The sequence below is a fragment of the Panthera tigris genome, chromosome X, assembly GCF_018350195.1.
Source record: "Panthera tigris isolate Pti1 chromosome X, P.tigris_Pti1_mat1.1, whole genome shotgun sequence".
In the NCBI taxonomy this organism is placed as follows: domain Eukaryota; kingdom Metazoa; phylum Chordata; class Mammalia; order Carnivora; family Felidae; genus Panthera; species Panthera tigris.
In genome coordinates, this window is record NC_056677.1 from 119,433,366 (window position 1) to 119,505,454 (window position 72,089).

The following is a 72,089-nucleotide window of genomic DNA, read 5'->3' on the forward strand; positions in this document are numbered from 1 at the left end:
GCTCAGGTCACGATCTTGCAGTTCGTGAGTTAGAGCCCCATGTGGCGCCTCTGCGCTCTCAGTGCGGAGCGTGCTTCATATCCTGTCTCCCTCCCTCCCGGCCCCTCCCTCACTCACATGCTCCCTTGCCCTCAAATAAAATAAAATAACAAAAATTTAAATCTAAGAAATGTAACTGGGACGCCTGGGTGGCTCAGTCGACTCTTGATTTTGGCCCACGTCGTGATCTCAGGGTCACAGGATCGAGCCCTGTGTCGGGCTCCGCACTGAGCATGGAGCCTGCCTGACTCTCTTCCTGTGCCCCTCTCCTCCTCTCACATGCGCTCGGTCTTTCTCTGAACTTAAAAACAAGCCAACAAAAAAAAAGGTAATTGAAGAACATACTAACCAATCTCCCCGGTGTGGCTCATACATTTTATTTCAGGAGTAAAACTAAAACTAAGTTGTGGGAGACAAGATAATAATGTAAAATACTAACAGTGGCAACAGTGATTGAGTACTTATTCCGTAGCAGATACCGTATCATCACTTCAATTAATCACGGTAACTCTTAAAAGCGAGCACAACGAGTATCCCCATTTTACAGATGAAGAAATGGAGGCTCAGAGGTAACACACTCCATATTTAAACCTACATGACCTTGTTTGATTCCAGGGCCTTAAGGCTTACCTACATGTTACACGGATTTCCCACTGAAGAGCTGCGCTCAAGAAGTATAGGGGGTCACACAGCTTGAGGACTATACCTTCAACTGGGAGGTCAATAAGAGGTCAAAATGCTGTGAGGGTGATGGGTAATTGCCCAGGCTTGGAGCAGCCACTAGCAGCTGAAAGCAGGTAAACGCACAAGTGAGTCACAAGGGATAAAAACAAAACGTTCTCCAAACGACATTGACCTGAGCAAACCCCCTCTGCTCACTTTCTGTCCAAAGGCACCTTTCCGAAGTATACTGGGGAGACAAGAAATGGGTTAGGAGATTCTCAAGCCAAAGCCCACCAGGATTCCCTCTAGCAAACAGCCTTCCTTTCAGATCAGGTCAGCCTTCATTTTCACATTGGCTCTCCATATGCCAGAACTCTGTAGCTTGGAAATGTACTCCACACCAGCATCTGCTCTTGTCGGGTATTGTTCTATTTGATTCAAATGGAACTGTGTGTGCAGTCCAGGACATAGGGGGTAAATGAGAGAGGCTTTCAGGGAGTATGCTCATCACCGTACACAAAAATTGCAGTGTGCTAATGGAATTTAAATATCAAGAACAGAGAGGAATCTCAAGGCTTCGTGCAGGTGATGAAGAATCACGAATTTGAAAAGACAGAGTCTGGTTAGTTCACTACAACACACAGTGAGTACCAACTATATGCTAGGTTATTTGGGGGCCAGGCTCTTCTACGGCTATTATCTCACGTAATCCCCTCCACAGCACTGGGGGGCTACCGTTTTTAGATGAAGTGACACAGAGGATAATCAAATGGCCCAATGTGACCCGCCAAGGGAATGAAACAGCTGGGATTCAAACTAATTGGGTCTGGAGCCAGACTCTGACATCCTTCCTTGGCACTTTAGTTATTTGGGTGACATGTTTATCTGTTTTGTGAAAAGAAATCAATTCTGATTTTATGAATGCTACCTCCTCTCTTTTCTTTCATAGGTTTTGGCTATAGTGGCAGGTTGTTGATAAGTGGTGGGTTGACTTTACTTTCAGACATAAATGTTGAGCTTTCAAAAGAGAGTCTGATCCCTATAGGTCTATAAAAGCAGTCTTTAAACAGGCTTTCCCAAGTTAAATAAGGTATGACGGATGGCAACATACTGTGACAATATAATAATGACGTGAAAAAAAAGACCCCCCCCAAAAATGGTATCTGTTTCGCAAAATAAAAACAAGTTCTGGAGATTACTCTTTTTAAATTTACAAGAAAGCAAACAGGATCCAAAATTACCTCAATGGGCTGAAATGATAGAACAGTAAATTTAGCGATGCAAAAGTTAACATAACTAAATGTGAACCCAGTAACCGGACCAAAATGAAATAAAACAAGCCGTAGTGGGGCGCCTGGGTGGCTCAGTCGGTTGAGCGTCCGACTTCGGCTCAGGTCACGATCTCGCGGTTCGTGAGTTCGAGCCCCGCGTCGGGCTCTGGGCCGATGGCTCAGAGCCTGGAGCCTGCTTCTGATTCTGTGTCTCCCTCTCTCTCTCTGCCCCTCCCCCATTCATGCTCGGTCTCTCTCTGTCCCAAAAATAAATAAACGTTAAAAAAAAAAATTTTTAAACAAAAAAAAAAAAAAAAAAACAAGCCGTAGTATTGCCTAAGTCTGGGAATAAGGATACTTGACCAACCAAGAACTGTTTTTTTTAAGGGTTTATCATTTTCTGCAAGCCCAGAATAGTCAACAGTGTGACAAAATTGCTGAGTAGTGATTATGATTTCACGTTATATCAGAACAGGCACCGTATGCGTAACAAGAGAAAGGACAGTCTGTTGTGTGAGGACCAGGCCTTACCTAATGCTTTGACTTAGTGCTGAATTCCACATTCTGAAATGCTGACATGCTAGATTACATCTGGAGGTAAATGTGGTAAATGGTCAGGATGATAGAGAGTCTGGAATCTTTGGCGATGGAAACACTGAAGCTGTCCAGAAGAGCAAGAAATTAGCAGGGGCGATATTAACGTCTTCAACTGTTTAAGGGAGTATTATGCAAAAAGAACGGAGTGGCCGTGATTCAAGAGGGACAAACTGGATCCTAGCTCACTGGGTGAAAATTGTAATATGGTAGGTTTTTGCCTGACATTCAAATAAACTCTGCACCAGTTAGAAGAGGCCCAAAGGACCTAAGTGAGAAAAAGGACTTGGAAATCTCTAGAGGTCAGATAACCATTTACCAAAAATCAGAGTGTTACTCTAGAGCAAAGATCAGGCTTGGAAAATTTCAAAGGAAATTTCTGGTTCTGAGTCTCAGTATTCCTATCAGGTCTGCCCAGCAGGTATCTGAGCACAGCCTCCAAGATGTATGGGGACTCTGTCTCGTAATGTAAACTTTATAGAACTGCATGGAAAAAATGATACACCAAAAAAAAAAAAAAAAAAGAAGAAGAAGAAGAGGAGTAGGTGACATACAGATAGGGCTGGAATCATTTCAGCAACTGTCTTTAGAAGCACCGAGTCTCCTCAACTGGGGATAAGGGGAGGATAAGGAGAGAAATGTAAAAAGTTACACTCCCTCTATTAAGAGCACAGTCCAGTGCACGACGTTTAGCTCTCACTGGGTGGAAAAGAGGCAGCGTGAATGCGCAAAGATCATGAGAATCGTGGACAATTCTACATGGTTGGCAACAGTGGTTACGGCTGAGAAGCTGAGCCACTGAGGGAGAACCGGAGCTAGGAATTTGGAAGGCTAGCACGTGACAGCAAGAAGGATGCCTCAGAGGCCGAAGCTGCCTTTGGAAGAAAAGAGAACGGAGAAATGAATAGACGAGACCTTGCAACAGCCCTGAAACACCGTGAACTAGAGTTGATGAGCGGCCCAGGTGCTGAGGCCCGAACGTGGACTGGCTTGTTGGCAGGGGAAGCAAGATGACAGACGGCGTCTGCTTGAGAAAACGTGAGAGGAAAGGAGGAACGATGACTGCTTCCTTCCGAATACAAGGAGTAGAGGAAAGGAATTAAGACGAAAGGAAGAAGAACTGGAAGGGAGTAATTAGTCCATGGAAGTCTATGATGTTTAGGGAAGCCACTGAGAACCAGGTAATACGGTCTGAGCCATCGGTATCCATAGCAACCGGTGACACAAACTGACTTCTGGGAATGGACTCTAGTTTTACTTGGGTGGCTACAGAAGCCTTTCCGAATATGCTAGAAAAACCTATTGAAGCAAAGCTTCCGGGCCCGACGGAGAGACACGGTCTGCAGAGCCATGAAAACAACCCGTTGCGCTTATGTATACGTCGCAAAATAAAGAGGGGGAGGCAGTGGACAGGGGAGGGGGGGTAGGTACACATACTGAACCCCACGAAGTGTCGGGAACGTGCTAGGCATTTTCACAGACGTCATCTCATTTAATCCTCCCGTGGACAACATGACAAAAGTATCATCAACCACATTTTATGTAGAAGGAAACAGGCTCACATAGGCAGAGACCTGCCTAATGGTAAGAGAAAAAAAGCCACGTTTCCAATCTCGTCTCTGTGAGGTCACAGAGCAGTTGAAAATGGAAACAAAGTATGAATGGAAAAAAAATCTCTTGGTAGGAAATGCAGTACAGGAGGGAATATTAGACTCCAGATCCATGGTCACATAAAGAGAGAGCAAGAAAGTGATTTAAAAACTACACAGCCAAGGTACGATGAAGAGCAATTGGCAGTGCATCCCAGGCTTACTTCCCCGGACCTGAGCCATCATCGTGGACCGGGCATAAATGAAGAATATTAAAGACAAAGGGTTCTGGTACTAACGGCAGTCGGCAGCTGCATCACTCAGCAACTCGCCTCCTTTTCCGTCCCAGCTCCTAATAGCAACAACAGACCCGGCGCGAGGCACTGGCAATCAAAAGGGGGAACGACCCAAAGTGGAGGCTGGGCAAATCCCCAAGGAAGAAAACAAAGACACAGCGATGGCTTCAAAGAGGTCAGAAAAAGCCCAAGTAAGAAGTAAAACGCAGCTTGTAAAGACACAAAAGAGACAGAGAACAAATAAGCATTGAAAAGAAAACGTGCTTCCCTGGAGTGGCTGCAGAGGCAAGCTATGCGAGTCAGTACACACAGATCCGAGTATAGATGCCAACGCTTGGAAAAGGGGTCTGGACGCTTTAGGAAGTACGGTGCCCCACTGCTCTAACAATTACAGTGATTAAGTAATACAGAGCCCCAATTACTTTTGCGAGGAAATAGCAGCGCCGCATAAAGGCAGAACGAGCTGCTGTCTCGCCAGGAGAGACCAGAGCTGGTGTCGCGGCCCCAGGAACTTAGGAGATATTCCATCTAACCCTCTTATTCTCAGATACGGAAACGAGGATGCCGAGAGGTTGAATTATACCGTGCCCCCTTTAAAGGATTATTCAGGATGGTACGAACCTGTAAATAACAGGAAGACAGAGAACTGCTCCTGTCAAGACCATGGCTGAACATTGGAATTGGGAAGTCCCAGGGCACCTGGGTGGCTCAGTCAACTGAGCGTCCCTATCTTGATTTCGGCGCAGGTCATGATCTCACAGTTCATGGGATTGAGCCCCACATCTTGCCACTGTCAGCACGGAGCCTGCTTGAGATTCTCTCTCCCCCTCTCTCTCTCTGCCCCTCCCCTGCTCGCACTCTGTCTCTCTGCAAATTAACATGAAGAAAGCGTTATTAAAAAATAAAAAATAAAAAATAAACAAACAAGGGCGCCTGGGTGGCTCAGGCAGTTTGGCGTCCAACTTCGCCATAGTTCGTGATCTCAAAGCCCACACTGGGCTCTTTGCTGTCAGTGCAGAGCCACTTTAGATTCTCTGTCCCCTCTCTCTCTGCACCTCCCCCACTTGTGCTCTCTTTCACTCTCTGTCAAAAACAAAAACATTTAAATAAAATAAATAAATAAATAAATAAAAATCCCAACCCAAAGACTCCCAGTGCAAGCCCCTCACACCTTCAGCCTGCAAAGAGGAACATTCTTTCTAAAGGCAACAAGAAAATGACAAAGAAAAATGAGGTTGATGCTAAAACTCTTTGAATTTAAGTGAAAAAAGAATAAGAAAGTTCAAAAACGGCATAGAAAGGAAAAATTGTTAAACGCAGCTGGTCTGGTCGTCAGTGTAAAAAGCAGAGATAAACAAGTCATTGTGAGTGTGTTAATATCATCTTGACTGTACTGCAGATCAGTATATTTTATGATTTATTCAAAGCTTTCTCTTTTTTCTTTACTTGCTACACTGTGATTTTCTAAGACTCACACATGGAGCGGGAACACCGATCAACAAGGGCAAAGTAAGATAACCTAGGACTGCAAAATAAAATGCATCTACCTCTAATTTCCTACGCGCTGGGGGCAAAAACAAAAAAACAGAAACAAGTAAGAAAACCAAAATCCATGTTCTGATCAAAACCATCATGCCAGCTTGGGTCAGGTGTGGTCAGGCTAAATTGAACTCAGAATTACTCCCAGCAGAGGGGAAAGTGTTTGCTAAGAAGAAATGTGCTTGTATTAAACTGCATGCCACCTGCTTCTTCTGACAAAGACTGCACATTATGAAACAAGCGTGAAAGCTCCTGTGGATTGTCAGTTACCCTGGAAAACATTATAATGAAACTCTAATTTGTTGTTATCAATTCTGTCGATTACATTAAAGAGAACATTACTGTGTGGCCTGGCTTTCTGGATGTTTCTGCCTTCTGACCGACTGGCCACAGAACTAGTGCGGCCCAGCGGGCAGGATCTTCTGAGTTCAAAGTAACCATCAGTGATTTCTGAATTCAACTACAAATCGGTCCAAATCATGCTGAGCCTGACCCAACAATAATCCCAGGGCAGACAGTTTTCAAACGGAAGAACTGGCCGAAGCAATGAAACCCTAGCCCCTCTGTCTGGGGGCCAGTGGCCATTTCATGACGAAAAGGCTACAGCAGGACAACTGGCAAAGGATGCCTAGGGATGTTTAGCCTCTGGTCTTCATGACTGCTCTAGGCTTCACAGAAGGGACTCCGGTATTCCCTTGCCGTTCACAGCCTGGGCTCTGAACTATTCCATTATTTTTAATCCACGTGATTTCTAAACGCCTTCTGCAGTCACTGCCTCTTTTGACTATACTTCAGACTAGGTGTGTCTGGGCATGGTCTTCTTGGTGCCTCTTCATCCGGGATTCAGGTTCTGCTTCTGGCTACACTGGTTTGGGTAGAAATCCCCTCCCAGTTGGACCAGGTCCCGTGAGGGCCAATCTTGGTCATATGGCCTCACTGCCTTCCCCCTTCTGCCACCTCAGGCAGCAGCCCGTCCAAGTTGCCAACCAACATGGAAGGGGAAATAAGGCAGGAAAGAGCTGGCTTTCTGCCAGTCTTCACATTAAAGCTCCTACCGGGTTGGATTTACTGCTGGTAAAGTTACCCAGTAACATCGTTATCCCTGGCTACCAGATCACCCTATCGTTGTTATCACTCGGTTTTCTAGACCTACGTTTTGGTCTCGGAGACCATATCCCCTGCCTTTTCACATTCTTGAGGGAAGCACCAAACTTCTGTTCTTCTGAGCTCTTCTGGTGATCCTTAAACAAAAGATCCCCAGTTAATGTCACCTATATACACACACCATTTTCTCAGATTTTTCTTTGGATAATTACGCTGGTGGTGTGTGTAGGGGGTGGTACTTCCTCTCCCTTTCAATGGGGAAACTGCCTGGTTTTATCAACCTTAGGTACCAGAGTATCCTAGACCGTGTCCTTAGAAGGGCAGAGGCAAGTTGATCTTCGTGATGACCCCGTGTGACCGGCCTGTGACATCTGGCGAGTTTCCAGCTGAGGCCAACTCTTCAGATGTTCCCAGGTGAATGGGATTTTTGGCAGAAAAGAAGAGGGTGAGTGATGCTTCTGGCAATGAAAGAAGCATATCCCAGGTACAGAGGTTCCAAAGGACAAGGTGTGTTCAAAAACTAATACTCCTTCGTGGCTGGAGCAGGGGGTGGTGAGTGGGGACAACACAGCATTCGAAGTCCGAGAATGAACTTGGAAAGGTCAATGGACTGCAAATGACGAACACACTGAGTGCAGTGTTGGACTTTAGCCCTTACTCTGCGGGCAACAGGAAGCCACTCATATGTCTGAGCCGAGAAACGGCACGATTAGAAAGACCACTGGGGGAGGGGGCGCCTAGGTGGCTCAGTCGGTTAAGCATCTGACTTCAGCTCAGGCCACGATCTGACAGTTTGGGAGTTCAAGCCCCATATGGGACACTGCCATCACTGCAGAGTCTGCTTCAGATCCTGCCTCCCTCTCTCTCTTCCCCTCCCCTGCTCTCTCTCTCTCTCAAAAATAAAGAAACATTTAAAAAAATTTGTTTAATTAAAAAAAAAAAACAGACCACTTGGGTCACAGGGAAGAGGACACCCTGGAGGGAGGATGAGACTGAGGTCAGGTACACCACATAGGGAACAATGGAGACTAAGGCGATGTTTAACGAAGGGCAGTTCCACAAACCCGAAGGAAGGACGAACCAAGATTCAAAACTACCACACACAAGCTAGGCAACCTTGTAAAACATTAACCTTTGGCCCCTTCCTTGCAAGATGGAGATCGTAATCCCAGTCCTGCTTCCTTAACGGAGACGCAGTGGGGACTGAACGACACCATCTTTGTGCAAATGCGGAACTGACAGGAAAGCGTTCCAGAAACAAAAAGAACGATTACTGATAATGATATTAAAAGAGTTTACATTTATATATTAATCGCCAGTCAGGTCCAGCTCCGTACCCCCTGGGAGTTCTTCCCGCCTTCCGCCGAGCCTCAAGTCCACGATGATCGCACGGAGTGACTACACTGCCGAAACAACCTGAGGGAGCGGGTCCCCTCCGCTCTGTGTGCTCTGCCTTCTTCATTTACTTCTCTATACTCTTCCTTCCTCTCATTCCCGTCCTCCTGACCTTCTTCCCCTCGGGTGGACTCCCTGCTTCCTTCCCTCTGCCATTCCGCATGCTCTCAGTTTCCCCGGGCAGCCCACCGCCTCCCCTCCCCCACATCCCCGCCAGACCACCGTCCCCTCTGCCAGCCTTAGATCGGGCTGCCGTTTACTCATCCCCGCCTGCGCCCCCGCTCTGTGGCTCTATGTGCTCCGGAAGAGCCGCCTGGCAGAGACCACGTTCTCCCTCCTCCTACCAGATGCACTCAACGGCAAGAGCCTCAGGTAAATGAGGACCTGGTCCCTCGCAACCGGGCTGCTCTGAGGGGTAAAATCTGTGCTGCCTGGCCTAGACTCCCTGAGCATCCTGAAACACAGGAGTAAGAGGACAAGAGCACGAGTAGCACTTACATACACGATCTCATCTCATCCTGAAGGCATCGCCACGAAGTGGGTTATATACATGCTACAAATGAATGAAGCCAAGGGAATCACAGGGAAGAAACTTGATGAAGTTCTTCAAGGAAGATACAGTAGTCCCTGCAGTTTCTATAGCCCTTCATAGTACAAGTGGATGCTGGCCACCTCAGGGAGTGGAAATCAGAGAGCAGACCTTATTACACACATGCAAACGGTCTTTCAATCACAATCCACTCAAAAGTGCCAGTTAGGATGTTTCACCTTTAAAATAACATGAGTTTGTAATACGAGTTTCTTATAGGAGTTTGGATTCCCTTTGCCGTGAACGAAAGCAAACCAACCCAAACGGGTGTTCAGCAAAAGCAGAACTCGTCAGCTCACATACCTGCCAAGTCCAGGAGTAAGGGGGTCTTACAGCATGGCTGGATTCACGGTAAAATAATGGACGTCACGGGGCGTCTGGGTGGCTCAGTTGGTTTAACGTCTGACTTCCGCTCAGGCCACGATCTTGCAGTTCATGGGCCACAGCCCCGTGTCAGGCTGTACGCTGGCAGCACGGGGCCTGCTTGGGATTCTCTCTCTCCCTCTCTCTCTGTCCCTCTCCCACTTGTGCTTTCTCTCTCTCTCAAAAATAAATAAGCCTAAGAAAAATAATGGATGTCATCAGGATCCAATTTCTTGGTTCCTTTTTTTTTTTTAAGTTTATTTATTTATTTTGAGAGAGACAGAGACAGCACAAGTAGGGGAGGGGCAGAGAGAGAGAGAGAGAGAGAGAGAGAGAGAGAGAGAGAGAGAGAGATTGAATCCGAAACCGTCTCCGCACTCCCAGTACAGAGCCTGATGCAGGGCTCAAACCCACGAGATCAGGACCTGAACTGAAACCAAGAGTTGGATGCTCAACAGACTGAGCCACCTAGGTGCAAACCCCCTCCCCAGTTTCCTGGTTCTGCCCTCTGTTGTCCTCGCTGCGGGCTCTGGAGCAACATGTTAACAAGACGGTGGCAACAGCTCTAAAACGTTCATCTGTTAGGTTCAGGACCAGTGGGAAAGACAGTATCTTCCCAAGATCTCCCAGGCATCGTATCTCGTTGCCTTTTATTTCACTGCACGCCCAAATCTGAATAATTACTATTGGCATATGGGTCGAATGGGATGTGGCTGACGGTTCAGTCCAGTGTCGCAGGCTTTGCCAACCGAGTTACGGGATGGGAGGTCACCTGAGCCAAATGAACAAATAGGGGAAGGGTAGAGCCTCAAATGGCTATTTCCTGTTAGTGTAAGTGGATGCCTGCGGCCAAAAGATAACAAAATCCTCTACGTGTCTCTACTAAGTAAACGTTCCAGAGAGGGGATTAATAGCTATTAAAGACTAATGATTCATAGCATGTACTGATTCCTTACTATTTACGAGGCACCAAGTTAAGCTCTCACATGTATTATCTCAATATACCTCACGACCACCCTCTGAGGTTAAGTACTAGTAGGATCTAAATCGCACAAATGAGAAAAAGAAGGCCGAGAGCAGTGAAGTCACCATCCCGAGGTCTCATAGCTAGTAAATGGAGGAACAGGGATATCAACTCAGGACACTGACAAATTCTAACACTTTCCAGGTTAATGCATCTGTTAACAGAAGAGAGTTCCGGGGGTGCCTGGCTGGTTTGGTACAACGTACGACTCTTGACCTCGGGTTGTTGGAATTACAGCCCCACGTTGGGTAGAGAGATTACTTAAAAAAATAAAATCTTAGGGGCGTCTGGGTGGCTCCGTCAGCTAAGCATCCGACTTCGGCACAGGTCACGATCTCACTGCTCAAGGGTTCAAGCCCTGCGTCCTTAGGTTTTGTGTCCCAGGTGATTCAGTCACTTTACCTAGTGCCAGCCCCGCTCAGCATACCGCCTCCTCCCCATACCCCAGACAGTCAGCTCAGAGCCCACTTCAGATCCTCTGTCGTCCTCCCCGGCTTGCACTCTCCCAAAAGTAAAGACGTATTAAAAAAAAAAGAATAAATAAAATAAAGTGAGATAGCGGCTAATTTGAAAACTATCTTAAAAAGACAGTTTTGATGGCGAAAGAGGATCACGCTCATGAGGATCAGTCTTCATAAGGAGAAGGAAGAAAGCTCACCTTCAAGGGCTAGAAAAAGATCCCTCTCCATACTTCAGATAATTCGGGCGGTAAGTAACAAAACATTTGCTTACAAAGGACTTAAACCGTCGCCATTTATCTTACCTCCCGGAAGTCTCGAGGAAGGCAGTTCCAGAGCCGGTTCATGCAGCCGCACCGCATCAAGAACCAGGGCTTCCTCGATACCACCTGGCATTCAAGAGCCGGTTCGTCCCCTCGTAGTCGCGAGACGGCTAGGACAGCTTCAAGCATCACGTCTTCCTCGGACTCTGTCCGAAGATCAAAACGGGAAATTGCCCCTTCAGCGTCTCCTTCTTATGAAGAAGAAAACCGTTTCCGGGGAGACCCCCGGCTGACACCCTCTCCCGTCTCCCCGACCTGCGCTGGGCGGCATGCTCTGCGCCGAACCGACCTCTACGGAAGGGGAATGGGTTTCCTCCCTTCAGAGGGAGAAAGGCCCATCCTCCCAGCACCAGGGCCAGGAAGAGGAAGAGGGGAAGGGAAGCGAAGACTCGAGGGTAAGAACAAAAAAAGGAAGAGAGGCGGCACCGGCACCGACTCTCCCTCCAGGCCCTGCACTTACGACAGGCTTTGAGCCTGGAGTGCCTCTGAGCGTGCGCCCGCCCCTCCTCCGATCTGGAGAATGAGGGCGTCCTTAGGGTTTGTGCCCCCGGTGATTCAGTCACTTTACCTACTCGTAGCCCCGCTCAGCATACTGCCTCGTCCCCATACCTGAACAAAGTCCCCGGTCCTTTTAGAATAAAAGATGGGGAAGATGGTTGCCACGATGACCGTCACCTTTCCGTATCAGCCACACTTGTCATGCCTCAGCCATCAAGCATGCGCACGAAGCCCGAGTCTAACTTCTGATGTTGGCCTTTTAACATCTCTGGGGCTTTTCACGGAAAGATCTTCAAGGTTCCTCCCAGCTCTGAAGTCTGGGGAATCTTCCTAGATACATTTAAATGAACGGACGTTGACGGCTTCATCTGCTGCCGAAGAAGCTAAACAATAAGGAAACTGATGCTATTCGATTCCATAGGAGGAAAAAATCCTGTATCTGGCTCCAAGCCCTCCCTATCCACCTCCACCATCTCCGTCGCCACCTCTCTCATTCCCCCCTCCCCGCCCCCCAACACACACCTGCACAATAAATTATACAGTGGGGGCACCCGGCTGGCTCAGTGGGTAGAGCGGGTGATTCTTGATCTCAAGGTTGTGAGTTCAAGCCCCACGCTGGGTGTAGAGAGAACTTTAAAACGAATCACACAGCAGTTAACAGCGTATCTGCCAGATGGAGAAGTGCAGTGGACATTATGGGGCACCGGGGGCACCGCCTCGCCTACCCACTTCCAGGACTGGAAGGAATACTCATCTCCTCAGCTGTTGGGAGGGTTGGTGACTGGTTTTTCTCGCGGAGTCAATTTCCAGAGACTTCCCACAACTGGAGAGATAACCTGCCCCCAAATTGCAGCTCTTCCTCTCGGGCGGTCTGTATTCGATGACTGGTCGAGATGGAGAGGGCTGCTTACGGGGTGGGGCATGGGGAGTAGTGGGAGGAAAGTTGTGGGAAGGGTAATAACGGTCCGGGCCCTAACCCCAGTTGGGGACAAACTTGCAGGGATATTTCGGCTCCAGAATCTTCCGAGGGGTCACAACGGAACCTTTGTTTTGATTGCACCAAGTCTCCTTCTGCCGTCTTCCTGCCTTCACACCCCCACAGGTACTGATCTCGAGAACACTCACCAGTCAACTTCCTGCATACAATCCACCTCAGAGTTTGGTCTCCAGAGACCCCACACAGCGAGCGGCAACTACAGACCTTCCGGTGGAAGCTAGTGCATCTCTTTCTTTTTTTCTGCCGCTTTCCTTTTTGGTCACAAATACTTACATAGGTACCACCTTTAAGTAAAACAGCGCATTGTAAACACAGCTGAACACGTTTCTCAGCGATAAAGGAACGATATTCCCGAAATTATTTTAACAGAATTGACTTGCTCCAAACAGTAGCGCCTGGAGTCAAAACCACAGGCCGTGAATCTGGAGCGATTTTTCTTTTTGGGTGTATGATGAACTCCTCATTTTCGATTGAATGCCTCAAATTGGGAGTCCAGGTCCTGAGAGTCCGCATTCTACTCTCTGGAAGAATGGTTTCTCTATTGGGCTCTTTTTACGGATACGGAGGAAAAAGGCCCGGTCATTGAAAACATTCATTTTTCCTAATGCATCTGTATTGTAAGCTCCTGCCTCAAAATTAAGCAGCATTTCATAGATCTCCTTGACCTGAGTGTTTGTTAACGTGTATTTTCTATTAATGCCAAAATCATATATTTTATTGGGCTTGAAATTGGTCCTGAGGGGGATTCAAACAGCAAGTGAGCAAGTGTTTGCCCCAAGGGTCCTGTGTTTGCATTTCTAACCAGAGGAGCTCGTGCCGCCTGCCGAATTCCTTACACTGAAACCAAGCAAGAATGTTCTCTCCACAGACTGCCTTTCATGTTTGAAGTGACAAGACTGCGGCAGATTCATTAAATTTTCAGTTGTTACTCTGGTCAATCATAAACAATCTATTTCATTTGTATGATGATAGAAATAACAGGCTGTCCAAACGGCGTGATTCATTACCAAGTTTCTCGTTCATCTTAGTGATCAGATGAGAGCAAGACGTCACTATTTTACAGACGGCAATAACTGAAAACAACTGACTGGGAAATCTGTTGGACTTGGTTTTGATACAGTATCTGTAGGTAGGACCTACATAAAACTTTTGCTTCAATGAGAACATTATCCTCCTAAACGGTCATTTTCACTTCGGTCTCTTCAGACACTTTTGTACTCACAACTGCCAAGATATGCATTTAAAAAAATGTTTTTAATGATGATTCGTGTATTTTGAGAGAGAAAAAGAGCTCGAGCGGGGGAGGGGCAGAGACAGAGGACGAGAGAGAATCCCAAGCAGACTCTGCACTGCCAGCACAGTGCCCGGTGCAGGGCTCGAACTCATGAACTGTTAAGATCACAACCTGAGCCAAAATCAAAAAGTCAGACGCTTAACCGACTGAGCTATGCAGGTGCCCCTCCAAGGTGTTCACTTTAAAGCCCAATTTCACTGAATACAGCAACTGATGCCCGAAATGGATGAAACAAGAAAATATGTAGCACTGCCTTCGGGGACAGGCAGCTTGATGGCAAGGAGACCCAAACGGGCTGGATGACTAAAGGTCTATTCCAGTTAATGGCAAAACATTTGGTTCTATCAGTACAGATGGTGACGTTACCATAGTTGGTATTATAATGGATGAGGATGAAATGCAAAATGTTAGCAGCATGTGTTAGGTTGTATTGACTCTGTTTGGGAGGGTATCATGTGAAAAAGATGACCCATGAAAGAAGTGGTTGGTTTCTGAAAAGAAATAAAAGGATAAAGGTGGATCCAGAAAACAAGGGCCTTGCGAAGTTGGAAAAACCATGCGGTTGCAGGACACAAATGAAGTTTTGCCTACTAAAACTTCTCAAAGTGACTCCAGACAGAGACCAAATCAAGGGGGCGGTCTTTCCACATGTTGTTCTAAGTATTTTTAGCCATAATTTGAGAGAGGTACGGGGGTAAAGAAAGAAAAGGTATTTGGGAATTATGTCCAGAAAAAACTTTGTCGTTGCAGCGCACGGAACTATGTAAAAATAGATTACTAAATTTGGAGGTAATTATACTGTTAAAGAAACCGTAAGTCGAGACTGAAATGCCCTGGACTACTGTAGACAAAAAAAACCAAACCCGGGTCCTCCAACTTTCCATGAGTAGCAGGGCAACTTCAAAGGCTCTGCAGCACCAAACGAGAGATTTCTCCCCAAAACTCATCTCAGATGTGGCCAAGGAGAACAATGAACAAGGAACACCCCCTCCCCGCAAGGGTAGATCCATGAGCCACGGAGGTCAACGAACAAGGGAGTTCTCTCAGAGTGCAGAATCAGAGTCTGATCAAGGAACTTTCCCAGGGCCAAGAGTAGAGCAACTTCACAGCATCTTCCAAGGGGATTTTAAAATGATCACAGCCTAGAGTCTTCTGTGTCTCCCATTCTTCCCCTTTCTAAAGGAGAACTGCGTTAACTCTTGCTGTAGTTAAAAAGCCTGCGTGTATTCGTAGCTTGCAAAGAGATGCATTCCCTTCTCACTTACAGGTTTGTGGTCAGCTGTGGCTCGCTGGGGTTCTGCTCCAGGCTATGGGTCACACTGTGGTCTGCTCAACATGTCTAACTCTGGGATGCAGGGTGAAGAAGCAGCAGTTATCGAGCAGCTACCGACATGCTTATCACAGGGCTGGAACAGAGCACAAGAGCGAAAGCTAAGCCCCACAAACACATTCAAAACCTCAAGTCCCGTATGGCATGGAGTTGTGTCTGCGCACATTCCATCAGCCAAAGCAAGGCACAACCCACGTCCGTGGGGTCGAGAAATCCACTCTGTCCATAGGGAACTACTGTTAAGGATAGGCAAGAAAGGGGAAATCCTGAACACCAATCACCATCTACTACTAAAATGTTTATCGCAACTATGCGCATGTTAGTTAAGGATGAATGTGGGCAGGGGACTTCTCTTTTAACCCATCGGCTGCCAGACAGAAAGAGATCACACCTGGACCAGATAAAGAATACTACACACCATCCTGAGAGCTTGGCCTTTGAGCTAGAGACAGCAAGTATATCGAATTTAGGGCTGTATCCCTTAGGGGGTGGGGGAATGTTTCCTATGCAGAGAAAGAGAAATGGACCAGTTTGAAGATTAAAAGAAAGACTCACAAAGACAACGCTTAGTGTCACAGTGAATATAATTCACCCATTCACCCATTCTTGCTGAAATTGCACATGTGAGACCAGTCTCCTGACAAGTCCCCGATTCCAAAATTAAATTCTTTTTTTTAAAGATTTTATTTTTAAGTAATCTCTACACCCAATGTGGAGCTCTAACCCACAACACTGAGGTCAAGAGCCACACGTTCCACTGACTGAGCTGGCCAGGCATCCCTCTATTGAGTATTTTTAATAATGGATGTGAGGATTATATCCTTAATTTGATACTTACACTTGAGATAATTAGGTTAAAAGGATTTAAAGATTTAACAGTAGTACGAAGGAGGCCAGATCTTTTGATTTTTCCTTGGTGTAAATCTTGAAATTAAATTTGCCTTTATTGCTCAAAAACTTTATTTCACACTATTTAAAGTTTAAACTCACTGTCAACCCTGAAGGCCCATCCATTTATAAACTCTCAATTGTCTTTCATTTATGTTCAACAACTAGCTAATTACCTTATCTAAGCTCATTTCTTTTTAATAACTTGAGAAATATAGACAAAAGTTACCAATATGTGAAACTAATATTCTGTTTTTCAATCTCTCCCCCTAAAACTACAAGCTCATTATATCTGCCTTTCAGGCTACTGTAGATTACAATTTTACTCAAACTTTTTCTACTACGTGACTTGTTCTCACTAACCTAGCTTCTGTTTCCTCACTGTCAAGAACACAACCTTGAAATCAATGCCATGTATTTCATAGATTTTGTTGCAATGGCACTTCTATTCGGACATGGATTTCTGTACGGGCCAGGATAGGGAAGGCTAAGCCGTGGTGTCAACCCCCCAATCTCAGTGGTTTAAAACAAAGATTTCTTTTTCATGCACGCTGTATTTCAATCCTGGGTTGGTTGTGAGCAGCCGCTATCCAGAATATCTCCAGTTGCTGTGACAGACGGCAAACAGAACATGGCAAATTCAACGCCAAGTTTTAAAGCTTCTGCCTCTGACACATTTCACTGACCCAAACAAATCATATGGCCCTGTCTGAGTTTGCCAGGATGGTAAAGCATTAACTCTCCTACAGGGAAACAAGACAGATCATTGCGGAGAGTCGACTACGATATCCTTTGCCTACTTTTTCCTGTCGTGTGGTCATTTTCTTCTTTTTTTTTTTTTTTTTTTTTAAGGTTTATTTTGAGAGAGAGACTGAGCAGGGGAGGGGCAGAGAGAGAGAATCCCACGCAGGCTCCATAACCTGATGTGGGGTTTGAACTCACAAACCTCGAGATCATGACCTGAGCCAAAACCAAGAGCTAGACGCTTAACCGACTGAGCCACCCAGGCGCCCCCACCTTTTAGGCTTATTTATCTTGAGAGACTGAGAGTGGGGGAGGGGCAGAAAGAAAGGGAGAGAGAGAATCCCAAGCAGGCTCCATCCTGTCAGCGCAGAGCCCAATGTGGGGCTCAAACTCACGAACCAGGAGATCACAACCTGAGCCAGACTCAAGAGTCAGACGCTTAACTGACTGAGCCACCCAGGCTCCCCGTGTTGTCATTTTGTTTGTTTACTGGGGCAATGTGCATGTAGACTAGTAACATTAACCCTGTGTCTTACATGTTTTCTCCAACCTTGCCAGTTGTCTTTTAACTTTGCTTATGATAAATAATGAATTCTGCCATGCAGAAACTTTAATTTTGATGTAAATATGTCGAATTACTTTCTTCTTTTCTTCCTCCCTCTCTCCTTTCTTTTTAGGCTTTATGGCTTCTGGACTTCAGATATTTCTTAGGAAGGTCTTAACCTCAAACAATATAAAGGTGATGTTATAGATTCTTCTGTAGTATGTGTACCTTGACAATGTGTGCATCTTCACTACAACTAGATTTGTGTGTGTGTGCGTATATGGTGCGAGGTAAAACCAAAACTTTCCTTTTTCCCCCCCAAATTAGTGTTATCAGTGCTATTTATTAGGAAAACACCTCTCATGCCAGCCTGATAGGTTGGCAGATAGACAAACCGATACATGGCAAAAGGAGAGGTGTCCAGCTGACCTAGTTGTTCCTTTTTTTTTAACCAATTAATAAATAATATTTATTTATTTTTGAGAAAGAGAGAGCACAAGACAGACAAGCTGAAGCAGGATCCAGGCTCCGAGCTGTTAATGCAGAGCCTGAGACAGGGCTCGAACTAACAAACCGCGAGATCATGACCTGAGCCGAAGTCGGACGCTTAACTGAGCCACCCAGGCACCCCTGGCCTAGGTGTTTCTGAAGAAAACTGTACCATTTGTATTACCACCCAGCACCAATGCCTCATCTTTTTTATCTATTATTCAAGCTTGGAACTGAGAAGAAATATGTGCACCTTTGTGGTAGCCCTTTGCTATGGTTGCTTTGCATTTTCCCCTGTTCTAGTTCCTTAGTCAATATGGCATCTTCTATTTTTTCTACCTTGTATAAATTACTCAAAATACCTGATCTCCTAGAAGTAGTCTTTCTTATTTTTCAATGCTACTATGGATCCATTCTTTTTTTTCTAATGTTTATTTTTGAGAGAGAGGGGGCGCGGAGAGAGAGAGCACGAGCACGAGCTGGAGAGGGGCAGAGAGAGGGACACACAGAATCTGAAGCAGGCTCCAGGCTCCGAGCTGTCAGCACAGAGCCCAACGCGGGGCTTGAACCCACGAACCAGGAGATCATGACCTGAGCTGAAGTCAGATGCTTAACCAAATGAGCCACCCAGGCGTCCCACTATGGATCCATCTTTAAAAAGATTTTATGTCTGGTATTTCAACAGGATTTTGGAGGAGAGAAGAGGTAAAAACGTATGTGCAGTATACTATCTCAACTCCCTGATCAATTTCTTCCAAGACACTTTGTATTAGAACCCAGATGGAATATTCCCTGGATTCTTTCCCCCCATTGATTTCTCTCAGGCCTATTCCTTCATTTCACCAAATATGTTTAGATACGCTTACATGCCAGAAATGGACAAAGGCTACTCTAACAAAATTAGCATTTCTTTTTAATATGAATTTTTTTTGTCGAATTGGTTTCCATACAACACCCAGTGCTCATCCCCACAGGTGCCCTCCTCCATGCCCATCACCCACTTTCCCTTCCCTCCCACCCCCCCATCAACCCTCAGTTTATTCTCAGTTTTTAAGAGTCTCTTATGGTTTGCCTCAAAATTAGCATTTCAGGGGGCACCTGGGTGTCTCAGTCAGTTGAGCGTCCGACTTCGGCTCAGGTCATGATCTCACGGTTCGTGAGTTCGAGCCCCGTGTCGGGCTCTGTGCTGACAGCTCAGAGCCTGGAGCCTGTTTCAGGTTCTGTGTCTCCCTCTCTCTCTGCTCCTCCCCTGCTCGTGCTCGTGCGCTCTCTCTCAATGATAAATAAACATTAAAAAAATTAGCATTTCAAGCTAGCTCACAAGTATACTAGGCATTGTACCTGGAGTCTGAGTATACTCATGGAAAAGAAGATGCTTATCCCTTGGGTTTCCTCCAAAACCAGAGGTAGAGAGAAGAATCAGCATGCAGGTAGTGATCCCAAGGTCCTGGAGAGGACGGGGAAGAGAGAAACACGAGAAGGTGAAAACCCAAACCAAGGTTTCGTTAATAAGCTACTCATGGCTGTGGTCAAGCAGGGCTCGATCCTGTGGAGATCTTCTGAGAATGTATCTTACAACTGTCCATCTAAGGGACAGCACCAGGCCGCGTACCTACCAGATACCGTCTTCCACTGGTCAAAGTTTGTGCCTGGTGGGTATGAGCTCTTCCACACCTCCAGCACTACAATTAAAGGTGCCAGATTTAGAAAATCAGAAGAGAAGGTGCCCAGTTATATTTGAATTTCACATAAACCATAAGTGTGTTTTAGTATAAGTTTGTCCCATACATTGAGACATACAAAAAAAAGTTGTCTCTCATATGAAATATGAATTGAACTGTGAGTCCTGTATTTTACCTGCCAACCCTATTTGTGATACAAATGGGCAAGCAAGCTGCGGAAGGCTTACCACTCAGCAGCAGCACCAAGCCTGCGTGGAAAGGAAAGTTCTAAGGCCCAGCTGAGGTGAGTCGCTCTGAGGCATGCAGCTGCTTGCCACAGCAATAACGGAGTTGAAAAGTTGGCCCAGGAGGAAAGGAGGCAGGGCACAGTTGGTGTCTATGCCATTTAAAGATGAAAATCCTAGGGGCACCTGGCTGGCTCAGTCAGAAAAGCATGCAACTCTTGATCTTGGGAGTCATGACATCCAGCCCCGTGTTAGGTATAGAGATTACTAAAAAATAAATAAAACTTAAAAAAAAAATAAAGGTGAAATCCTAAAGATTACCAACTAAACTGATTAAATTGAATAGGATAGGAAAAATCCAAGGTCATATTAGAGCAAGTACCGTGCTGGGGGTTGTAGAAGGTGGAAGAGGGAGACAAGGGGTTTCACCGATGAGGGTCTCGTTGGGAAGACAATAGAGAGAACAGACTGGAAGAGGAGAAGTATACTGTGAACCACCCGAGGCCAGGGAGAAGTCGGATTCGTGTTTGTATCACCCACGACCTAGAATATACCTGGTACTGAGAGGGCTGGTAAATGGCTGTTGAATTAACATATAAATAAACGAATGAATAAAGGAAAAGATAAGGGAAGGAGAAAAGTACTTCTAAAGAAAGAAAAAAAAGTAGGAATGAATACTGAAAGCCTTTAAGTTTGACTCTTAATTTAAAGAGATCCTGGGGCGCCTGGGTGGCTCAGTCGGTTAGGCGGTTAGGCCGTTAGGCATCCCGCTTCGGCTCCGGTCATGATCTCACAGTTTGTGAGTTCGAAGCCCGCATCGGGCTCTGTGCTGACAGCTCAGAGTCTGGAACCTGCTTCACATTCTGTGTCTCCCTCTCTCTCTGCCCCTCTCCCGCTCACACTGTGCATGTTTCTCTCTCTCTCTCTCTCTCAAAAATACATAAACATTAAAAAAATAAAAAAAAAATAAAGAGATCCTGTTGTAATAAAAGAACTTTGAAAGTGAGGAAACAGATTACCATTTACCTAAGTATTTAAAATACTGCATTAAATAAGGCTTTTTAGGTGAAATCTTTCCAATATAGGTCTTAAATATAGCCCTATCCGATAGGATAATAGCTGATAAATAATCAGAAAACGTTAACTCTCATCTCCAAAATTTCTTGGCTAATTATATGCACTTGCGAACGTCTTTTTTTCAGATGTTAATTCCCCTTACAAATTTATTCTGGATCAATAAACTCAATATTCACAAAGTGCTAACAAATCAAAAATAGTGTGACCATTCTGAGGATTAGTCTAACAGATATTCATTCATACGGGAGAGAGCATGGAAGTGTGATTAACAAGATACGCCCCTCCCCGCAAAAGATGTCTACATCAGGGGCGCCTGGGGGGCTCAGTCAGTAAAGCGTCCGACTTCGGCTCAGGTCACGATCTCACGGTTCATGGGTTGGAGCCCCGCGTTCGGCTCTGAGCTGACAGCTTGGAGCCTGAAGCCTGCTTCAGATTCTATGCCTCCCTCTTCTCTCTGCCTCTCCCCTGCTCATGCTCGTGTGCTCTATCCCTTTCTCAAAAATAAATAAACGTTAAAAAAAAAAAAAGATGGCCACATCAAAAAAAAAAAAAAAAAAAGAAAAAAAGTCCACATCATAACCCCCAAACCTTGAAAATATGTTATGTTACCTGGTGTTCTGGGTTGAACTCTGTCTAGATGCCGAAGTCCTAACCTCTAGTATCTTAGAATGTGACATCATTTGGAAATAGGATCTTGTCTGAGATAACCAAGTTAAAATGACATGGGCCCTAATCCAATTTGACGAGTATCCCCATAAAAAGGGGAAACTGGACACAGACACAAAGATATTACCAAGACTCGTAAGAAAAGGACACCCACGTGACCTGTAGTCACATGACTAACAGTACTGGGCAACATCAGCCAGCCAGGTAACAGGACTTCAGTCCTATAAACACAAGGAACTGATTTTGGCCAAGAAACTAAATGAACTCGGAAGATTAATCCCGGGAGTCATCAGAAAGGAACAGAGCCCTACTGACACCTTGATTTTGGCCTTAGGAGATTCTAATCTGAGGATCCAGTTGAGCCATGTCGTACCCTGACTTCTAACGGACAGAGCTGCGAGATCATAAATAAGAGGGTTTCTTTTTTATTGAGGTAAAATATACATATCATTTACCATTTTCAGCACTTATGTCAGTAGTATTAAGTACATTTACACTGTTGTGCAACTATCTCCACGACCCACCTTCAGAATTTTTTCATTAGACCGTAACTGTTCGTCGGCCCCTCCCCGTCGGCCCCCAGTAACCTCTGCTCTACTTGGTGGCTCTGTGTTGGACTGCTCTGGGTACCTCATCCAAGGGGAATTGTACAGTATTTGTCCTTTTGTGTCTGGCTTATTTCACTTAGCATAATGTCTTCAAGGTTAAGCGGGTGTCTTTCTAACCCAGTAAAACAACCCAAATTATTAGTAGTAACGTTACAGCCGTAACAGAAAAATACCACAAGGACACATTTCACAAACAAAAAAAATCTCCCGCTTTCACATGAAGCAGCAAACATCTAAGAGTTTTGTTTGCAAAATGAGAATGTCTACTACGTTTGCATTTTTATATTGGAACCTCTTGTGCCTCGCATCCTGTAGGCCTACCTTTTACTCCAGCCCTTGCCGTGGTGAGCACCCTTTTCAGCCATCTTTTGAGACCTCTGGCTCGGGGCCCCAGGGCTTTCAGATGCTGTCACAGCACAGGCATCTGTGAACACCTGTTTGGCCCTTGCACATGTTCAAACACAGAATTTCTATGAAGTCAGCACCACATAAGGCAACCAGCGACCGACGGAGCAGAGAAGCTGGTGGACGAATGCCCCTCTCATCCCCCTTCCGGAAGAGAACCGTGCAATGTATTCCATAGGTCTCCTCGGGGGTCCACGGGCACTGAGACTCTACTGACCCAATGGTAATTCCTTCCTTGTTTTACCATTCTCTCATCTTCCGCTCCTTTTCTCTAAGACCGCCTCCCCAAAGAGCACTACATGTGAGCCCTTGTCTCAGGCTCTGGATTCTGGGGGAAACCCTCATTAAGAAAAATATGAAAACCATGCTTGCTCACTGTGAACAATTTAGGGAAAGACAAAAAAGTACGAGGGAAAAAAAAATCCATAATCCCACTACCCGGAAACAATCACTGTTAATACTCAAGTCCATGTGCTTCCAGACTATTCTATGAGCACTGCATGGGATCTACACAGTAACCTACATCTTTGGACTCCCAGACTAAGGCGACTGTCTTGGTGGCTAACACGAAATGACTTTCTCGATTTCAGTATGGCCAAAGGATAAAAGGTAATTAGCACCCCTGAGCAGGATCTGGAAAGGACAGTTAAGCATTTAGAATTCAGGCAATATCGGGGCACCTGTGCGGCTCAGTTAGTGAAGCGTCCGACTTCGGCTAAGGTCATGGTGTCACGGTTCGGGAGTTCGAGCCCCACATCGGGCTCTCTGTCTCTCAGCACAGAGCCTGCTTGGGATCCCCTGTCCCTCTCTCTCTCTCTGCCCCTCCCCTTCTCACGCCATCTCTCTCTCTCTCTCAAAAGGAAAAAGAATCATTTAAAAACTTTTTTTAAATAGAAAAAAATTCAGATTAAATAAAAAAAATTATCTAAAAGGTCTAGATCTATTCGGTCTTTAGGAGGTAAGTTTCTGCTCGTTATTCTATTCCTTCGTACTTTAGTTTTAAGAATTAAGTAAGGTGGTAAAGGACCTGTTCTGGAGCACTGAACATGGTGTTCTGACAGCCACTTTGCTTTTTTCCTGCCTTTTTTGCACAACTGAAACCCTAAAGGGACATTTGCCAAAGACAGTAATTCCAAAATGCAGTTGTAACTCCCCTGACTGCACTGACAGGAGGATAATTTGGAAGAGTACATCCCTCAGGATAATGGGAAATCAAACTTTCAACCACGATGATGGCCTAATCCTTTCATTAAGGAGCAAACAAGATGGAGCCGTTAAGAAAAAAGATGCAAAACGTGGAGAAAGCAACACGTTTGTGAGGGACTAAAACAACACAACTTGACTTATTTTCGCCTCCCTGGAATCTTCCGTGTGATACCAACAGACCTTTTCAGAAGGAGATTTTCCCTGGAGGTGCTCGGCCTGCACTGCCGGTGAATACAAAAGCAGGTGGCTCCGGCTCCCAGGCCAAGGCCCAGCTCTAGCTGCTGGATGAGGACCTGCTGGAAAGCCAGCCTAGCAAATCCCCAGATGCCCAGCCCCATTTCCCCGAGGGCAGGGGTCTTCTCGACTTCTGTCGAAAAGGAAGGAAAAGGAAGCGGGAGAAATTCACAACCCCCTTTGCGAGAAATCACGGCAGGAAAATGGAACACCCTCCTGGGGCAACAGGGAAAAATGGGGCCGCTGCCGGGAGACCACAGCTGCCTTTTCCTTCACACCAAAGCCACTCTCCCTTTGGTAAAAAATGTGTCCGTGATGTTGATATATGGCTAATAAAGTGTATCATTAATAATGCAAGAAAAGAAAATAAAACTCCTTCTGGAGTGAAAAACCGTCCGGTTTGTAGGATTTGCGCAAAATAAATACTAATGCCAGGAGAGACGTGAACAAATGGATAATAACTTATTCAAAAGGCACCTCTGTGTGCTTTTCTTTTTGCCCTTTTAGTAAAAGTCCTTTTTGTTATGTGCGTAGTTTTACAGTAAAGCTCCTATCAGAAAGAAGAATACTTATGTTTATTGGTTGTTATGCTTTCCGGAAGTTTTTGCAGGTTTTCCGGATGTTTCGTGTCCCCAAAGTAGTTCTGCTGCCCGTCCTACTAACACTCGCAGCACCCAACAGTAAGAACCACCTCTGCTTCCACTGTGTACTAGTCACGTGGTCCACAGCAGGGGATTTGCACAGGAAATCACAACCCAGGCCTCGTCACATATTTGTCTCCGGGGGAAATTCGGTGCGGTTCCCTGCTACCCCTCGGGGTCCCTCCTACCCTCTCGGGGTCCGTTCCCTTATACTACCTTCAAAGACAGCTCCGTAACAACCAGCCCGTGGAGATCCTTCTGCCCCCTTCCCACCACCTTCTCAGATCCCCCACGGTGGCGAAATGTTACACTTGGGAAGCACTGCACATGAGACCTGCAGTCCACGCAGTGCTGGAAAGCCACCCGCTACGGCCTCCTTTCACTCAGCAAACTGACCCGGCCCGACAGGGCTTACGGCTCCTCGCAGAAAAAAAGCGACGGCGGTGCATATATGGTAGTTACGCAAACTGTCAAAGCTCAAGGATTGATAGCAAACATCTGTCACCGTGTCTACTTCAAGCTTTCAACCCAAAATGAAAGATGACAGAGGAAGTGAGACTTGAGGAAAGAGGACGAATGTGTAGAGGCTCCACATTTGGAAGAGGTGGGAGGGTGGAGGGAGGCTGAGAGAAGAGAAAGAGGGACAGAGAGGAGGGATGGGAAGATGTGAGGGATGTGAGGGAGGAGGAAGGCGGAGAGAAGGGGGAAGGAGGGAGAGAAGCATGAGGACGAGGTATAGCAGGGCATATTGAAGCTACGGTACTTATGCATCAAAGGACACTATCAATTAGGTGCCCGGGTGGCTCAGCGGGTTAAGCGTCGGCTGCGGAGTTCAGCTCAGGTCACGATCTCCCAATTAGTGAGTTCCAGCCCCATGTCGCACTGATGGCACGGAGTCTACCTGGGATTCTCTCTCTGCCTCCCTCTCTCTCTGCCCCTCCCCTGTTCATGCTCTCTCTCCGTCTCAAAAATAATAAATAAACGTTAAAAAAAATAAAACTAAAACAAAAGGATACTAACAAAGTGAAAAGGCAACCCATGGAATGGGAGGAAATATTTGTAAATCATGTACCCGATAAGGGGTTAACGTCCAGAATAAAGAACTTGCAGGACTCCGCATCCAAAAAACAGACATCCCAATTCAAAAATAGGCAAAGGACTTGAATAGACAGTTCTCCAAAGAAGATACATATATGAATGTCCAGTAAGCACCATTCCAAACCACAATGAAATACCATTTCACACCCATTAGGATGGCTGTTATTAAAAAAAGACAAGGAATAACAGGTGTTGGTGAGAATGTTCAGAAGTTGAAACCCTCGTGCACTGCTGACGGGACTGTAAAATGGCACAGCCATCGCAGAAAACAGCATGGTGGACCCTCAAAAAATTAAATATGGAATTACCATATGATTGAACAATTCTGAGTATACGTCCGAAAGAAATGAAAACAGGAACTTGAACAGATCTCTGTATACCCACGTTCATAACGGCATTACTCATGACAGGCAAAAGGTGGAAGCAACCCAAATGTCCACTGACCGATGAATGAACAAAGAAAATGTGCTACATACATACAATGGATTATTATTCAGCCTTAAAAGGAAAGGGAATTCTGGCACATGCTACAACATAAAGGAACCTTAAGGACATTACACTGAACGAAATACGCTAGTCACAACAAAAGGACAAAAACTGTAGGATTCCACTTACATACAGTACCCAGAGGAGTCCAATCCATTGAGACAGAAAGTAGGATGGTGGGTGCCAGGGGCTAGGGGGAGGGAGAAACAAGGAGTTCGTGTTTACCGGGTACGAATTTCAGTTTTGCAAGGTGACAGAAGCTCTAGAGATAGCCGATGGTGAAGGATGCACAACAGCGTAAACGTCCTGAATGCCACGGAGCTGTACACTCCAAAGTGGTTAAAATGGGGGCGCCTGGGTGGCTCAGTCGGTTGAGCGTCCTCCTCTCGATTTGGGCTCAGGTCACGATCCCAGGGTTGTGAGATCGAGCCCTGTGTCAAGGTCCATGCCGAGCGTGGAGCCTGCTTAGGATTCTCTCTCCCTCTCCCTTGGCCTCTCTCCCTGCTTGTGCTCCCCCCTCTCTCTAAAATAAAGAAATAAAAAATAAATGGTTGACGTGGCAAATGTTATGCACATTTTAGCACAATTTGGGAAAATCTAAAAACATAAAAATGCAATACAGAAGCAAGTCTCATTGAGGTATCGTAATGGAAATGGAAGAGAAGATTTTGTAGAAATTTCAGCAAGCTCAGGAGATGAATTTTTTAGCTTTTATTTAACATGAACCAAGCAATGTCACGTTTAAAAAATTCATCTTTGAGCCTTCTTCTGTAACCGGTCCCAACAACTTGTCTGATAAGAGTTATACTTACATATAAATTACATTTCAATGAAAATTTTTAAAAAGGCTATTGCAGTGGCACCCAGCATGAAAGGGAAAAAGGAAGACCCAAGACCTCTCGAGGGAAGAAGCTACAGATCCCAGATAAATCCAGCAGTAACCCCATGGGCTCACACTGGGAGAATCTACGAATCTGTGACTGTTTTGTGGGTGTGTGTGTGTGTGTGTGTGGTATTTTACCATGAGATCATTTTCAAGACATTACATGCAAACAGCAACCATCACTCCATCGGAAATCCACATTTCTGGTTCCGGCTCAGAAGGACCAGATTAAAAACCGAAAGAGTATCCTGCTTGGCTTAGTAAGTATGATGTCGGGGAGTACCTATTTCACTACCCCAGATGGTGATCTTACCCTCAGCACGGATCTTCTGAGTACTTCAGACACAGAAATATAAATACATTAACAAACTTAACCAAACACTAAGGTCGACATTCCCTCAGTGGCTGACAAGAGAAGCTGATGAGTCCTAATTTCCCTCTGCTCGTAGCACCAAGTACTGCCCTCCTGAATATAGTACTCATGCTTAAAAGACTAAAAATGAAGGGGAAGCTTCCCTCCCAGCCCCTCTGTTCTGGCCCCGCCCATCAGAAACCCCCTAGCCATAGATTATGCTGGTTAACTTTAGCAGTATTTCTTCTCTGCAATCAGACCAACAGATTACATGTAAAACCCTATTTTGTGATGTGAAAAGATCCTCTATCTATCTATGTATCTATCTATGTATGTATCTATCGATCTCCTCCTATCACTGGCCACAAAGTAACTTCAAAGGACTACTGGGGCCACATTTAACCAGAGTCCCCCAGTGAACATCTCTCTACCCAGCCTTCTACATGCTCCCTCCTTATACCACAGTGGCTTCCTACAACGAATCCATTTCACGGGAGGCTGAAGCTCTGACTTGCTGTCCACAGAGGCGAGCCCATTTACCAACAGGAGGGGTGGGCAAAGGGGACTCCTGATGGAACCCTGCTCTAAACACCCAAGCTTCCTGTACACACCCACGGCAATCGAGGAGCCACTACGGGACTAGATGAGCACTTGAGAATTCAGAGAGACGCTCACAGTATATCGTGTTAGTGGTAAAGTTATATTATTTGTCTGGAGCCTCACAAGTAAGGGAAGGAGCCCACTTAATTAATGTAGGTTTGCTGTTTCCCACTCTAAGGAAGCCTGTTTCCAGGACAACACAAAAGGATGTGGGGCCTGGGTCCACTAAACTATAGAATAAATAGGTAAGAAGTGGACCCATGATGAAAGCAATCATCTCCCACAGCTATAAAAAGAAGCTCCCAGGTTTCAGAAATTCTGATGCTTTTATTTAGCTTATCAGTGTTATGGCTGCTGCTAGACCGTTTTCCCAACTGCTATTTACAGGTCAGTTTATAAATCCTGAGACATACCACCCTTCCAGAAGAGTTTCATGTCAGCAGTGACTCCCCATAATTCCTTCATAATTTTTGCTGAAGATGGAGACACTGGTTCCAACGCATTCCCAAGCGGGATGCCCTGAGGCTTTCAATTACTAGTGTAAAATCCTGTTTTAGACCGCCACTATTTAATGCCAAACGACAGACCCGAGAGAGACATTCGCTCCAATTCGTTCTTACCACCATTTATACAAAAGGGTCAAGGGAAAAATGTAAACATGGAAATGACGTACTTGGTGGCAATTGTGACTGTAAATTCTACAGTTGTGGCTCAATATAGGATAAATACAACTGTAACTAGTGAAGAACTTTGGAATCCACTCGTCCTTTGGGAATACAGGACATTCTGAATAAAAGCAGCGCGGTTGAATTCCAAGTCTTTTTGTTCCTAAAAGCATCCTTCTCGGGACGGAAAGAGCAAACACTTTTAGTACCACGTATAGTCACATCTTATGGGTGGACTGTCCTCTATGAATTCTCCCGATGATGTATCTGCAGCACATCCTAGAGGTGTACGACATGACTTTCAGCTACCTGGGCCACGGGCTATAGACTCTGGCTACCTACAGGCCTGACTGAGCAGACACGGGAGAAAGTCACGCTGCAACTACATCCAAGGAGCCTACAGCCTTGCGTCCAGCTCCGCTTGTCCTTGGGAAAGGAACGCTTTATACATACAGTACACTTTATACAAAGCAAAAGGTGAAGTCTCAGTAAGAGAGGTCAATTACTGAAAGAAATCTGTGCATCTCCCCCTGGCTGCACGGAAGAATTACCTGGGGGGCAGAGGGAGGGAGGTCTTTGAAAAAAATGCCAATGCCCGGGGCCCCACCCCAGACTTCTTACATTAGAATCTCTAGAATCTGGTTCCCAGATAACAGTATTTGATAAGTGCTCCGCGTGTGACTTTAACACGCAACCACGGCTGAGAACCCCTGCTTTATTTTTTTTCAAGTTCTTATTTAAATTCTAATTAATTAACACACAGTGCGCTATTGGTTTCAGTAGAATCTAGTGATTCATCACTCCCATACAACACCCAGAGCTCATCCCCGCAAGTGCCTTCCTTCATGCCCATCGCCCATCTAGCCCATCCCCCACCCACTCGCCTCCATCAACCCTCGATTTGTTCTCTATCGTTAAGAGTCTCTTATGGAGAACCACTGCTTTAGATGTTACCCAAAAGCCGTATTAGGGGAATAGAGCACACACCTATGACCTAATTCTTAAAAGGTTGTCTGGGGAAGCCAACATTTAATGGTGCTTAGCAACAGACATACAAAGAATCACTAAGTTTTACCAAGGGTTGTTTTTTAAAGCCATGTTTCCAACTAAAAGCAGCTGCTTTTAAAATCTTAGGGGTGACTTTCCTTTGACTTCTGTAGACTGGCCTACTTCTTCCTGACGTTAACGGCCTATAGAATTTTGTAAGCATACACACTAAAAAAATGATGGATCTCTCTTCTGTGCTATTCACACTGGCAGTTATTTTATTAACACAAGGTTGGGTATCTATCTCAATTTTTCAGGATTTTCCAGCTTCCCTGAAATGGTGGTCTAGCCTCCCAGTTCCAAGTAAAAGGAAAAACAAGAACAAATGCCACAATTAACACGAAACAAGATATGACCAAAACCGAAGCGAATAGGAGCAAGATTTTTCCCCAATCTCGCATCTCATCCCTCCTGCTGAATTAGCTTGGCCCCTGGACCCTCAGCCGATTTCCTGGCTCCTGATCTAAGCCCTAGCAAAAAGGCGCTCTGATTCTGGCATCGATGACTTTGTTACGCGGACGAAACAGCATGCGCCCTATAAAGCCATCTACCACTGTGGTTTCCCCAAACGAATACTAACCCACTTCCCTGTGTTCTTAGAAAGGCTCAGTGTATGGGAGATGTGTGCTGGAGCCTCATACCGTTATCCGAGAGAGCACACGGCAGTACGAAACAGCTTTTAGTGGTCGAGACCTTCAAGCTGATTCTTAAAAGTCAAGCGCTCAGCAGGTGGAGCGGAGTGGGAGTGTGGTTTCAGGCGGGCGTGGGGGGCATTTGTTCTAGGTCACTGGAATCCAGGCAGAGACGAGAAAGAAGATGGCACGTTCGCAGAACAAGCGTGGCTGGAAAACAACACGCAAGGGAGGAGGAGAAGGAGGTACGGTGCAAGAAAACGCTGGGATAAAAAGAAGGAAAGGTCGAAGAGGTGGGCGGGGAGCGAAGGGAGATGAACGAAAAGGAGACGAGGAAGAGCGAAGACCACTCGGGAAGTGACCACAAAGACGGCAGGCAAAAGGTGATGAAGCTAAACCCAGGGCAGTGGCCTCAAGCCCAGAGAGGGACTGATGGTGTAGTGATACCAAGTACAGAGCACGGCCGGCCGTGATCTAGCAAGGGCGAGGATGCCGAGGGGGAAGGGTCTAGCCTCTGGCAGGTCTTCCGGGCCTGGCTGCAGGGGAAGAGTATGCCCCTGGCTACCCAGTCCCGGCACCAGGAACCTGGCCGAGCTCAGAAAGTTCAGGAACCTGAACCTGAACCAGTTCAGAAAGTACGGCTGCCAGATACAAGAGACAGGGTGCTCGGTTCAATCTGCAGTTCAGATAAATAACCGATACGTTTTTAGCATGCAACTCGTAGGACACACTTCCACCAAAGAAAGGCCAGTAGAGGTGGCTTGTAGTTAACGAGAGAGCAGAGGAGATGGAAAGGTGGGACCGGCCGTGAGACGGAAGGGGACTTTTCCACAAGAACCAGAAACAACAGTCAACAAAAGATTTTGCCGTTGAGCACTCATAGTTAGATCTCGGCTTACTGTACCACATGTATGCTAGAATCTTCCCATTTCAATCTGAGGCGGAGTAATTTCCTTTACGTTGCCATAGTGAAATATTCCGTTTGGGCTTAAGAAGCAGAACTGTGGGAGTGAGAATACAGAATCTTCCTGACGGCGCATTTATGTACCAACTTGTTTTTCGAGACATTCTGGTCGTATTTAGACCTAGGAAATCATGATTTCCTAAAAACGTACTCAACTGGATTGATGTTCTTTACTATCCATCTAATTCTGCAAATGTTAATGTTCGTAGTTCATTCGATTTCCTTCTCATTAAAGGGGCATTTTTCTTCTTCGCGATTCTGACTTAAGTATGGACTGGGGAAATGAATTTTTACAGGAGGAGGTGGAAGTTGCTAGACCGACAAGAAAAACTTTTTTTCTCACGATGTGTTCTGCTCTTCTGGAAAAATGCTACCTGGTCGTCGTCCCTGAAATCTCTCCAAGCGAAAACAGACCCTCTCCTTCCACTTGTTTAGAGCGGCGATAGCCGAGAACACAGGACGTTACATTTCGTGTCGCGTTGAAACGCACACACGTAGCCGGCCTGCAGAAGCTTGCAGAGACTACAGCCGTGGCGGCGCCCGTCCGCGTGGATGCCCCTTCCCTGGACTCGAGGAGCACGAGACGGCGGCCACGTGGCAGACGACGGATGCGCCGCCGGTGCTCCGACGGGGAGACCGCCGCGCCCGCTACCTCACCTGGCCGCTCAAGCGCAAGCGTGACCGCGTCGCCAGTGTCCCGGCCCGCGAGCACGAGTAGCGAGACCGGGACTCCCGGGAGCATCTGGGTTACGTGAGGCACACGGAGGAGTCTGAGCGAGGGCGGTGGCTGCTCCGGCGGAAGACGAGGCAGGAGCAGAGGGAGGCAGCTGCGGCCACGGGCCAAGGGCCCGGTGAGGTGCTCCCCGCCCAAGGTGGCCCTGTGCTGGACCCGCCACTTCCCTGTGGACCAGCTGAGAAATCAAAGCCTCCGGGCCCCTCAGCCTCGGGGGAGGGGGGAACCCCGTTGATATAAAGGAGAACAGGAGACTGTACCCACAAAAACTATTTTTTTAAGTAACTTCTATGCCCAACATGGGGCTCAAACTCACGACCCCGAGATCGAGTCCCACGCTCCACGACTGAACCAGCCAGGCAGCCCCATACCAACAAAAACTATTGATTTGCATCTGTAAGGCTACCAGAAGCCGTATGCTTCAAGAATCGTCCTTAGAACTGATCTAAGGGCACCTGGGCGGCTCAGTCCATGGAGTTTGGACTCCTGATCTCGGCTCGGGTCAGGATCTCACAGTTCGTGGGTTTGAGCACCATGCTGGCCTCTGGGCTGATGGTGCAGGGACTGCTTGAGATTTTCTCTTTCTCTCTCTCTCTGCCCTTCCCTCTCTCTCAAAGTAAATTAATTTTAAAAAACAGAATTGACCCATTTCCGTGGGCTGAGTTGCTAAGAAGAGTCGTAGAGAAATAAGATTCTGGAGTTGGGTTTTAGAGAATGGGTAAGATTTCATGATGTCATCTAGAGGGTAAGAAAGACATTTAAAGAAAAGAAAAAAAAGCTGCTTGAGCAGATGCACAGAGACAGGACCTCGCTGCCTGAGAGGAGACTATGTTCAGATTTAACCTCCCTGAACAAGGAGACGATGTTGGGGATTCAGGGGCAGTCGGTTGAAAAAAAGCTGTGACAAGAGGGGGCCCTGCAATACAGAGTTCTGGCAAAAAAGAGCCCAGTACCGTCCTGAGATTACTGTGGCAGCATCACAAGGATGAAGGGTTAGAGGCAGGAGATCCAGGACAGAAAGGACTGGAGCTAGATGAAACAGCTGCGTAGCTCAATTACGACAGAAGCGAGTCTGCCGATCCCTGCCTTCTTGGAGCAGTTACTGAATCGTCACCGCCACTTGCTCTTTCTGTAGGGCAGGGGTCCGCAAACCGCACACGTAAAGGACCAGTAAGTAAACAGTTTAGGCTTCGTGAGCCACAAGGCCATCTCCGTTCCAGCAACTCAACCCTCTGTCTCAAGAAAGCAGCCACAGATAGTACCATCAACAAACGAGCGTTTGGTCTCCCGATACAATTTCACTTACAGAGCCAGGCAGTGGGGTAGATATGGCTGGGGGAGGGGGCACAGTTTTCCTGCTCCTGCTCTAGGGGATGAGGTAACTGCAGGTTATGAAGCTGCTAGAGAACTTGCACGGCAAGCACAGCTATGTAATTCTACTCGCCTCTTTTCGTCATTTAGACAGCTAAACTCCTTACTCTAAACAACCTATGTGGGAAGGAAAAATTCTTTCTTGAATTATTCTTCTCTGGAGTGGAATTAGTGCTTATTGTGAATATACTGTTCCCTAGTCATCTGTCTCATTCTTCTTAGGACTCATATCCCTATGATGGAGGCAGTAAGTGGAAGGATCTTCACAGAATGCGACCATAATGGGGGGAGGGGAACTTGGCATGTGTGATGGAGATTATCCAAATCTGCCTTGAAATATTAGGGAAATATAAAAATAGGGCCACATGTATCACTGTGGTATCAGGCAGATTTCTAGAGGTGGATGTCAAAATGCACGGATGTTTTGATTAAGGTTCACTCGTTCAGCTTCAGCAACTCCCAACTCAGGAAAGAAGCAAGTGGAGAAAGCAGAGGTGGGTTAGAGGAGCTAAGGATTTAGGTATAGAAGGGAAAAAAAGGAGTAGAATAAGGAAGAAAGGAAGAGGATAAAAGTTAGAGAGACTAGTCGGAGAGCAGGAAACAGGGTTCCAGTTTCTGGCCTGGCTGTCAGTAGATCCACACGCATCCACGGAAGGCTTGTGAAACAAAGCTCGCAGAGGGAATGGTGTCAACATATACGATTCCAGGACTTTCCTTTCATTCATCTGTCTAGTCGGTCCCTGTCCCAGGGCTCTGTTCCAAGCCCCGGGTACACAGAGATGGCTGCTATTAACAGGCAGCTTACAGTCCAGTATATGAAGAGATAAGCCAATCCCCCCACAATTCAGTACACAGTAAGAATAAGGGACCCATCGATTGTACTTCGTAGTTTATAACCTAGAGAAATTCTAGCACACGTGCACAACAGAAATATACAGCATCTGTATATTAGCTACAAATTGTCAATAACTGAAAGGTTCATCAATAGAGGAGTGGATATATATGCATACACCCACCCCAGATATGCTGAGTAAAAAAACAAGTTCCAGAATACATGGAGAATATAGTATCATTTTTGTGAAAATCCTGTACACAAAATACCACATTTTCTGAGTATCTCACCACATGGGAAATGTTCTAGAATGATTAACATTAAACTTAAAGCAACAATTACTTCTTTGGAAGGGTACTGATGGTAGTTATACAGATATTTTTACAAGGAAAATAAATCAATAGAATTTTTAAAATAATATTTAGGGGCACCTGGGTGGCTCAGTCAGTTGAGAGCCCGACTTTGGCTCAGGTCATGATCTCACGGTTCAAACCGACCCCACATGGGGCTCTGCACTGACAGCTCGGAGCCTGGAGCCTGCTTCCGATTCTGTGTCTCCCTCTTCTCTCTGTCCCTCCCCTGCTAATGCTCGGTCTCTCTCTCGGTCTCAAAAATAAACATTAAAAACTTTTTTTAATAAAAAAATTAAAATAAATTGAAAAGTAGTAATTTTTAGGGGCACCTGTGTGGTTCAGTTGGTTAAGCCTCCGACTCTTGATTTCAGCTCAGCTCATGATCCCAGGGTCGTGGGACTGAGCCCCTCATTGGGCTCTGCGCTCACAGCATGGAGCCTGCTTGGGACTCTCTCTGCCCTTGCCACACTCGCATGCACCCTCTCTCAAAAAAAAAAAAAGTTGAAAATAATTTTTAGTAAGTAGAAAGAGCCACAGGAAGGATACATGGAGATATATATATATAAATATATATGCATAAGTACAAACAAAAATATCCTATATATAAAGGATAGATTAACACGAAGGGAGTTCTTCAAAAGACTAAAGATCTTCCTCAACTTACGAGGGCGTTTCATCTGGATAAACCCTTCGTCAAATAGGACGTACGAAGCCTTTGCTCTAATGGCAGCTTTCATTACTTGACAAGTATAGACCCAATACTTAAAATGCTTCAGACAGAGTAGGTGCTAAGTAAATACTGAATGAATGAATGACCTAAAAGTAAACCATTATAGCTATAAGGGAGGTAACAAGAGAAAGCATGGTAGATGGGATTTAGAACATGTGGGATGTTGGAGATCATGTTAGTTGGTTTATTCACTCACTCACTGAAGTAGTCTCTACACCCAACGTGGGGCTCAAACTCCTAACGCCGAGATCAAGAGACAACTTGCTCTTCTGAGTGAGCCAGCCAGGCACCCCTGTAAGATCATGTTCAATAGTACTTCTCTTTAATTTTGCTGAAAGCTCTGTGCTTATCAATACAGAGATCGATTTTAGAATTACCAGAATGTTGCAGATACCCACCACTATTCCCGTTGTCCAAGTCATTGTTATTTATTAGCTGAACCAATGCACCAGCTTTTAATATGATCACGATTTGCTCTTGTTCCTCTTTCTTAATAAATATCTAGTGTAAGCCATTCCTTAAATCAGGTGCTAAGGATACAAAGAAAAACCAGATGACTATCCTCACCATCAAAGGGTTCACAGCATGGTTTAAGATAATGTACCTATGGAAACGCGATTACCAGCTATAAGGTCCAGTAACAGAAATACCACACAAGAAGTATAAACAAAGCATTAGAGAGGCACCTGGGTGGCTCAGTCACCTAACCATCTGACTTTCGCTCAGGTCACGATCTCACCGTTCGTGGGTTCAAGCCCTGCATCAGGCTGTGCACTAACAGCTCAGAGCCTGGAGCCTACTTCAGATTCTGTCTCCTCTCTCTCTCTCTTTTTCAAAACTAAAACTAAATATTTTAAAAATGTGTTAGACAAATGGAAAGTTTTTTGAGTATGGAGTCGTGGCTGGGCTTCATAAAGAAGGGAGCATTTCGGCTGGACTTGAAGGATTTATAGCCTTTTGCAGAGATGATAAGGGTAACTAATGCTGCCTGAGGGACCAGCAAGAGTGAGAGCATGATGATGGGGAAGCACAGGGACTGTTGTAGAGGCGGGGAACGGCGTACCTGACTGAAGCGGAAGTACAACCCAAGAACAGCGAGACAGGCGGTTCTAACAGTGAGGAGGCTTGAAAAGAGTGTGGGTGTGGAAGAGAAAGTGTGGTAGAACAAGAGAGGGAGGGGGCGCACAAAGACACAAAACAGAGCTCAGCTGATGCTGCACACTGGAGTTAGTAGCGAAGCCAGCTGGGGGGTCTGTGCGTCAGGAGAAATCTCTCTGGGGTTAACCACAGTGGAAAACAGCGTAGCTAAAACTACAGGTCAAGCAAGGGACACCTGGCTGGCTCAGTCAGCACAGCATGTGACTCGATCTCAGGGTTATGAGTTCAAGCCCCATGTTGGGTGCAGAAATTGCTTAAATAAAACTTTAAAAAAGATGAGTGTCGCATAAATCATCAGTTAGGCAAGAAAAGAATTAATGCAACTTCCCAAAGGGCAAATTCTTAGTAATTTGTGCATGAGTGAATGAATACAGACTGAATTTACTTTATTCCTATTTTAAAGATCTATCAGATACAGAAGTTTCAAAGACAAATTGCCAGCTAGGTCTTATTTTCGCATAAAGTGGCTCAGAATATCCCTTTTAAGTACAACACAATATAAATTACAGATTGTACATTAACTGTACTGCTTTCTTGGAATCTCTAATCCAGCTGATCTGCAAAGGGGTTACTTTGCTTCCAGTGAGCTGTAAGAGTATCAGCAGATCACGTAAAGAGACATCATCACTGAACCACTACATTAAGGCCGCAACCATCAGGAAACTATTATTTGTTTGGTTCGGTATCTGATGACAGTAACATGTTATTTACTAGATACAAAAGCCAGCATCTTAATTGGTAATATTCTATTCCACTCAAAGAACAGGCATTTTTTATCTGTAACATTCCCAGTAGCACTAAAATGACTGCAGAAACTTTTCTCAAATGATTGACACTTCAGGTGACTTGTTTATCATTTGACATTACCAGGAATTTAGGAAAAAAACCCTCAGTCTAACTTTTATAATTACATTAATAGTACATGACTCAACAGCATGGATTACTCATACTGTCCTAACCCCAAAGTGAAGTTTCTGGCGGTATCCAAACGACGGAAGCAAATGTAGACAAACAGCCTGAGTTCTAAAAGATTCCATGAAGTCATCAAAGATCTACTTGGGGTTTCTCAGAGTGGTGTGGCTTACCATAAATTGAAATAATTCAGGTATCTTTGACCTTGACAGCATGTTAGCAGCGGTCTTCGCAAAAATACAGACGGTGTTTTAACAATGTTTCCTCTCCCATAACAAAAGAAGCCTTCCTTTCGAAGTGCAGCCATTTTTAGGGCCTTCTAATGTGGCCGAGACAACCAAGGCCACCTCGGCCTCTATCTTCTAATGTTTCCTTCAAAAACATAAAAACAAGAAGGAAAAAAGCAGCTTACACCAAAACCAAGCAAAGAGAAAGGAGAGGAAACAGCAACCAGGCCTAAGGTGGATCCAAAAACACGGTGATACAGCATAAATCCATCCTCTGTCTGAAAATTACTAAAAAAAAACAGGTATCTGAACATAGATGATAGGGAGAGGACTTAAGTACATGCAATTTGAAGGAGCAGTCTTCAAAACCCATAGCTTCTAAGAGACGGAAAAAAAAAGTTAAAAGGAAGGGAAAAACATCCACAGGCAATTGGGTGAAGTGGCAAAGAAGCAAAACAGAAAAATTTAGGGTCATGCAAGACAAGAGACCCATAAAATCAAAGAAAACACGATCTCCCCACATCAACCAAAATAAAGAAATCCACTAAAGTATCTGGACTTTGCCATACTGACAGAAGAGTGTGTCAGTAAGCTAGAAATCCTGTAAGATACACAATGCCACAAAAATGAACAAGAAGGTGACTGGTACACATAGAATTTTGCAAAAATCTTAGAAATTAAATTTAATACATATCAACTGAGGTAACCCCGACCCCTGAAAAACAATCATACAGCAAAAACAAATAACGTAAGATAATTTAATTCAATAATTTAATTTACGTTGATATTTAATTCAATGGACACAAATGGACATGTGGTGAAATTTTTAAAAAATTACCTCGAGGGGTACCTGGGTGGCTCGGTGGGTTACGCATCCAAGTCTTGATCTCGGCTCAGGTCCTGGTCCCACGGCTCATGGGGCCCCGCATCAGGCTCTGCGTGGACCCCGTGGAGCTGCTTGGGATTCTCTCTCTCCACCCCTCCTCCACTCACACGCACACTGCACGCGCTCACGCACGCACACACTCTCCCTGACACAATAAATAAATGGGAGAAAAATACAAAGTTATTTTACAAATGAAGAATAAATTACAAGGCGCCAAGTGAGAATAGACCGCAGTAAAATTTAACAGAGGGCACTGATAAATATTAAGGGGCAGGAAAACCACCAATAGAATGAAAAGGTGATAGGAAAGTGAAAAGGGTGGCAGAGAAAATAATGAAAATAGAAGACAAAAAAGGAATGACATATTATTGCAGTCCCGGTGAAAAGAAAATCAATAGAACAAAGCTAGGACTTTAAGATTATAACACAAGGAGCATCTGGGTGGCTCAGTCAGTGAAGCGTCTGACTTTGGCTCAGGTCGTGATCTCACGCGTGGCTCATGGCTTCAAGCCCTGCGTCGGGCTCTATGCTGACAGCGCGGAGCCTGGAACCTGCCTCAGATTCTGTGTCTCCCTCTCGATCTCTGTTCCCCTCTCTCCGCTCCACAACCCACTCGTGCTCTGTCTCTCTCTCTCAAAAAAAAAAAAAAAAAAAAAAAAACCATTTAAAACAATTTTTTAAAATTATAACCCAAGAAAATTTTCCAGAAATAAAAAAAGACCTATCTCTACCTATACATTGAGAATACAGCCAACACCAGGTTACAGTCTTTCAACTATTAGATTTCAAAGGTAAAGACAGAATGTTAAAGGCCTCCAGGCAAAAAGATCAAGTAACAAACATACAGACGCAAAGAATTAAACGGGTATCAGACATTCAAAAACAACATATGAAGCAACTCAAAAATGGAGCAGCATTTATAACGTTCAGTAAAAGGAAGCATGAACCAAGGAATTTATCTCCAATAATGCTGCCTTCAAGTATCAAGGCTATTAACAACATACACACGCACACACACACGTTTTCAACATACAAAAGCTTAGGGAATTCTGTACCCGTGATCCCTTTCGGAGGAATCTCCTAGAACAAGTGTTGGCAAATTACGCTCATGGACCACATCCAACCTGTCCTGTTTTTTGGGGACTGAGCTAAGTAAAAACGGTTTCCTGCGTTTTTAATTGGCTACAAGAAAATCAAAAGCATTAACACAACCGGAGAAAATTATAAGCAAGTTCAATTTCAGTGTTCACAGATAGTTTTATGGGAATACATCTACACCCATTTGTTTACTGTCTCTAGTAGCTTTTATGCTGCGTAGAGATTACCACAGAGCTGAGTAGTGTAGCAGAGACCGTATGACGTGCAAGGCCTAACATGCTCATTATGTGGCCTGCTGGGGAAAAAGTTTGCCAACTCGCGTACTGGAAGGCGAGCTTCTTCCGCCCGAGAGCTAGCTGGAAAACTTCGGCCAGACGACGGACAGTAAAGCATTTTGATTAGTGAGCGGATGGGACGACGGAGCATACAGATTCAAAGAACCAAACAAATGCGGGATGGAGAGAGTGAAAGACTCGTCTATGGAGGTGGACGTTTCGATAAAGTAAAAGCAACGCAACTAATAAACGGGATAAGGGAAAGTGAAAGAACGGAATAGGCGGAAGTTATGATACTAATTAAAAAGCGACAGATCAGGGAGATGGGTAAGGGGCATAAAGGAATCTACTCCTGAAATCATTGTTGCACTATATGCCAACTAACTTGGATGTAAACTAAAAATAAATTAAGGAAAAAACCCCAATAAACCAGACCTCAGCGGGTTCAACAAGAAAATAAGCTGGGCGTACCTTAAAAAGGTATGAATGTCAGGACGACTAGGTGGCTCAGTCGGTGCACTTAAGCTCAGGTGACCATCTTGTGGTTTGTGGGTTCGAGCCCCGTATCAGGATCGCTGCAGTTAGTACAGAGCCTTCTTCAGAACCTCTATCCCCCTCTTTTTCTGCCCCTCCCCCACTCACATTTTCTCCCAAAGATGAATAAACATTTGCCTGGCTGCCTCAGTGGGAAGAGCATGGGACTGGAGGTCAGGGTCGTGAGTTCAAGCCACATGTTGGGTGTAGAGATTTAAAAAAAAAAAAACTTCACTTTTTTTAACACTTATTTTTGAGAGAAACAGAGTACAAGCAGGGGAGGGGCACAGAGAGAGAGAAGGGGGGGCAGGCAGAGACAGAGAGAGAGAGAGACAGAGGCAGAGGCAGACCAAGAGACAGAATCTGAAGCAGGCTCCAGGATCTGAGCTGTCAGGACAGAGCCTGACGCAGGGCTCAAACTCCCAAACCCTGAGATCATGACTTGAGCTGAAGTGGGACACTTAACTGAGCCACCCAGGTGCCCCCCAAAAAATCTTTTTTTGAAAAAAGGATACAGGCACCTGGGTGGCTCAGTCACTACAGCATGCAACGCAACTCTTGATCTTGGGGTAGTGAGTTCGAGTTCCACACTAGGCGTAGAGATTACTTAAAAATAAAACCTTTAGAAAAGAAAAGGTAGAAGTAACAAGATAACCACTAGAACAAAAATGCAAACTTTCCTAAATGCCAAAAATATGCGTGTCAAATTAGAGAGCAAAGGATACAGGCCTTCTAAAGAAACCTAGCAAATAAAACACACAATTATAAAAGACTGACAAAATATAAAATAAACTTATTTCAAAAACTTAAATGGAAATGGGCTTTCCTGGATCAGTAAAAGAATACCATTTTCAATTTCACTCACAGAACAAAACCCAACTCTCTTGTATATAAGACACACACCTCAAACAGTGACTCAAGAAAGCTAAAATACAAACGATGGGACAAAGGTATGCCAGGCAAATGGCAACAGGAATGATGGAAAGAGAAAAATAGAAGCAAAAAAGCAGATATCCTGGTATCCCCAAAGGAAAATTCAAGTTTCAAGGCAAACAAAAGAGGGACAGTTTTTATATTAAAAGCCACTATGCAGAAAGATGATACAACATTTAAGAATATTATAAAAAAAAAGTATCCTTAATGAAGTAAAACTACAGAAGTTGCAAGGACACTGAAACAAACGCACCAAGAATACTCAACTCCCTACAAGTCCGTTCAAACAGACAAAAAATGAGTAAGAACGTACACCTTAACAATGTAATCAACAAGGCAGAACTTATGAAATGTGTGCAAAACTCTCAACTCGGATCATACACAAGACTTTTCAATTGTACATGGCATATTCACAAAAACGGATCGCAGATTAAGTTGCAAGAAAATATCAATATATTTCACAAAGGAGGAATACCATGAACGGCTCTCTGATCATGAAACACTTAACCTAGAAATTACTAATACAAACAAAACGTATTCTGTTGGTCATGTAAAGAAAATTCACATTTGCAATCCTTCCATCATTAGCCTATATAGTAATTTTAAAAAAAATCACAGGCACATGCAATATTACAGGCATAGGGATTCCAAGATAATCAGCTATGTTCCTTGCCTTCAAGAGCAATTAGTCCAGCTGAACAGAAAAGAGAGAGGGGTTCCCGACTGGCTCAAATCAGTGGAGTCTGCAACTCAATGTCAGGGTCCCGGGTCGAAGCCCCACATTGGGTCTAGAGATTACCTTAAAAACTAAAATTTAGGGGAGCTTGGGTGGCTCAGTCTGCAAGTCTTCAGCTCAGGTCCCGATCTCACGGTTTAGGAGGTTTAGGAGTTCGAACCTCGTGTCAGGCTCACTGCTCACAGTGGGGAGCCTGCTTGGGATTCTCCCCCCCCCCCCCCGCCTCCCTCTCCCCCTCCCCCGCTTGCGCTCTCTCTTGCGCTCTCTCAAAAATAAACGTTTTTTAGAAAATAAAAGTTACACCTACAAAACGAAAAGGAAAAGAGAAAGAGGTCCCATACAATAGAGCGGGGCTTACAACAACAGCCGTTAAAAATGCTGTGGCTTCTTTCCCTTGGCTGCGTCAGGCACTAAGTAGGTATAATCAATCTGTGACTATCCCTGCTTCTAGGAAACACACACTTTCTATTTAGCAGCAGAAGGGGCCACTGAGACACACAAGGGGGCTCTCAAGCGGTTCGGAAAGATGGGAGAGTAGCTGACGAAGACGACGGAGTAAAAGTAAAACGCGCAACTGAAATCTGGGTCAAAAGACGCTTTTTCTTGCACTACCTGGCCACTTGAAGGTTCGAAATCGCTCCCCAGGCCAGAGTTTAAAAGTAAAACATGAAACCACCTTCAGAGTTGAAGACATTTCCTCCTTTGGTATTAAGGGGAGAGAAATTCGCCTCAAGATGGTCAGTTTCCAATGTATCTCTAATACGGCTCAGCCGACTTGAATCTGCCCTCGCTAGGTTTTAAGTTTTCCTTGCAACGCCACACACCCCGTTAAAACGCCGCGCTTTTTCAGACCTTGTCTAAACATCTGCAAAGAGGTCCTTGCTGTTCCTGGTCAAGTCGCAACGTTCGCGCTTTTGAACTTCTGTCGTTTAAGCCAACATTCCACGAGACGAACTCGAATTTCACAACTACGGCGTCTCAGGCAAAGCTCTGAAATGCGCAAGTCACGTGGGCCACGCTTCTAACGGCAAAGCCCGGCCTCGAGGAGCTTCACCCCCGAGGTGGAAAGGCGGGGGGACCAGAGTCCCCCCCCCCCCAGTTTCTAGGGAAATGAGGCACTGAGCTCGGGGGGGGGGGGCTGCAGGGCTCTATCCTGACGGACACAACAAAACACACAACCCCCCTCCGCCCCCCGCCAAAAAGGCCAAAAGAACAAAAAGGCAAAGAGAAAAGGAACAGCGTCCACCCATAAAACAGCGTTGCAGGCTTACAAAGGAAATAAAACTTCTTTCCTCATTTTTTCGACTCACCCGAAACCAACTTCTCCCCCCACGTGGCCGGGGCTGCGAGGGGTTCCGCAGGTCCCATCAGCACGATCAACGGTCTGGCCACCGGAACAACGGTGTCCTCACGAAGACCGACGACGACCACTTCGACGACGACGACGACGACGACGACGACGACGACGACGACGACCGTTGGCTCGTTTTCAAGCCGAAGCGCGAGACGGCCCCGCCTACTGCCCGTAGATTGGGTCACGTGGCCGAGTCCTGGCCAATGAAATGGGAAGAGCGTGAACGCCCCTCCCCCACCAACGCCCCCTGGCGTGGGCAGCCGCACGCCCTCCCCCACCGTCCCGGAGGGCTTGTTTTGATTCAAAACTGGGGAACAAGTTCTACCCATTCTCTTGCACTGCCGAGCTGGCCGCTAGAATTGTTTGGCTGCCTCGTGTAACATTTTTCTCGCCCCTCGCTTGCACTCCGGAGGCAAATACAGATTCTGAGGTCCGGGAGGCTTGCAAGAGCCACTTGCAGAGGAGACCACGGACGGCTTGGAGCCGTGAAATGTACATACAAGAAGACAATGTTATTCGTTAGCCCTCCTCACCTCCCCGCTAAGTACACCTTAGAGTGGTTTGGAGTACCAAGTGATCCCAGGGCCTGGCACATATTGTTATAGAAGTGGTTACTATTATTCTTTGTTTTGAAGAGATTGTCTCTTCAGAAACATTTGCTAGCTGTATAGTTCAAGGACAATTCTATTCTGGAAGCTTCCTTTCTCCTATGAAAATGGAGAAAACTCATTTGACAAATGTTCCCTGATATATACCAAAAACATATATATTTGGATGCAATTATCCCCCAATATAAAGCAAAGAGGTTCAGAGGACAGAAAATTGAACAAGATCTACAAGGTCCCTGCTCTCATGATGCTTACATTCTAGCATGGGGCAAGATTACAAACATAAAAACGAATAATTAGAGAGAATAAAACAATACACGATCTATCTAGTATTATACAAAGAACAGCTCATTACTGACTTTTCTGTAAAATCAGGGAATGGTGGGGATTGGGATCAGCCCCACCAAAGCTCATGAGCTGAGGGGAGAAGTGTGGTCCCTTAAGTAACATTAAGGGGTCTGTAATATACTGAATTGTAAAATGTTTAAGTTCCTGCCCCTGATATACACAAGCTGTATAATGTTCTCCCCTTGAGTATGGGCAGGGCCTGTGAATATGATGTGATAGCACTCCTGTGATTATGTTATATTATATGGCAAGGATGAAAGGATTTTTCAGATGTAAGGTGCCTGATCGGTTGATAAGTCACTCAAAAGGGAGAATTTATTGGGTGGGCCTGACCTAATCAGGTGAACCCTTTTAAAAGCACCCTTTCTGTCACCTGGCTTGGAGACCAAACAACAGGATGATTGATTCCTTTCTTTAGGTCACGACCAGCTGACACTTTGAGAGAAGCAGAATTCGCTCTTTGCCTCTGTCCCTAAAGAAGATAAAACTTTCGTTTTTACAGTTGATACATCCCCTCTGAGTGGGGAGACATTTCATCACCCCGTTTCGTGCTGTGATTTAATCTCATTTCTTCTAAATTAATTACATGCTGCTTTCCTTCTCCCTCATCCCTCAGTGTGTAGTGAGGAGAGATTCTAGCTCGACCTCTTGATACCTGAGGTCAGAGGACCAGAATCTGGAAGCAGGCCCCGTGGTTTACTTTTCATATATTTATTTTATTATTGAGGTATAGTTCTTGTAGCATTAAACTTACCATTTTAATGTGGCCAATTGAGTAGTTTTCAGTATATGGACTATGTCATATAGCCATCCCCCCTGTCGAATTCTAGAACTTTCTACCACCCCACCTCCCCCAAAAAAACCTGTCCCAATTAGCAGCCAGTCCCTATTCTGACCCCCTCTCCCCACTTTTTCTATTACCTTATTAAGCTTTCCATCTGTATGAACCTGCCTACTCTGGATATTTCATATAAATGGAATTAACATGTGTCCTTTCGTCTCTGACTTATTTCACCTAGCATAACGTTGTCGAGGTTCATCTACGTTGTGGCGTAGCTGCCACATACAACATCCATGATGTAGTACGCTCCTTTTCGTGACTGAATCATATTCCATTCTGCAGATAGGCCATTTTTTGTTCATCCATCCATCCATTGACGGACATTTGTGGGGTTTCCACTTTTGTGGGCTACCATGGATTATGCTGCCATGAACATTTGTGAACATATTTTTTGGCATGCAAACATGTTTTCGATTATTTTGGGTATATATCAGCGAGTTTCTTTGCTGGGTCACATGGTAATTGTGTGTTTAACCTTTTGATAAACCGCCAAACGATTTTCCACCTAGGGGGCGCCATTTTACATTCTCACCATACGCAGCGTATGAGGGTTCCAATTTCCCCTCATCTTTGCCAACGCTTGTTGTTTTTCAGCTTTTTTTTTTTTTTATTAACTGTCCCGGTGGGTGTGAAGCGTTACCTCATTGTAGTTTTGATTTACAACTCCTTAATAGCTAATGGTGTGGAGCGTCTTGGCATTGGCTTATTGGACATTTCCGTATCTCTTTTGGAGCGATGTCTATTCAAATCCTTTGCCCAAGTTCCAACTGGGTTGTTTTTCTTTCTGTTGATGAGCTATGAGAGTTCTTTATATATTCTGGCTATTAAACTCTTACCACATATGTGATTTGCAAACATTTCTCCCATTTGTGGGTTGTCTTTTCACTCTCTTGATAGTGTTCGTCAATGCACAAAAGTTTCATTTTACTTTTTTAAGTTTTGTTTTTTAAGTTTATTTATTTTGAGAGAGACAGAGACAGTGCCATGTGGGGTAGGGGCAGAACGAGAGGAAGAGAGAGAAAATCCCAGGCAGACTCCTCACTGGCAGCACAGAGCCCGACATGGGGCTGGAATTCATGAAACCGTGAGCTCATGACCTGAGCCAAAACCAAGAGTCGGACACTTAACCAACCGTGCCACCCAAGTGCCCCAATGCACAAAAGTTTTAAATATTATCAAGCCTAATATATCTATTTTTTCTTTTGCTGCCTGTGATTTGGGTGTCAAATTTAGGAAATCATTGCCAAATCCAAAGTCATTCAGATTCACCCCTATGTTTACTTCTAAGAGTTTTATAGTTTCAGGTCTTCCATTTAGGGTTCTGATCCTTTTTTTTATTAAGTAGGCTCTATGCCCAATGTGGGGCTTGAACTAATGACCCCAAAATCAAGACTTGAATGCTCTACCGAGTGAGCCAACTGGGTGCCCCAATTTTTGATCCATTTTTAATTAATTTTTTAAGAGAGTAGATCTTTTTTGTTTTAATGTTTATTTATTTTTGAGAGAGAGCACAAGCAGGGGAGGGGCAGAGAGAGAGAGTGAGACAGAGGATCAGAAGCAGGCTTTGCACTGACAGCACAGAGCCTGATGCAGGGCTCAAACTCACAAACCGTGAGATCGTGACCTGAGCTGAAGTTGGACACTTAACTGCCTGAGCCACCCACGTGTCCCTAATTAATTTCTGATTATAGTGTGAGGTAGGAGACCAAACTCATTCTCTAACATGTGGATATCTAATTGTTCCAGTGCCATGTCTTGAAAAGTCTATTCCTTCCCCATTGGATGATCTTTTATCTATTTGTCTATCTACCTACCTACCTACCTACCAACCTATCTCTTTATTTATGTATTTTAGAGAAAGAGAGAGCATGACAAGTGAGCAAGGGGCACAGAAAGAGAATCCTGCGAGGTGCATAAACAGAGGGAGACGGGGAAGAACAGAGGGTTGGAGCCTGGAGTTGGGCTCAAGCTCACCCAAAGCAGGGCTGGAGCTCATGAACCCCAAGATCATGACTTGAGCCAAAGTCAGATGCTTAACCGACTAGCCACCCAGGCTCCCCTGGATGATCTTCTTGATTACTGGAGTTTTGTAGCAAGTTTTGACATTGGGAAATTTGAGTCTTCCGAGGTTGTTCTTTTTTGGTAACCCTGGGTCCTTTGCATTTCCATATGAATTTTAGGAACATCTTGACTATAGCTTCTCTTGTTCTCGTTTTTGTTTTTGTTTTGGCTGGGTACAGTATACTTTATTGATGGTACATGGTGAAGTAGGGTTCCCCAAGCCCCTCCCCTTCTTCAGGGGGTCTGGGATGGAAACTATGTAAGGTCGGGAGATTCTCAATGTGTTGGGGGATGATGAGTTAGAGCAAGGACTCCCCAGAAGGGAGGGCCTCTCTCTTCCTCTCGCTCTTGCTGGGACTGGTGGTCCAGGGAGCTCCTACTCCTTGGAGGCCATCTGGACCATAAGGTCCACCACCCGGTTTCTGTAGCCAAATTCATTGTCATCCCAGAAAATGAGCTTGAGAAAGCAGTCATTGAGGGCAATGCCAGCCTCAGCATGGAAGGTGGAAGAGTGAGCGTCGCTGTTAAAGTCACAAGAGACAACCTGGTCCTCAGCGTACCCCAGGATGTCCTTGAGGGGGTCCTTTGATGCCTGCTTCACCACCTTCTCTTCGTTTTTAAGCTTATTTATTTATTTATTTTCAGAGACAGAGAGCAAGCATGAGCAGGGGAGGGGCAGAGAGAGAGAGAAAGAGAATCCCAAGCAGGCCCTACACTGTCATCGCTGAGCCCGACACAGGGATTGATCTCGGAAACTGCGGGATCATGACCCGAGCTGAATTCAAGAGTCAGACGCTTAACTGACTGAGCCAACCAGGTCCCCCTGCTTCACCACCTTCTTAATATCATAGTATTTGGCAGCTTTCTCCAGGCGGCAGGTCAGGTCCACAATGGCCACGTTGGCGGTAGGGACCCGGGAGGCCATACCAGTGAGCTTCTCATCCGGCTCAGGGATGACCTTGCCTACAGCCTTGGCAGTGCTAGTAAAAGCAAGGAGAGTGTTCTGGGCAGCCCCTCACCATCACACCACAGCTTCCCAGAGGGGCCCTCCGCAGTCTTCTGGGTGGCAGTGGTGGCATGGACTGTGGTCACGAGTCCCTCCATGATGCCAAAGTTGTCACGGATGACCGTGGCCGGAAGGGCCAAGCGGTTGGTGGTGTAGGAGGCATTGCTGGCGTTCTTGAGGGCGTTGTCGTACTTCTCTTGGTTCACACCCATCACGGATGTGGGGGTATCAGCAGAAGGGGCAGAGGTGATGACCCTCTTGGCCCCACCCTTCAAGTGAGCCCCAGCCTTCTCCATGGTGGTCAAGACCCCGCCGGACTCCACAATACTCGGCACCAGCATCACCCTATTTGATGTTGGGGGGATCTTGCTCCTGGAAGATGGAGATGGGCCTTCCGCTGATGACGAGTTTCTTGTTCTCAGCCCTGACCGTGTTGTGGAATTTGCCGTGGGTGGAATCATACTGGAACATGTAGACTATGTAGCTGAGGTCAACGAAGGGGTCATGGACGGCGATGATATCCACTTCGCCAGGGTTAAAAGCAGCCCTGGTGACCAGGCACCCAATACGGCAAATCCATTTAATTTGACCTCCACCATCGTGTGTCGGGGACATGGCCGGCACTGCACGAGAAGATGCGGCTGTCTGTTGGACGGGGAGAAGAGAGCCTTGATCGTAGCTTCTTTTTTTTTTTTATAAATTTTTTTTAAATGTTTATTATTTTTGAGGGAGAGACAGAGAGCGAGCAGGCGAGGGGCAGAGAGAGAGGGAGACACAGAATCGGAAGCAGGCTCCAGACTTTGAGCTGTCAGCACAGAGCCCGACGCGAGCCTCGAACCCACAGACCGTGAGGTCATGACCTGAGCTGAAGTCGGCCGCTCAACCGACTGAACCAGCCAGGCGCCCCGATCGTAGTTTCTTAAAGTGAGCTGAGCTTATAGCCACGACCCCAGTTCCATGTCGATTAGCAGCGCTTTTCATTTTTGAGGAGGTGGAAGTAAGGGAAGGGGCACACCAGAGGGCTACAGGTCCCAGGCCCTTGGGACTTCGGTGAGTCTGTGCAGCAGAATTCACAAAGGGAGCAGTAAGGCTCTGAAGTACCCCTTCTCAAGCTTTCAGGAATCACGCAGTGATCTGCTTGTAAAGCAGGTTCTGATCTAGTAGGTCTGGGGGCCTGAAACTTTATTTCTTTTTTTTAAGTTTATTTATTTATTTTGGAGAGAGAGAACATGAATGGGGCAGAGGGAGAGTGGGAAAGAGAGAATCCCAAGCAGGCTCTGCACTGCCAGTGCGGAGCCCAATGTGGGGCTTGGACTCACAAACCGCGAGATCATGACTTGAGCTGAAATCAGGAGCTGGACGCTTAACCAACTGAGCCATCCAGGCGCCCCTGAAACTGTATTTGCAACAAGCTCCTAGGTGACACCAATTCCTCTGGACTCTGAAACAGACTTTGGAAAACAAGGCACAATTACCATTGACTTCTATGCAGTAGTCCAAAGTAGGAAGCTGAGACATCACTTGGATCTATCATTTAGACTGTTCCTTATACAAGAAAAAAAAAAAAAGGAAAAGAAAGGACAAGAAAACTAGGCCTATATGGGGGAAGAAAGGGAATTAGCAAAGTCCACAGAACTAGGTAGAGGGTAGGGGCAAAGTCTTGAAAATCTGGTTTGAGACCTCTTTTATTTAATGTTTATTTATTTTTGAGAGAGAGAGAGAGAGAGAGCACTCACAAGCCACGGACCACAAGATCATAGGCTGAAGTCGGATTCTTAACTGACCGAGCCACCCAGGCATCCCTGGTTTCAGACTCTTGATTAAGTTTGCATTTCCCCCAACCTGTGGCTGTGTCCTATGTCAATCGTTTTCCATCCTGCCCCAGAGCACCTGTCCTTCCTGCCATCTCCGGCCGATTTCTCCCTCTTTTGCAGCTTGTTTTCAGTGTATTTCCTTAAAAAATAAAACATTAGGATTGAGCATTTGAATGTATTGGGTGTTCACACAAGCCGCTGTGCGCATCCCCCTAGGACTTCCTCTGGGCATAGAATGAGGGGAGAGACTATGCATGCGTGCAAAGTGGTTAAATTCCATCTTTTCCAAAATGTACAAAATTATACATGCTGTGTGAAGGCAGAACTCTAAATGAGTCCCCAGGATTCTCCACACCCTGGTGGTGAATGTACACTTCCTGTGTAACCCAGAGATTGTGAATATGATAGATTTCTTTCCTATGATTCAGTTATGTTATATGAACAGTTGATTTTCTTTAATGTTTATTCATTTTTTGAGACAGAGAGAGAGAGAGAGAGAGGCAGAGAGAGACACACACACAGAATCCCAAGCAGGCTCCAGGCTCTGAGCTGTCAGCACAGAGCCCGACGCGGGGCTCGAACCCACAGACCGTGAGATCATACAGAATCCCAAGCAGGCTCCAGGCTCTGAGCTGTCAGCACAGAGCCCGACGCGGGGCTCGAACCCACAGACCGTGAGATCATAACCTGAGCTAAAGTCAGACACTTAACCAACTGAGCCACCCAGACGTCCCTATGAACAGTTGATCTTTTTTTTTTTAATTTTTTTTTTAACGTTTATTTATTTTTGAGACAGAGAGAGACAGAGCATGAACAGGGGAGGGGCAGAGAGAGAGGGAGACACAGAATCCGAAGCAGGCTCCAGGCTCTGAGCCATCAGCCCAGGGCCCGATGCGGGGCTCGAACTCACGGACCCCGAGATCGTGACCTGAGCTGAAGTCGGCCGCTTAACCGACTGAGCCACCCAGGCGCCCCTATGAACAGTTGATCTTAACAAAGGTAGATTCTCTGAGTGGTCCTGACCTAATCACATGAGCTCTTTAAATCTAAAGTTAGAGACAGAGAAGTTAGAGATTTGAAGCACAAGACAGATTTGATACACTATTGCTTGCTTAAAGAGAGAGGAGTCCATTTAGCAAGGAAATTGAGATCTCAGTCCAACAAAGGACAGGGAATGAAATTCTGCCACCAGGAGCCCAGCCAGACTTCTGACCCATAGAACTGTGAGCTAATACACAGATATTGTTTTAAGCCACTGAGTTTGTGATTATTTGATATACGGTGATAGAAATACTATGCTTTCTTGATGACTGAACTATGTTTCTATTTTGTCTTCATTGTCATGGAACTCAGAGTCAAATGTGAGGGCAGAAATGTTCACTTTTAGAGATCTTTACAGTCTATACCTCTATTTTCTTTTTTTAATTTTATTTCGTTTTTAATGTTTATTTATATTGAGAGTGGGGGAGAGTCAGAGAGAGAGAGAGAGAGAGAGAATTCCAAGCAGGCCCTGCACTGTCAGTGTGCAGCCGGACATGGGGCTCAAACTCACAAACAGTGAGAGCGTGACCTGAGCTGAAATCAAGAGCCAGACGCTTAACCGGCTGAGCCACCCAGGCGCCCCAACAGTCTGTACATCTATTTTCAATGTTTTTCTCTTAGTCATGGCTTCCTGCATTTTTGTGTATTTTGTCTGATTTTCCTATTCTTAATTATGTTTAACATTCAATTTATGTAGTCTTTTTTTAGTCTCATTATAAAAGCAATATGTGCTCATTGTAGAAAATGTGGAAAATACAGTTCAACACAAGAGAAAGAAAAAACTAAGCATTAGAATTCTATCACTTCATCTGGAGAAAACAACTGTTAATGTTTTGATGTATTCCTTCCAGTCTTTTTCCCTATGCCCATGTGTATATTTTTACATAATGAGATCATGCTGTATTATTATTCATATTCTTATCGTAAGCTACTTCTAAACATTTAAAGAATAAACAGGACAGAAATGAACATGTATTCAGTGGTTTGAAAGAATTTTTTTAAGTATTTATTTATTTATTTATTTATTTTTAAATTTTTAAAGCTTTATTTATTTTGAGAGAGCGCACGAGCAGGGGAGAGCCGAAACCACGAGTCGGAAGCTTAGCCCACTGAGCCACCCAGGGGCCCCTCAAGATTTTATTTTTAAGTAATCTCCACACCCAACATGGGGCTCGAACTTACAACCCTGTGATCCAGAGTTGCACGGTCTACAGACTGAGATAGCCAGACGCCCCCGAAGGTAGTGTGTGTGTGTGTGTGTGTGTGTGTGTGTGTGTGTGTGTGTGAGTATTTGGTTGTTTAGGTCAGCAGATCTCTTTTGTTTCCTTCCTTCTGTTACCCCCGTGACACTTGGTGCTTACATATGTTGAGGGTCCCCAAGACCACCCCCAGTTCAATGATTTGGTGGGATGGCTCACAGGACTCAGCATACATGCTTCCTCACAGCGATGACTTCCTGTAGTGAAAAGATACAAAGCAAAATCAGCAAAGGGGAGAGTAGCATGGGTGCCATGTCTAGAGGAAACCTGGAACCAGCTGTCAAAGAGCTCTCTCCCAGAGGAGCCATCCGCTCATCCCAGAGGATGCCGGTAATTCCTCCCGCCTGAAATTGTGACAACACGTGGAGACTATCGTCTGCCAGGGAAGCCCATTAGAGATTCAGTGTTCAAAGCTTGTAATGGGCTGGTATTGGAGGTCCCCTTGGCCCGGCATGTACCGGCATTCTAGACTCCCAGAAGGAAAGCAGATGTTCGGCATTAACCATGGCGTTTGTACAAACAGTTCAGGCCCAGCGAGCCAACACTTTCAATTAGGGACCGGTGGGAACCCTCCCCAAATACGAGCTCCCAGATTCCAGCCAATGGCCAACTCTGCCAAGCAGCCCAAAGATAGCGGTCTCAAGCCTGCTGTGTTCAACGTTTCCTGCACGTCATGTAAGTACCACATTCCCATAGTCGTGCTGCAGTTACGCGCAATATTCAACGCCCTGGTTACCGGCTCCCTCCCACATAAAGTAGATTACAATATGGATGTCTTAGTTCTAGCTGCTATAACTGATAACAGCAGAGTGAGTGGCTTAAGCAACGAGCTTTTATTTCTCCTGTTTCCGAGGAAGTTCAAGATCAAAGTGATGGCAACCCCAGGGACTGGTAAAGGCCTGCTTCTTGGTTCGCAGATGGCCGTTTTCTTCTTGTATCCTCACATGGTGGAGAACAGAGAGGAAGCAAGGTCTTCTGGTGAGGGCACACATCCTATCATGAAGGCTGTACCCTCACGACCTAATTATCTCGCAAAGGCCCCTCTTCCTGATATCATCATATTGGACGGTAGGAGTTAAACATATGAAATCTGGGGGGATACAAACATGCAGTTCATAACAATGGATGAGAATCACCTCTATGTATGTATTTTTATTTAACTTTTTTTTTCAAAAAAATTTTTTAATGTTTATTTAGTTTCGAGAGAGAGAGAGAGACAGATCGTGAGTGGGGAGGGGCACAGGGAGAGAGGAGACACAGAATCCGAAGCGGGCTCCAGGCTCTGAGCTGTCAGCACAGAGCCCGACGCGGGGCTCGAACTCACGGACCGTGAGATCGTGACCTCAGCCGAAATCGGTCGTTCAACCGACTGAGCCACCCAGGTGCCCGTGTATGTATATATTTTTAAAGTCAGTCAGGAGCAAAGGTCTATTAAAGCTGTCATTAGGATAGACAAGAGCCGGTCATGAAAGACCAATACCATGAGGAAAACTGACACTTTGGTGTCCCATCTAGAGAGTGTCGATCTGGAGGGCTGCCTCTATTTCCCCAAGGTTTGTTCTTGCCTTTCCCAGCCCCACCACACTTCAAATTCCTAAGTAAAGGACAGACTCAGAGCCTTACAATGTGCTCCATGGGTAGGATCAAGGGCTGTCTCACAGAGCCTTGCACAAGAGGAGCAGAGCGTCATCGCAGAGGACTTGTCCCCTTTCACCCAGGCCCATGTCGAGTGGCTTCTTATGAGGTAACAGAAGCAAAGGACTGCCTTTGTCTCTGCAGTTAGGTTTCTGACTTTGCCGGCTCCAAAGATCAGCCTCTTGTATTGAAAATCTTATTTTGGGGATGCCTGACAGGTATGAACGACATACAGGTGGTTTTTTTTGTTTTTGTTTTTTCCTCGCACAAGAGATGCTTTTACTCCGGGATTAGGCTGTGCTTTGGTGGGCGGGGGGGGGGGGGGGGGCAGGGATCAAAAAACGAAAAAACAGAAAAGCATGTGCCTTTGAAAGAAGCGGGGAGCCACTCATCGATAGGGTGCCTTTGCAAGGGTACCGTGAATCCATAGAAGCCACCCTTCCCGGGCATATGCGGCTCCATGGGGCACAGAACTCGGTAACTGGTGCCATTGTGCAGACTGGCAGAAAAATGCTCCTTCTGGGAGGAGGTAGCTCCAGGCCATTGTGCCAGGCTTGGTGAGCAGAACTGTGGATGGATTTCCATCGCCACTCGCTTGCTCTGTTGGGCACCTTTCGTGCAGACACGACTGAGAACAAACAGGCATGCTGGGAAGGTTCGCAGACGTGTGGCATTATCTTCCTTTATCCTCTTATTTAAGAATCGAAGGCCCTGTCCTGTAACTTGACTCGTCTTTGAATCAGTTGAACAAGCTTTCGCATCCACACGGGCAATTTGGAATCAGCTCCCACGGCTGGAGTAGCACAGAGGGGGTGCTCGATGCGGGGGACAGCGTGGATACTCATTAGTTGATTCCATCATGGAATAACTCATTACCGAATCGCGGTGCTCAAGGGTTCTCCTAGCTACCCGTGTTGAGACATGGAAAATAACATTTTAGCATGGGAAAGCTGTTTTATCTGTTATGATTATTGACGTAATTTAAGAGCCTTAACACGCCTCCATTTTGTCATCTGTAACACGAGGAGTGAAAATACCGGGGCGCAGGATTGTTCTGCAGGCTAAAGGAGACGTCAGATGAGTCGGCAGGTGCCAGTTTCCCCATCAACCCTACCCGTTTTCTCCTCTAATTCCTCCTCCTTACGCAATGTTAGATGACACGGCATTTTCATTTTTAGGACCTTACCTACTCCCGCAACGTGCCCTACGAGGCACACGGAATGAGGTGGAATAAAAAGCCTCAGCTTCCAGCAGACCCGGGTACACTTTCACATGCCTGAGTGTGGGTTCCAAAGCCAGTCTCAAAGATTCTTCTCTCTCCATTGTTCGTACTACACATAGGACACAATGAGGACCTTCGGGAAAAACTGAACACATGTGAAAATCCCTCTAGTACTTGGGGGAGCTTTCCTCAAGTGGCAACTGGGTCTGGTTGTTTCATGGGCAAACATCATGGGGAAAAAGGAGCCTTTAAGTGGTTGAATCGAGCACGTTCGGTTGAGTTTCATACACAAAGGAATCTTTACGACTGCCTCTTGCTTGCCTCTCTCTCTTTAACCTGCAATTGTTAAAACCGGCAGTCCTATAACGGGGATCTAAAAATAGGGAAGACGGTGCAGAAAGAGAAATGTTAAATCATATTACCCAAAGCACTTAAGTTCTTATTCTTTAACATTATACCCCTCTGTGAAAAAATTGTATCGTCTGCCAGGTTTTGCCAAGTCAGAATACACTGCTGTGAGTGAAACAAAAGCTTCGCTCAGGAACATGCGGGCCCGCTGAAAAGTCAGCCTCCTGAAAAACGATTGCCCAGGTTCCTCTTTTCCGCTTTAGGTAAGATTCTTTTGGTTGCAACTAACGGAAACTTCTACCTCGAAATACCACCGGCCAAGGCCCAGGGAAGTGATCGGCGAGATACCGAGGCATCTTCTGGAGTCCGAGGGGGGCGAGGACGGCGGGGCGTCACAGACATCAGGCAGGCCCTGGAAAACGCTCGGGGGACCCAGGCTTCAATTTGCTACTGTTGGTTTAACGCTGCTTCTCGCTGAGCATGTTTGACTCACTGCCTTGGCATCCACAGGGCTGAAGGTGGGTTAAGTGGTCCAATCAGCTATTGGGGGGCGGCTTGCTGTTGGAAATACACCACAGTTGTGCCAATACGATTGTCTCCGAGGCCGACTGTGAGTGGCTTCCAGGCGCCGGTCGAACGAAGACCACGTGACCGAGAGCAACCTTGTCAACACCCATTTGAGCCGTCAGCCTTTCTCCTCTCTCTCGCTTGCTCGGCCCATCTCTTCTGTTCCGGTTCTGTTTCCCCGTCGTTTCATTCATTCTCGTTCTGTCTCTGCCGTTCTCTTCAAGACGGTGGGCCTTCGGGGCACGCGTAGCCTGACGGGGCTGATCCACACCTCCTGCTTCGGTCCAGGCCAGTGGCGGAGACTGACTGGTGGCCTGGCACGAAAGAAGCACGCTGCGCACACTAGCTGTTCTTTTTCAAAACCTTCCTTGGGTGTTCTCTGCCTGGCCTGTGTCCCATTAGCCTCGCTCCCTCGACCCCGGCTAGAATCAATCACCTCTATGCACTCCTGTCGCTGAACCTTGTATATATGTTTTGGTTTTTTTCTTAACTTTTTTTTTTTGTTAAGACTTTTTAACGTTTATTTTTGAGAGACAGAGACAGAGCACAAGCAGGGGAGGGGGAGGGGGAGGGGGGAGACACGGAATCGGAAGCGGGCTCCTGCCCAATGTGGGGCTCGAACCCACAAACTGTGAGATCATGACCTGAGCCGGAGTCGGACGCTTCACTGACTGAGCCACCCAGGCACCTCTGGATGTTTTTATTTTCATCGTATGTTACGTATTATATTACGGTTATTTATTGGCATGGCTGTCTCTCATTCTAGACTATAAGCTCCTTGGGGGAGATGAGCCATGTTCTTCTCTTTCAACCCATTAATGGAGATGAGGTGTTGCGCTGTGCCCGATGCATGATAAGTGCTCTGGAAAGGCTTGCTGAACCGAATGTAAGATGTGTTCTCTGCCTGGTCTGTGTTCCATTAGCTTGGCTCCCTCGGCCCCAGCTAGAACAAATCACTTCTCCCCCACTCTCCAGGGTCAAATTTCTCTTACTACTAGAAACTGGAGTATAAGCTGTCTTTCTTTGACCTGGCTACCATGCCTTGTTTACTTCCCACCAGCCAAAAGAAGAGGCAGACCTCCAAATTAGAGGTTATCTCTGAGCAATTAATTAATGTGGGTCAGATGTGTCCTGAGTCATTTTTGTGGCTGGCCAGTGGAGGAGGAATTTAATCAAGATGAACTTCATCGGAAGAAAGTGTTAATCTGAGTTAAGCTTCTGCTGGCTCCGAAAGGTGACTTCGGAATGGGAATGTCGGGTTCAAATGCATATGGTGTACCCAAGTTGTACACACAGAGTCATCTCCACAAGGATATAGGCCCCAGTGCTGATAACGGAAGGATTGCGTCCTCAGCCTCCACCCTTGTTTCTGGCTTCATTTCCTTATATTCCCTATTCCCTTTGCCTGTTTCTGCCTCGCAGCCCCCATAATCCCTTCTCCTTCCCCGGCCACCTAGCCACCGCTCCCTGTACCCTCTCAGAGGCCTCTCTGCCCTGGCGTTTGTTTGTTGCAGGCGTATGTGTATCTATTTCCAGTGGTTTTAATTTCATGGTGCACAGGCCTTCAAAGCACACTGACACCTTTTTTCTAAGATTGATGTTGACACAAGTCCTCTTAAATTAATGTTCTCATCTCGGCTAATTTGCCTGAAGGGAGTAAATTCATATGCAAAACTGCAGAAAGCCAGGGGTGGGAGAACAGGAAGAAAGGGGAGTTAAGGAATCTCTTTTACTGTGTAACCAGCCATCAACCCAGGAAGATAAGAAGGGCAGGTTTTATTATCAACTCCAGGGAAGAAATGAAAAAAGGAGGCAGGTCAGAGAAGTCATTTGCTAATAAGGAGAGCAGGTGGTGTTTAAAACCTGGATTTTCTTTAAACCTTTTTTTCTTAAATGTTTCATCTATGTTTGAGACAGAGAGAGAGAGAGAGAGAGAGAAGAGGAAGGGGCAGAGAGAGGGGGAGAGAGGAGGATCTGAAGCAGGCTTTACACAGACAGCAGCGAGCAAGACGCAGGGCCCGAACTCACAAACCACGAGATCATGACCTGAGCCGAAGTCAGATGCTCCACCGACTGAGCCACCCGGGCACCCCTGAAACGTAGGTGTTCTCATCCCTCCCCCAGGGTTCTTCCAATCCCACCACGGCGTTTTTCATATATGCTGCCTTCTTTAAAAATGAGAGAATCCCTTCCATACCAGGCAGCAACCAGGTATTAATGAATAATTTAGACTAGGGGTCAGCAAACCGTGGACTGTAGGCCAAACCCAGCAAGCCACATCTTTTGTGATTGCCCACAAGCTCAGAATTTTTTTTCTACATGTTTTAGTGGTTAAAAACGGGAAGAATAATATTTCAGGGCACATGAAAATGAAGAGAAATGGAACATCTGACATCTACGAACAGTTTTAACGAGACCCAGCCATGTCCGCCCATTTACGTATTGTTTCTGTGCTTTGAAGCTCCGATGGCGGGGTTGAGTAGCCGCAATGGACACCGGAAGGCCGCCAAACCCAAAGTGCCAGAGCCTTCCTCGGCCAAGGTTTTGCTTTGGGCGGCTTCAGCTTCCCACGGTGGAGTGGCCAATAGCAGACAATCCTCCCGCGGGGTCAGAGGTCAGAAGGTCAGAAGGTCAGAAGGTCAACAGCAGCCTCACGCTGCGTCACACTGCCTTCGGCCTTCACGCAGGCATTTTATGGCCTCGCATCATCACGGGAAGAAGGGTGAGTACAGTACAGTGAGATCTTTTGAGAGAGAGAGAGAGAGAGACCACATTCACTTTACTTTTATCACAGTGTCATTGTTTGTTGTTGGGTATTATGCTTGATCGCTTGTTGTGCTTAACTTCTAAATTTACCATAGGTATGCACATATAGGCGAAAGCGGTCTGGATAGGGTTTGATCCTCTCTGCGGTGTGAGGCATCCTCCGGGGGTCCGCTGGAAGGTGTCCCCCGGGGATGGAGGGGGGGAACCGGTGTATTTCCAATCTTGACTCTTCGCAGAAATACTTTTCTGGCCACCAGTTTAGGTCCTTGCCATCTAAAGTGCTACCTAAGTGCTGCCCCTCGGACCATGTTGGAGATGTCGACTATCAGGCATCTTCCAGACCTAGGGACTCAGCAGCTGCATTTTAAGAAGCCCCCCCTCCCCCCCTCTTGATTCGTAAGCACATTGAGGCTTGAGAGGGGCAGGCTCCGAAGGCAATTGATGAAGGCTTTTTCTTATTCCACAAGCGGGAGTCTGTTACTGAAAAGGGAAGAAGCCTTAGGGCCCGACAGGTAGGAATTTCAATTGTTTTCCACTGCTGCCTGGCTTCAGCTTCCTCACCTACTGGAAAGAGAGGATAAACAGGTGTTCCTCATGCATTTGTTCTGGGACCGGATGGTGTACTCGTTTCCTAGGGCCACGCTGACCAATTACCGCAAGCTAGATGGCCTACAACGCGGAAATTTCTTCTCTCACAGATCTAGAGGCCGGAAGTCCAAAATCAAGGGGTCAGCAGGGCCATGCAGAGCCTTCCGAAGGCTCTCAGGGAGAATGCCGCCTCCTGCCTTCCCGCTTGGGGCGGTCCCAGAACATCAGCCTCTGCCTCCGTGTCCGCTCCTCTTCTTAAGAGGATGACAGTCATTCAATCAGGGGATCACCCTAATTCCAGTGTCCTATCGTCTTAAGGTCCTTAGCCAATGATATCTGCAAAGACCTTATTATTATTATTTTTTATAAAGTTTATTTTTTTTAAATTTTTTTTTAATGTTTATTTTATTTTTGAGACAGGGAGAGGCAGAGCATGAACAGGGGAGGGTCAGAGAGAGGGAGACACAGAATCGGAAGCAGGCTCCAGGCTCTGAGCTGTCAGCCCAGAGCCCGACGCGGGGCTCGAACTCACGGACCGCGAGATCGTGACCTGAGCCGAAGTCGGACGCTCAACCGACTGAGCCACCCAGGCGCCCCAAAGACCTTATTTTTAAATCAGGTCACATTCTGAGGTTCTGGATGGGCAATGAACTTGGGAGGGGGCCCTAGTCAACCCACCACAGATTACATCAACAGAAGTCCAACGTCTGGCACACTGTGAGCACGTAACACACGTGTTTCCTCTGCCCTCTCTCCCCCTTTCATTCAGATGACTCGAGGGCCCAGAGTAGAGTGGGGAGTTGTTGTAGGAATCTCCAACTAGATCCCCCCCATTTTGACAGAGGGGTAATCTTGTCCACTGGGGCACCCAGAAGATGCTTTCATGACATGTGTCCCGGAGCCAAACCAGTTGTTTCTTCCTCTCTACATTTTGGAGCAAAAATTCTTTTCAAGGGAAGGGACAAATGCAATAAACCGGAGGCGAGGAGAGCCTCAAGGCGTGGCTATTGTACTTGAAGGTCTCATTGTTTTCCTCTCTGCTGTGCCTGTTCTCGTGAAATTCCGCGGGCCATGCTTTCTGTTGTTCCTCTGAAGGAGAGCTTTCCCTTTACCCCCCAACTCCCGTATATCCCAGGAGAAGCCAAGCCAGGTTCTAAATGTCAACTTTCTCATGAGCACATCTTGACAGGCGTTAGTTTTGGGCCGAATCAAATTTGGGGTCTCCTAGCTCATGCCATCGTTGGCAAGGTCCAGATCGACCAGGTAGCGTGATAAGCTGTTCGGCCAGTTCCACCACCCTATTTCCCATTGCTTCTGTATGTACATCAGCAACATTTCCTTTCTGAAGCTCTGGTTCACACGGAATCCTTGCATTGCACTTCTGTGACACAGATCTGGTCTATGCTGTATTAATTACGCAATTAGCCGCCAGTAGTCTGCATTACAGCTTTGTGAATTTCCTGTAAACAGTCTCCCTGGTAGAAGATCTGTGGAAATCTCCTCAGTCCCCGGCAACCAAGTGCTGTAATTCTCCACGCAGTGCCTGTCTTGGAGCTGAAACAAATCAATAGCTAAATGCGACTGCAGCTAGATTACTAACTCAATCTTCTGGTCTCCAAGGGAGAAAGAGGTGCAACCTTTAATACCGAGGAGCCTGCTGAACCAAGAGTGGGAGCTGTTATTATTGGTGGGAAGAAATCTGCCAGGAAGGGGAGATCCTAGTTTTGGAGAGCGTTTTTATTTTTATATTTTTCAACTTCATGTTTTTCAATGATTCTTCGGTGCGTCTTTTCCGATCATGTTTTAGAAATTGATAAAAGGGTATTGAACCAGAGCCATCAAAACTCTTTGTTCTGCACGTAGAGGTTTAAAGAGTTTAAATACACTTTATTTTCCTGCAGAAGAATTTGGAGGAGCAAGGTATGTTGCACCCAAAATAGGAAAATTGCCTTTGAGGAATTAAACTTTAAGCTCAACATACATCGTATCAAAGCAAAGTCACCTTAGAGCTGAGAGTCTCAGCTCTGGCAGCATATTAGAATCACCTGGGGAGCTTTTAAAAAATACTGATGCCCCAGGCTGGCTACCGGACGTTCTTATTTCATTGAACCAGGGTGGGGCCCAGGTGTTTTATTAAAAGCTCCCCAAGGGATTCTAGAACGCCAGCAAGGTTGAGAATTTCCTTAAAGAGCCAGAATAGCTTTTCAGACGTCAGGATTTCACTCACACCGTTGAATGCTGCTCAAGTAAGAATGGGTCATGCATTACATGGGGGAAGGAGATGGCTAGCTAAGGAAGCCAGGAAAAGCTGATCTTTGAACCCTTATCTGAGCACCGGTGCAAAATCCACCCCCCACACCAGTCTCCATCTCCCTTCCCGGCTTGGTCTCCCTTTATGTTATTGTCTATCTAAAATATAAGCTCCGTGAGAATAGTTTGGTTTGGGGCCTGTTTGGTTCACACTTGCATAGCCCAATGCCTATTAGGGAGAGCCTGGTACATGGTAGATGCGTATGTTGAATGAGCGGGTAAAATGCACAAATGAAAGCAATGACAGGAGCATGTTTTCCTATTTCTTTAGCAAGTAGTTCATACCGCGGAAGCAATACAAACGGTTGTCTTTAGCTGACTCCATAAAACATCACAAAATAATCACTTGATTAAGGTTTGGATTCAAATATATGTTTGCCGAAGGAGAGAAAGAATATGCTGTTCTTAAACTGATCTGGGTCCTGTGACAGTAAGTCTCCCTGTATGTTAAATTGACATTCAGATCATACTTCGAATTATGGGTAGAAATACCGATAGGGAGAAAAGGAGGAAAATGAACTAGCTGTGCCAACGATTTCATTCCTGTGACATATTTCTCATTCTACATTAATAAATTGGCATTTGGGTTTATACATTATTCTTGTGAGCTTGATTAACACAAGTGCACTCTTGAGCGATGAGTGGATTCACCTCTGCCCTCCGTATGTGACTCACTCAGGTTTCTGAGTCCTCAATGCCAAGTGTTAGACCTTGGACCAGAGCAACTTCACCAAGGTCACGAGGATAACCCCGTGAAGCCATTTCCACCTCTACCTAAAAAAGACTTTTAACATTTTAAAATTCATACCGCGTTTGAAGAAACACAAATATCTCTCCACGTCCTTGATTGTGACTTAAAATTTCTAAATTCCTAGGTGAAGATCATTTCATAATTTGCTTTCTTGGACTACAGAAACTGCTCCCTCCTCCACCCTCACGCCCACCTCCAGTGACTCTCTTTTGTCCGCCTGGTTGAAAATCACTGGTCCAACAGAGCCCTGTGCCGGGACCCCTTGCAGAGTGGGCGGGTCCCCTGGCCTTCAGCTGTGACACGCAGGCCCTCTGGATAGTGGACCGACACCTGCATCCTCCATACTCCTATGCATTGGTCTTGGCCTCTGGCACCGGAATCCTTTGCAGAAGAGACTTCTTTGAAGACTTCACTCACTGCTCCTTAGTCTTAGTGTTTTGAACCCAGAATAAACAAAACAGAGCAAAACAAAAGCCAGAAGGCAGTCCCGCTAGTTTAGTCTTACGGACCGATTGCTCTCCGCGGAGTTGGGGGAAAGGGACAGAAACTGAGCCCTGGGTTGAAGACACCCCAACACCAAGAAATAGCTCCTTGGTCTGCCTTCAGCCACATATGTGCACATAGTCCCTCAGCACAGGGAGGCCTTAGAGTGGCACCTCTTCCAGGCTTTCATTCTGTGTAGCTGCCCTCAGACCATGACATCATCAGGAGCCTTAAAACTACTGGCAGTGATCACAGCAATAACACAAGAGTTAAAGGCCTTGGCCTTTCTGGACGTTGGCCAGGATGCCCCCCCCCCCCCCCCATGTACAGTGCTCGGTGTCTGGGGCCTGCGCACAGCAGGTGCTCGGGAAGGCCAGGTGGTTAGTTAGCAGAGTCTTGTGGTGGGGGACTTTTCTGTGGTTTATTCCCCTTAGACGATGGCACTTTCCTCTCCTTACTAAGTCATCCGCTCCCTTTCGTTTTACCCTCTTCCTCGTGCCTCTGGAACTGATATCTCAGTTGTTAATATGCACAGGAATCGCCTGGAGATCTCGTCGGTAGGGAGCCCACATTGGGCGTTTCTAACAGACTCTCGCTGATGACAATGGTGCTGGTACGGTGACTGAGGACCTGAGTTTTACATTTTATTTCGTTTTAATTAATTTACATGTAAATAGTCACCTGTGGCTAGCGCCTACCTACTAGACAATGCAGCTCTAGAGGAGGGACCGACCAGCAGGCTTTTTTCTGTAAAGGGCCAAATAGTAAATGTCTTGGGCTTTGTGGGTCGGGTCGTCTGGACTCTGTCACAAGTGTTCAACGCTGCCGTCGTAACGTGAGGAAAAAAATACATAAGCAAACGGGCACGGCTGTATTCTACTAAAACTTCAAGCCGGTGGTAGGCTGGATTTGGCCTGTAGGCTGGGGTTTGCAGACCTCTGCTTTAGAGTATAATTTGGTGATGTTAAAAGAAAGATTTAAAAAATAACCTGAAGCATATTCCCGGGACTGAAATAAATGCCTTTCTTTAAATTTAAATCTGAATGCATAAAACATTAGTTTTGCTTTTAATCCAGAAAAACTCCATAGGCAAATTGTCTTTCAAAAATTGAAACCTAATGTTCTATGTTATTGTATAAAATTATTGGCCATGAACGTTTATTACTGTTAGTCTATTGGATAGCTAGCTGTTCCACACACACACACACACACACACACACACACACACACTTTTTGTACGCTTCTTTTTGGTCTTGAAATCCTGAATGGACTGCCATTCGTACAAATGTTAGCAGGCTCCGTGTGCTTATTATGCAGTTAAATACTTAAGAAATACTAACCTCTGGGGTGCCTGGGTGGCTCAGTCGATTAAGCGTCCAACTTCGGCTCGGGTCACGATCTCATGGTTTTTGAGTTCCAGCCCTGTGGTGGTGGGCTCTGTGCGGACAGCTTGGAGCCTGGAGCCCCCTGGGGATTCTTCTCCCTTTCTCTCTGCCCCTCCCCCGCTCACGGTCTGTCTCTGCTTCTCTCTGAAAAAATAAATAAAAACGTGAAACACATTTTTTCAAGATACAAAAACAAGTGCAAGAGAAATACTAACCTCTCGACCTGATGGTTGTGGCAGTGAAGCTACTTTTTCTCCACCAACTCAAGAAAAATGTGTGTAGTCAGTTCCTGTTAATCCAGCTGCATTTCTTTTGTTGTTGTTTTTTGCAACAGCCGCCTGAACTAATATTTGATGTATGTTTTATTAAGTTGGCAACATTTTTCCACTTATACTATCCATCTTGAAATGATGAATGCCATGCTGGGGCATTATTAGTTTGCATCATTAACCATTAGAAACGGTAAGGAGTTGCGGGGTAATCTCTCATTGTGCTAAGCACAGAATGTTTTTCTCCGAAATGAGCAATCTAAAGATAATCACATTTTATAGATGCAAACGATTTCACATTTCTTGTGAACACAATCTGTGTTCAGAAATCATTATTGTGCCAGTTTAATAAGCCATTACCCTGAAATGGCTGTAAATGGGTTTGGCGAAGATGAGAAATATTAATGGGACGCTGGTCACAAGTCACACCTCTGGTCTCGTAAGGAGCAGTTGAGAACGATGGTATAGCCAAGATGGCTTGAATTGAGGAGTGTGCTGGCTCTACAAGGCGTGAGATCCTCCGAAAGAATTGACCTTCTCTGCCTATTACCCCCAAACGCGGTCAGTGGTCCAAATCACGGTTTCCAAAGACGACGCAGTGAATTTGTGTTCAGTTGGGGCTGACACTGATATCTGAGCAATGCACATTCTGGTGGAAATGACAAGATAGCAGGGACCTGGGGGCGCCTGACTGGCTCACTCAGTAGAGCATGCGACTCCTGATCTCAGGGTCGTGAGTTCGAGTACACCCACGAGTACACCCACGTTGGGTGTACAGATTACTTAAAGATAAAACCTTAAAAAAAAAAGGTAGCAGGCACAATCAGCAGGCCTTCTAAGAGCCTGAGCCTTGCGTGTTGTGGTTCAAAACTGGTCCAGTGAAGAAGCTAAGTAGGTGTCATTAGAGACTAGGCATGTGGTGCGGGATCCAGGGTAAAGCCCAGCTGGGTACTTGCGGCTCTATCCTAGGACTCCTCGACCCTAGCTTTAGGGCACGTGTCTAATCTAGTCCCCAGTTACTTGTGACCAGGGAGCCTGGGGCAAGCTGAGGACAAAGTACAGGCTAACAGCACCCTCCCCCCTCCCCAGGTGGGAAACGTGTGATATTCCTCAGACTCTCCCGGCTGCCCAAGAACAGGGGAAAGGAAAGAAAGCAGCTGGTTGACTGATAGAGATCACAGTCCTGCAGGACAGGAGTCTCCTTCAGTTTACGGAGAGCTTGGTAAACTGCAGGAAAGAGGCAGTCTTATCCATAGCCTGATCTCCAGAAACCCATAGACTCCGTTTCCTGGAGCCCTAATATCACCCTCATCAAGATGGAAGGGGTTTCAGCGCTCGCCATGGTGATGTGGGAAACTAAGGCAAGTGAAAAATTAGATTCCCTCACTGCCTACGGCCCACTGACAAGTCCTTGAAACTGGCAGAGTGACCTTCCTCTAGGAGCTCAGCTGCCTCGATGACGGCACTTTGTTAAGGGTAAAAGGGAATCTTGGCTTAAGGTTATCCTGACCCCCCAGGATCCTGTAAGTCTCCTTTGACATATAAAAATTCCTTCCTCTCGGCTCCCCCAAGATATGTGCAGGCAATCATACCCCCAAGGTTACGGCCCCCGATACACAGCTGAAGGGTCTCGTGACTGGGGTTTTACTAACCGGTAATAAGTGGAATTTCCCTAGCAACAGCTAGCCCCTCCAGGTCCTGGAAACCTGGCTTCCAGAATTCCTTAGACACTTACTCTATCCCTGACCCCTTCCCCACCCGAGGGTATATAACGAATTACCCGTCACCACCCCAGGGCAGCTCTTCCTGCCCACGGGTCCTGTCCCCCTGCTTTAATAGAATCACCTTTTTGCACCAAAGACGTCTTCAAGAATTCTTTCTTGACCGTTGGTGCCAAACTGCCCCCCCATCACCCTAAAACCTCATCACTCGTGTAGACGAGGTTTCTAAAATCTTACCAGGCTGGAAGTAAGGCAGCTTAAAAAAAAAGGTAGGTTTCAAAACCCAAGACCTTTCGGGGGCCTTTTATGTTATAAGCTGCTGTACAAATATCTCCTCATTGTTAGCATTCTCGAACCCTCCTTCCCTTTGGCACACCCGTCACGTGTCACGTCACAGTACCAGTGCTGCCTTGCAATTGAGTTTGTGCACTTTTCTCCCTCACTTGACCGTGAACTTGTGGAGGGTAAGGGTCATCAAGTCCACGTCTGTATCCTCGGTACCTACATGGTGTCTGACTAAGGTGAATACTAATAAAGACAAAGAGAAGTTTAAGCTGGATCTCAAAAGCCAAAGGATAATTATTCAAAAACGATGTTTTTATAAAAGTGAACCGCTTAACTAAAGAATATTTTCAACAGTGTGTTAAGTAAAAAAGGAACATGATTTTTTTTTTTATAAACCTGAAGTTACGTTCAACAGATTAAGCTCGCTTTTCCACTCACCCTGGGCTGTTAGAGAGGGCTACCTGGTTAACTCTGGCCGTTGCGTGTAAGAAAAAAGGACAGGGCGCCTGGGTGGCTCAGTGGGCTAAGCATCTGACTTTGGCTCAGGACACGATCTCACGGTTCGTGAGTTGGAGTCCCGCATTGGGTGAGCCCTGCTTTTCTCTCTCTCTCTCTTTCTCTGCCCCTCGCTCACTTGTGCCCTCTTTCGGAAAAAAGCCACAAAAATCAGGAATAAACTTCTGGGCCAAAGTGTAGGAGACTTGGCATGGGCCATCCACCAATGTCTTTCTTTTTCTGCCCAGTGACGGGGTCATTCTGTGACGGATTTTCCATCCGCCTTTGTCTCAAAACGTCTGTGTGGCGCTGACATTCCTGCCACTCCATGTTGAACATGCAGCACAGGTGAGAAATAGACCTTTATTTTGACAAGCCACTGGGATGTCTAGGTTCATTTGTTACGGCAGAATAAGCCATCGTATCCTCACTGGCATAATTATATCGAAGAGTATTGTGTGGATAGACTGTGATTTGGCAATTGTATGGTGCTTCAATTCCATTGTTCCTGTTATTTGGTGGATATCATTATACGTAAGTCTCTGTGGAAATTCACGGTAATTGTCTTTTTTTCAGACTTTATTTTTAAGTAAGCTCTAACACCCAACGTGGGGCTCGAACTCACAACCCCAAGATCAAGTGTCGGCTGCTCCACCAACAGAGCCAGCCAGGCGCCCCTCGTGGTAATGTTAAGTTAAATTCCTAGAAATCAAATGACTGGGTCAAAGAATTTGGAGCTTTTTATTTTTATTTAAAAAAAATTTTTTTTTAACATTTATTTATTTTTGAGACAGAGAGAGACAGAGCATGAACGGGGGAGGGTCAGAGAGAGGGAGACACAGAATCCGAAACAGGCTCCAGGCTCTGAGCTGTCAGCCCAGAGCCCGACGCGGGGCTCGAACTCACGGACCGCGAGATCGTGACCTGAGCCGAAGTCGGACGCTTAACCGACTGAGCCACCCAGGCGCCCCAATTTGGAGCTTTTTAAGGTTTGAATATATTTTGTAAAATTTCCCCTCAGAACGATAATGGCAATTTATAGTCTCCTTAGCGGTACCCGTGAGCGCTGGTTTTACCCTGCCCCCCCAAATTGGGCATTATTGTTCTTTAAGAATCCTTGCAAATGTGGGAAGTGAAAAATCATACTGGCTTCAAATCTGGTTCATTTTAATAACAAAATGACCATGATACTGACATTTTCACTGTAACCGTCTCTTCATGGGTCTTGATTTCATGAGCCCAAGTAACTAGAGGATGGAGGTGGCACCTGTCTAGTACAGTGACTTTTGGAAATGAAATAGAGGTGAACCTTCCAATATAACCAGTGTTATGCCAGGGCCACAATAACAGAATTGAGTCATTACATTTTTTTCCTGGAGTTTTCTCTCTTGGTCTGTCCAGACATTTATTCCTAAACTGTGAGGGAAAAAAAAACAAACAAAAAAACCAAACCGAGATGGCTGATTTTCTGAAACACTACAGATTCGAGGACAGCTCATTGCTGTCTGTTCCTAGCCTCTACTCATTGCCTCTGTTCCTAGCCTCTGCTTACAAGAAACTAAAGAGATTCCTGACTCCTCCACTGAATCCCACCCCAATGATTTAGGAAACAATATACCTTGAAATGGTGGAGAGTCAAAAAATGGATATATTCTCGTTAAATGAATGAGGTCGTGAATGAAATGTGTCTTGAAGGCCTCGGTACATAGCAGATACTCAGTAAGTGCTTGGAGAAAGGAAGGAAAGAGGGAAGATGGAAGGAGAGAAGTAAGGTGGTGTATCATAGTTGGAATAAGAAGGGAATGGGACAGCGTCCTGTGTAAGCTCTTCATTTTAAAGTAAACTCAAAGTGGGGCACCTTGCTGGCTCAGTCAGAAGAGTGCACAACTCGTGATCTCAGGGTTGTGAATTTGAGCCCCGCGTTGAGTGCAGAGATTACTAAAATAAATAAAACTTAAAAAAATAATAAACTCAAAGCGATGCAGTGAATCGTCTCAAGTCCCAGGCTCAGAGGTGGGAAGTCGTTAGAGTAGGACCCAAACCCAGGTCTTTGAGCTCCCATCCCGTGGTTCTGTAGCACTGAGGAGCAAGCTGCTGGTTATTCCTCTGCCCCCTGTGTAAACTTGGTTGAAAAACATCCACTCAGTAGTTATTGAACACCTATATACAGGACGTGGTGGTACATTCTGTGAATTCGCAGGGGTCTCCCTGTCTAGCAGGGGAAACAGATATGAAATCAATGAGCTTGATGGAAACCCATGCAAGATGGTGTGGAAAAAACCAAAGAAGTAGAGAGGCATTCCAACTGGGTACGGTAAAACCTTGGATTGCCAGTAACTTGTTCTGCAAGTGTTCCGCAAGACGAGCAAACGTTTCTAATGAGTTGTAACTTGATAAACGAACGATGCCTTGCGATACGAGTAGTCTGTGACGCTGAACGTCACATGATCACAACTGAGCCAATGGTTCTTGAAATTTGCTTTGATATACGGGTGCTTTGGTTGACAAGCATGTTTCTGGAGTGATTTATGTTCACAAACCGAGGTTTTACTGTATTAGGGAAGGTTTCTTTGAGAAGCTGGCTTTTTTTTTTTAAATCTTTATTTTTGAGAAAGAGAGAGAGAGAGAGACAGAGCACGAATGGGGGAGGGGCAGAGAGACAGGCAGACACAGAATCAGAAGCAGGCTCCAGGCTCCAAGTTGTTAGCACAGAGCCCGATGCGGGGCTTGAACTCACGAACCACGAGATCATGACCTGAGCCGAAGTTGGAAGCTCAACCCACTGGGCCACCCAGGCACCCCAAGGAGATGTAGTTGAATAAAAATGCTAAGCATAAAAAAGAAAAAGAAAATGCTAAGCATAAATGAAACCTTTGATTGTAATGCACATAAGCAAACACTCTGTTTTAGGAGATAGTAGAGGGTAAGAGTAGTGGGTAAGAGCTGGGTTGAATGTCAGCTATATTGCTTCCTAGTTTTGTGACCTTGTAATTTGGCTGAATTAAACAGCTCAGTTCAAAGGAACAATTTTACTTTCCCCCAATAAATCCAGTTGTGGTTTCACCTTATAGAAACAGGGCCTTATGTATTTAAGCAGATCTAAACATTAAAAGCAATTTCTGCCCTAAACAAGACTGCGCTAAAACAATGATTTGTGAACAAAAATCCTTATTATTTCCCTTCTTCTCCTTATCATAAAAAGATAGTATCAAAGTCTATGCCATTTATTTATAAAACCACTTCTAACACATAAGAGGCTATACATTAACTGAAAAAAAGAAAAAAAAGTCCTAAAAGAATAGGTTCTGAAAAAGCACATGGAATTTTAATGAAATGATATAGAAATAGTTCCTAATACAAGCATATCACAGGAAGAAAAACTGTGTGTGTGTGTGCGTGCACGCATGTGTTTTCAAATTTAGGAAGCTAAATGGAAAGTGCTTAGAAATTAAGTTGGAATTCAATTTCTTTTTTTTTTTAACGTTTATTTATTTTTGAGAGACAGAGTGTGAGATGGGGAGGGGCTGAGAGAGAGGGAGACACAGAATCCGAAGCAGGCTCCAGGCTCCGAGCTGTCAGCACAGAGCCCAACTCGGAGCTCGAACTCACGAACCGCGAGATCATGACCTGAACCAAACTTGGACACTTAACCGACTGAGCCACCCGGGCGCTCTGGAATTCAATTTCTTTTAATGATGTTTTTCTTTATAATCATGCACGTGGCATCTGGGCAATACTCACTTTTGATGGGTAATTAATTAATTTTTATTAATTTTTATTTTTTAAATATTTAGCTTTGGGGAGAGTGCAAACAGGGGAGGGGCAGAGAGAGGGTGACAGAGGATCTGAAGCGGGGTCTGTGCTGACAGGCTGACAGCAGTGAGCCTGATGTGAGGCTGGCACTCACCAACTGCGAGATCATGACCTGAGCCGAAGTCGGACGCTCAACCTACCGAGCCACCCAGGCGCCCCTACTGTGATGGTTAATTTAATGTGTCAACTTCACTAGGCCACAGGGTGCCCAGATATTTGGTCAAACATTCTTTTCTGGGTGTTTCTATGAGGATGTTTTTGGATAAGATTAGCATTTAAATCGCTAGACTGAGTAAAGCAGATTTCGCTCCCTAAAGCCGGTGAGCCTCATCCAGTGCTCTGAAGGCCTAAATACAGCAAAAAGACTGATCCTCTCCCGAGTGAGAAAGAATTCCTCCTGCCTGGCTGCCTTCGAATTAGGACACGTTTTTCTCCTGCCTTGGGGCTCACACTGAAATATGGGCTCTTCTAGGGTCTCTAGCTCGCTGGCCTTCTGACTGTAACTACACCATCCGCCCTCCTGGGCCTCCCGCTTGCCCTCTCCCCCTGCCGATCTTGGGACTTGTCAGTGTCCACAAGCATGTGAGCCAATTCTTTATAATAAATCTCTTTATATGTATATATTCGCTTGGTTCTGTTTCTCTGGACAACCCTGAATAATACCCTAACTTTCCCCATTAACCGTTAATATAAACGATTTTGTCTCAAGCTCATAGTTTTAGCTAGAAAAACGTGCCTATAAAAGGAAACATGTAAATGTCATGACACCCAGCCTGGGTACCCAAACTTTCACGAACCATTGCTTCTTTAATAATGTTTTCTACTAAGGGCTACACATAT

General features: G+C 45.8%; 1 long non-coding RNA gene and 1 pseudogene across 2 annotated transcripts; both read right to left on the minus strand.

Annotated features, from left to right (window-relative positions):
- Nucleotides 1-11,178: 11,178 nt before the first annotated feature.
- On the minus strand, nucleotides 11,179-43,662 carry LOC122235389. Of its 2 annotated transcripts, none has more exons than XR_006213456.1 (3): nucleotides 43,590-43,662; nucleotides 11,857-12,128; nucleotides 11,179-11,393 (listed from the first exon to the last, which is right to left on the minus strand). It is a non-coding gene; the product is annotated as an uncharacterized LOC122235389 (long non-coding RNA). The 2 variants fall into 2 exon arrangements; XR_006213455.1 differs by lacking the exon at nucleotides 43,590-43,662 and adding an exon at nucleotides 15,302-15,382.
- A 4,205-nt stretch (nucleotides 43,663-47,867) lies between these two features.
- Nucleotides 47,868-49,096, minus strand: LOC102969470 (annotated as a pseudogene).
- Nucleotides 49,097-72,089: the final 22,993 nt, after the last annotated feature.